The sequence below is a fragment of the Cryptotermes secundus genome, unplaced genomic scaffold, assembly GCF_002891405.2.
Source record: "Cryptotermes secundus unplaced genomic scaffold, Csec_1.0 scaffold150, whole genome shotgun sequence".
Taxonomy (NCBI): Eukaryota; Metazoa; Arthropoda; class Insecta; order Blattodea; family Kalotermitidae; genus Cryptotermes; species Cryptotermes secundus.
In genome coordinates this window covers 936,903-998,466 of record NW_019729898.1, presented here as the reverse complement: position 1 = coordinate 998,466, position 61,564 = coordinate 936,903, and the positions used below count along the sequence as shown (strand labels likewise).

General features: G+C 42.3%; 1 protein-coding gene and 2 long non-coding RNA genes across 3 annotated transcripts in view; 1 reads left to right on the top strand and 2 right to left on the bottom strand.

Annotated features, from left to right (window-relative positions):
* Positions 1-5,283: 5,283 nt before the first annotated feature.
* Positions 5,284-28,662, bottom strand: LOC111865728 (toll-like receptor 2). Its single transcript, XM_023853972.2, has 8 exons — positions 28,436-28,662; positions 25,436-25,636; positions 19,958-20,115; positions 16,255-16,467; positions 15,244-15,572; positions 12,099-13,233; positions 8,093-8,282; positions 5,284-6,673 (listed from the first exon to the last, which is right to left on the bottom strand). Exons 2-8 carry the CDS (start codon positions 25,628-25,630, stop codon positions 6,392-6,394), a joined length of 2,502 nt encoding a protein of 833 aa, XP_023709740.1. The 5' UTR covers positions 25,631-25,636; positions 28,436-28,662; the 3' UTR covers positions 5,284-6,391.
* A 7,663-nt stretch (positions 28,663-36,325) lies between these two features.
* LOC111865726 overlaps positions 36,326-61,564 on the top strand; it is a 200,295-nt gene continuing 175,056 nt past the window's right edge. The window contains exon 1 of the long non-coding RNA XR_002843023.2: positions 36,326-36,418. This is a non-coding gene — a long non-coding RNA (uncharacterized LOC111865726). The remainder of the gene's footprint in view (positions 36,419-61,564) is intronic.
* On the bottom strand, positions 50,982-51,553 carry LOC111865725. Its single transcript, XR_002843022.2, has 2 exons — positions 51,501-51,553; positions 50,982-51,343 (listed from the first exon to the last, which is right to left on the bottom strand). It is a non-coding gene; the product is annotated as an uncharacterized LOC111865725 (long non-coding RNA).

Genomic DNA, 61,564 nt, shown 5'->3' with positions numbered 1-61,564 from the left:
TCAGCTCGTCGCAAGGCCTTTACCTGTACACAAACACAGGAAAACTCACACACACAAACCTAACATCCATGCTTGAGTGGAATTCTAACCCACGATCCCGGTTTCCGAACGAGCGAAGACAGTACATGCCTTAGACCGCTCGGCTACCGTGACCGGCTGAATGAATGTTTGGTTATGAAAATACTGAATATAGCGGTAACATACAATGACCTCCCAAATGTAAAATTTGCGACATTACTGACAAATATTAGATTTGAGGTTCCACAGTGGTGATTATGACGAGTTCTATTTTGTGGGATGTGGTGCTGCTAGTTCGGTAGAAGATGATGAACATCTACCGAACTACACATCTTTACATCTCAGAAGACTCTACTATTCTCATGAATGAATTTAGAAATTCTTAAATTGTTTTAAAATTGATTTGTCTTATGTGTAATATGTGTTATCCTCTATTGAATTTGAGGTTTTCACCGCAGTGGTGATATAACGCCAGTTAGTCGGTTGAAATTCAACGGAGGTTTCGGAGGGTCATATCTCCTTCATCTTCAGGGTTGAAGGGCAAGGTAAGCAAAAAATTAGCATGCTGCCTTCTTAATGTTGGTTTTATGCTTGACTCACGTTTCGAAATTGAGGATATATGCTATAAGTCCCTCCCCCTCTGAAACGCCAGTTGATTTTCACCGGAGCAGCTACCGCTGTAAGACCCCTTAATATTTTTGGTACTGATTGTAGATATTCTCCCTTTAAACTTCTGACTACTAAACGAAACAAGACAAAATATTTTTACGTGCAGGGTTTACGCGTGACTTACAGGACGGGTTTTCAGTTGGATGGTTGGATGTATTGACACCTTATTCACAGCACTCATAACTATAGACAATACAGCTCTGTCGCTGATCTAAACAATTTCCAGTTCACCGTTACACACGCTTAAGAATTCTTAGTCTTCTCTAGCCGTATGCAGCAGGCAATGGTTTTATAACAGCCTCACTGTCACTTCAAATCACACATGGAATCTTCTTTTCGCAGCCTCATTCCTTTCTTGCCATTATTCTGTAGCTGCCAATTCCAAAAACTCGACTTAAATCAATTCAAAACTCATATCCGGGCAGGCTGGCATCCCAAAACTCCACTCTACACTTCACTTTATGTCAAAGTCAAAGTCACATTGCGACTGACGGTCAGTCAGTCAGTCTTAGTGTCGAGCTCCATTTGGAGCTCATGACCAGATATATATTACTGAAAGTTACAGTCTTCTTATTGTGGAGTGCCCTCTCTGACAAGAGGACGGGTCTGTCTTTTGTCAGAGTCATTGTCTGCAGTAGTTCACTTTATGCTGCAGAACACTTTATAACAAATTTACACGTACCACAAAGAAAACACAGCCAATATTGTTAAGGAGGCATGCTTAATGATCAGTTGCCTAGCAATGGATGTCCTATTTTTGCACACGTTGGTTCCCGCGGGAATGTGTTTACCGAGTCGTTGCCTAGCAATAGGTCTATATGTCACAACATCCTCTCAAGACCATTTCCATTGTCTATAAGGAATACTGTGCTATCTGCATAACAGAATATGTTTATTTTTTTCGTTCCCAACTTATATCTATGTTTTCTCTTTATATATTTTACGGTTTTCTCACTTCTAGAAAAAATATTCACACAGATTTCTGTTAAATGTGGCATTGCATATTTATTTCTGTCTGAAATAACTTTGTAAGGCCTGTTCAAGCACGAGTTATTCCACTAAGGCCATATGAAGTGATGTAGTCGGGCATCAGGTTCGCTTTGTGAGGTTCCTGTAAACCAATTGCAAGTCACATGAGCTGGCTTTTTTTTCCGAGCGAAATCTAACTCAGTGTGCTGATAAATCAATATTGTTTTGTCACTCCTCCATTTCTCTCTTAAACTGAACGCGGTTCCGTGAAAATGTTTTTGGAGGGCTTTCAGAACGTATACATCGAATTGATGGCAATCCATTCTTAATGGAATTTATGGAAATTCGTAATCCATTCACTCCGTCGCAAAGGTTATGGAACAGTCCGGATTTTCTATAGAGCGAAACATTTTTCGTTTGGTGCATTTCACCAGAAATATCGCACGAATACAAAATTATAAACTTTCGGAGGCTATAGTGTAAATTTATTTCACTGCGCCGTCGTTAGCTCATACGATATAACGTCGAATAAATTCGTGTACCATAAGCTTACCTGAACTTGTATGTAAGGACTTTTATTAAATGATCGAAGAAAAGAGAATGAACAGATAAACAAATAAAACAAACAATTCATCATTTAGTTTCCAGGTAGCTAGGGAATAATCGTTTGGGTTAATATTTGATTTCAGAAACTGGGCGCTGGTATAGAATTTCCATGTATGATAAATTTTGCATTGGAAAGGGTCACAACAATGATAATGATAATCATAATGATGATAACGATATTTCAGTTCAGTTTTATATTATTTATGTTTTGCGTTAACAGCTACAAGGCCCATAATAATAGTAATAATAAAATTTTGCCTCTATGCTTAACTAGTTAAGCACTACGCCATGAAGTCATATGGGGGAGTGCATGCATAGATCCATATATTCTTGACTCCGGCACTAGTCTGAGGTGAGTGGTCAGCTTCATGCCAAAGCTGCTGTACCCCCGGGGAAATATTCCCCGGTACCCAACGGATTGGAGGCTGGGTGAGCTCCAGAACAGGTCTGGACGTCGTGGAGAGAAGAGAAATCGTGCCTCTATCGGGACTCGAACTCTGACCCCTTGGCCGTCCAGCCTGTAGCCAATAAAATATAGACTCCGCTATCCCGGCTCCCAATAGTAATAATAATAATAATAATAATAACAACAACAACAATAACAACTCTGAAGTATACACAGACCTCTGAGTCACTTGAATCTTGTGCACGCCCGCGTAGCCTATCTTTCTAACACTGCCATATCGTACGGATATCCCAATTGGTTTTTGTCTCCGAAGGTTCCCCGCCAGAAATGAAGGGGTTTGATGAAAAATGCTCTAGCCTCGTTATTGTAAATAAAAGAAAAACAAAAAACCCGACAAGTTCTCTCTTTGGGATGTAATGCGATGTAGCCCGTTGAAAGTCAACCGACGTTTCGAAGGAACATATCGCCTTCATCTTAAGGGTCGAAGAATAAGACAAAAAAGAAACTAGCAGAAGCTCTGCTTGCGACCTGCTTCACCATGTTTTTGTTGCTTGGCTTGGTTATTCTTCGACCCTGACAATGGAGGCGATATGTTCTTCCGAAATGTCGTTTGACCTTCAACGGACTACACGGTGTTATATCCCAGAAGATAGAACTCTTCATAAGAGAACATCAAACCGTGCATTTATTTTGAGGTGAGTAAATAGGAGCCTAATATTTTGTCGCTGCCTGCTACATCCACTCAGTAAGCTTTAAGAACGACGTATAGAACGAGTTATGCACTAAGTTATACAAACAACAGGAGAGAACAGGCCTAATTTTACATCACGTTCGGCTACAAGTTTGAGGCAGATAAAAACGACTAAATGAAAAGGAGTAAAAAGGTCTTCCCGAAATTCCTTAATTTATGAATTACTATATCTGTATGCACCATTAATTGTTCCTGTACACGCCCCTGCGATGTTGAGCTTGGAAGTCTGATGTGACTCAGTAGAATTCAGAAGCATCTAACGACAACCTAACCGAAAGTACACGTCTTCATGCGAGAGAACAGTCTACTTCTCAGTTAAACGTTAGACAGTTTGTATCTGGACACGTAAATCCTGACATACACTGATATAAAAATAACAAGTTCACATAGTTATAGTTCCGTTATTGATAATAGCGGGTTTCAAAATTGAATGGCTGGATTTATTGGCTCTTCTAGTACAGGTACAGGTACTAGGCTAGGGGATGGATGACCGAGGAATCTGGTTTTGATTCCCCGCAGATATATTTCTTCTTCTCCACAGAGTCCATACATTTTCTAGGGCGTANGGCGGGGGGGGGGGGGTGAAGCTGACTACTTACCTCCACCTAGTGACGAGAGTAAGAATATGTGTAGCATTACCTTCACTCCCCCATGCGTCTTCATAAAATTATGCTTACTGAGGCAAAGAACGTACTAACGAGATGAATAATTTATCGTGGAAAATAGTTTAAGTGTATGTGAGGTGTTGTCATTTCCGTGTCTTGCGGCGGTTAACAAGACATCACAATATGCTGTTCACATAACCGCAGTTGAAAGGATTCATTGCTGGATGTACACATTTAGGTCTTCACGTAACTTAATGGAGATATGTGATGAAGTTGGGGGAAATAATCTAATTTTAAGCTTGCTGTAAAATGGGGTTACGACTCGCGAAGTCGACACAAACTCAGGGGGCTTGAAACTTATACAGTTATGATGAAAGGCTTCAGTCTGAAATCATTAATCATACATATAACTGCAATAACTGTGAATTAATCGAAAACCCGATATCGTGTTTCACATAGTTAATGTTATACGGATGGCTTCAGAATTTATACTGCTCAGTGAACATTATTGTTCATAGAAATGTACACTCATGAAAAAATAAGGTACGCAAATAGAATTTTGTTTGAAAAATCTAAATGTATCTTGAGGCTCGTGCTTTAAGGGACAAGAAAGCTGCTAATACAATAATGAAGGAAGCTCTGAGTCTAGCTCGAGGTTCTAGCACGTGACTCTCATGTGGGACTGTTTACCGATAATCTATCTCATTTGATGTTGTAAAGCACGGGCTTTCTTGTCTGAATTTTTTCGTTGTATGAAAAGATTAACGAAGGAAACATCTATAATCACTTCTTAACCAACAAGATTACATATTTCCCCCCTTTTGATCAGCAGAAACTACGTCTCAATGTAATAAGAGAAAGACTGAAATATACAACGGGCTCAAGAAGAACTCTTAATTTTTGCTTTCATATTGCACTGAATTTCATACATTTTCGTCCTCAGGTAAGCTAGCCTCAATCACTGGACCAGTGACTGAGGCTAGCTCTTTCTAAGGGACCGAACAGAATAGGTGTTTTCCCTCACCTGAGGACGGAAACAGATCCAGTTTCCGAAACGTTGTGTTTTTCTTAGTTATCTTAAAAACAGGACGATGGATAAAGTCCGAAAACCCAATATCTCTGTGTGTTATACACCATCGTCAGAATCCTATAGTAACTACTTACTAAATAAGTAGCATGGTTTTCGTATAAGCCTAAATTTCCCTTAAGAAAGGAAAGGGAGCGAGGAACATACTGAAAACATGAATGCGTAATATATTTTACAAATTTATTTGTATGCAATAACATCGATAACCGTTATATTTTCGCTAAATTGGACATCAGTCAATAAATCATGAATATCATAAACTTGAACATCCGCACTAGGGATCCTATGATAAACTTCAATCTGAATGCTTCAACTAATAAGACGAGGTGTTACAGAAGTTCCTGTATAGCTGTAAATCGTTATGTTAATTAGGAGCTGCGAAACGTACTAGCGAGTTAATGTATTACAATAAGAAGCGCGCCCCTGATAATTCTCCGCTGCGCCACAGAACAGTGGCACTGTGTACTCGACGTTCAGAGGATGGGCGCATGGCCGTGTGATTTGTCTCGATTTGAGATGACAGATTGTCCATAAATTCTGCCAGTTCCAGTTACACTTACTGTCCACTTCAGACGGAACTAATCTCATCAGACTGCAACCTGCATGTCACCAGGCCCAAAGCAATATGGCCAGAACAGTCTTCTATTATAGCCAAGCATGCCGTCTGTATATGTCGAAATTGCAGTCTGAAATACATTCTTATTATACATAAAGCATTGATATACCGGCAAGATGTTGCATAAGCCTAATTTTGTTTTTGGTAGACGATGTTCTTCTGTCAGTTACGCTGTCTTCAAGGAAGTTAGAATATTTCTAACTTAAGGCACAAGGCCAAGAAATTATTTTCTACATCATGGCGTCCAGCTCGGCTCTAGGCCAACTTCATCTCCTACCCAGTGTGTACCTGGGGATCTTTACCCGATGGTTAAGCGGCCAGGGCGTAAAGCTGGCCACTCACCTTCCTCTATTGCCGAGGTCAAAGATGGTGGATGTATACCACTACTCCCCCACATGTCTTCATGGCATTTTGATTAATTAGTTAAGCACAGGAACAAATTTAACTTTGTTTATCTAACCTACGGAGGGCTTTAGTGAATATAGTGATGCATCACAAGACTACGAAAATAAATATCGGGCATGGCCATATCTTATAACGTTTGTTTGAAATAGTTTCTTTGAGTTTGTAAATAGAAGTTTATTTTACGACGGAGCAGGTTGTTTTCTCTAAATTCTGAGACACTGCACTCGAATAGCAACCGAAACCATCAGTGTCTGCAATCTTAGTCACAGGAACTGGTTAACTCAATGTTTCTCTCGCTAGGCCCGTCTCTCTTTCTCCTCTGGTACAAGCTCTCTCCAAGAGCACACTTCAGTCTCCTCCAGGCAAGAGGATGAGGTCCAGATGTTTCAGGCCATTCGAGGTAGGTCCTTGTGTCCAGCAGGTAGGACAGGTGAGGAGGGACCGCCTTCCTGTCCAACTTCTTGAGCTCCACTAGAACTAGGAATTCGCGATCATCTTCAAACAATTTGTGGTTCGCAACTTCCAACTCCCATCTGCACCACTGCAAAAAGAGACAATCAGGCGAGGAGGTTACGAGTGCTGTTGAGTGTTCTTTACGTAAACTGCCTACAGGGGAGGTCGTGTCTATCTGAAACTCGTGAAAGGATTTCGATTAAAATTAAGAGCTGATTGTTTGTTCTGAAAGTTGTCGGGCAAATTTAATAAGGTATATACGTTCCCTTCCCCGGCCATCATCATCATCATCATCATCATCATCATCATCATCATCATCATCATCATATCAGTAACACAGTCACACGTTTCTTCAGCTTGGCCTACTCTTCGATCCTTAAGATGGATGCTGTCCGTTCCTCCGTAACGTCGGTGAACTACTGGGATAAACGGCGTTATATCCCAGACCCTTCGTTATTTGAGTGACTAATTCTGTAACCCACTAACTAGGCCAAAGTTATGGAGTGACTAACAGAATTCCTGCTAACAAAATACAAAACTGAGATTTTTCTGAAGGCGGCAGATTCGTATCTCGACAGAGTATCGGTATTCCGACTGTAGTCTTCCGTGGGCTACATGATTCTCTCCAGGCGAATGCTGGGATGTATTTGAAATATGCCACGATATCTTTCAAAAACCTCATCTACCTACCTACTCAACTGCCTGCCTTCTCACGTACCTGCCTATTTACGTACCCCTCTACCTATCTACGTACTTACCTATTTGCCTACCGACATACATATCTACGTGTCCACTCGCCTACCTACCAACGTATGTACCTACCTACTACATACCTATATACCTACTTACCGGCATACCTAAACACACATATGTAGTCACCTACATACCGAGCTGCTTGTCTATTCTATCTACCCACCTACGTACCTCCATGTTTACTTACCTATCTACCGACCTACTTACATACCTATACACTCATCTACGTACTGATCTACTTGTCTACCTACTCGAACCTCCCTACCCTCCTACCTACCAATTTAAATACCTGCCTTCCTACTACCCATCCACTATTTACCTACCTGCTTTTTTTATTGCTAGTGGGGTGGGACTAAGTCCCTTGCACTGCGGCCACTTCTGGCCTGTTGTACCAGCCCAAGATGATAGGTGAGGGTGATTGTGGAGCAATTGGTGGAATGAAGATTGGCAGAGGAAACCGAAGTACTCGGAGGAAACCTGCCCCAGCGCCACTTTGTCCACCACAAATCCCACTTGACCAGAGCCGGGATCGAACCCGGACCGCCGCGGTGGGAAGTCAGCGACTAACCGCTTGAGCTATGGCGCGGCCTTACCTACCTGCTTACTTTCCTCTGTTCTTACATACCGACCTACTTTCATACGTGCCCAGCCACCTAGTACCTACCTACTTACCTGCCTACTACCCAGTGTAATGATGTAACCTAGGAACGAACGAACAGAATGCAGAGTTCAAGGCCACTTCTGTGTGACGCACCTGGCTCCTGACAAAGTGAGGCGAGAGAACGACCAGTGTGGTTCTGCTGTCCTTCATGCTCTCCACAATGTTGTTTGCAATTATGGAGCCCAGCGCGAAGTCTCGCTCGTGCAGACACAGGCGGTACTTCTCAGGGCCGTCCTCCAGCTCGGGCTGCAGCTCGTCGATCACCCAGTCTCTGTCAGCAACACTGGCCAACATAGATCAGTGCCAAGTTCAGTTACTTCGCGAATACTGGGCTTCTAGGCTTTGTCCGCCGACAGGTATTCTAAAGAACACGACGTTTCGGAAAATAAATCTGTTTCCGTCCTAAAGTGAAGAGTGGGAGACACCTGCTCTGTTTAGTCCGTTAGAATGAGCTAACCTCAGTCATTGGACAGTGGACAAAGTCCGAAAACCCAGTAATCCCGATGGTCAGAACCCTTTAGAATCTACTCGAAGAGTTTCTCCATTCGTAGTCACCGGTAAGTGAACTTATGGATGAGCCGGTCACAGTAGCTGAGCGGTCTAAGGCATGTACTGCCTTCGTTTGCTCCGAAGACAGGATCGTGGGTTCGAATCCCGAACAAATCATGAATGTTTGGTATGTTTATGTGTTTAGTCTGTGTTTGTCTTGTCCTGTCTTTAGGTAGAGGCCTTGCGATTAGCTGATCACTCGTTCAAGGAGTCCTACCTTCTGTAAAATGATCATGAAACTGAAAATCAGAGGCCAGGGCTCAAGGGGGCTATAGAACAGTGAAAAGAATATGAGAGGGACAGGTCGCATGCATGTTTGAGTTGTCAAATGCATACAGAATTCTATTCGGGAAATCTAACACTTGAGACACTTTTTTTTTCTTTAACACTACATCCCCAGTGGGCCTAGGCCTACCTCCATGAACTTCTCCGTTCACTTCGGTTTTTCTAGATCTTACACATATTGTAGGACTCCTTGGGCGGGTGATCAGCTCGTCGCAAGGCCTCTACCTGTACACAAACACAGAAAAACGCACACACACACACAAACTAAACATCCATGCCCTGAGTGGGATTCGAACCCACGATCCCTGTTTCCAAGCGAGCGAAGACAGTACATGGCTTAGACCGCTCGGCTACCGTGACCGGCTTTGAGACACTTTACAATGCTTAAATCTGGATAATATAAAAATGGGCCTTAATTAAGTCGTGTGTGAAAGTGTCGATTGAATACATGTAGAGGCGACCCAGATTAATTGGAGTATTTAATGTACTGGCTTTAATTAAGAGTCGCTGATAGGAAGAGATTAACCAGTTAATTACGGGAAATTATTTTCATAAATACTTATAACACGAGTTCAAAGTTTAATAGGCGGAATAGCTGGGAATGTAATTACGTGAGATGTGCAGTACTATATGTGAGCACCTGCTTCACAAAACTGGGAGCTCTTTGAGTACTGTTAATCCCATGCGTTCTGTTGCAGTGGTTTCTGAAGAGACTGTGCGCTGGGAGGCGCTCAGAAAGCCACAAGATTTATAAGATCTACTCATACTTTTCTTTACAGAAGGTTCCAGCCTGCATGTTTCAGTGGCGCGCCATGTTAACATGTTGCCGTTCTTGTACCTTTACGATATTGACCATGTACAGAGTCGAATGCAGACTTCTGCTTCACAGTGTACAATAACATGCAGGGCAATGCTAATAGTTACATTTGTGTTAGAGGCTTGTTGTCCTCACATTCTAGACCTCTGTGTTTCGTGGAAGTGAATAGCGAGCTTCAGGCTGTGGTCATTTCATCCCCGAGAAACTAGTCGCAGATGCTCATTATTTAAGTTCTGGCTGGGCAACATTGCAAACAGAAGGCTTCCAACTCCTTTCGTTAGTTACCCGACGCCCAACTGACCCAGCTCAGAGGTCAGGTGGGGAGTAATTTTTGGATATGATGAATAAAAGTGAGTCATCATACTTTTGGAATTTTGTACGATTTAATTAACTAAGAGGCCGCCTCTGTGGTCTAATGATGAGAGTTCCTGCCTACAGATTCAGAGGTCCCGGGTTCGATTCTTGGCGCCACCAGATTTTCTGAGAAGTAGTGTGTCTGGAACGGGGACCACTTAGCCTCGTGAGGATAATTGAGGAGCTATTTCAAGGAAATAGCAGCTCCGGTCAAGAAAACCGAGATTAACGGCCGTTGGGATCCGTTGCGCTAACCAGACGACACCCTCTATCCGCAAAAGTTGGCACTAACTTCGCCGACAAGCGGCGGTAGCTCGGTCATTATAGTAAGCTTGCGGACTACAGGCCACGGAGTTAGGAGTTAACTAAGAAGCTAAGAAAATATCATATGTGGTAGGGGAGGTTGTTTGAACTATTTGGAGACAAATACAAATCTGCCATTTCTTTAATCCATACTGAGGACTTGCTTGCTGTGGTCCTATTAACCCCAGATTTACTACAATTATGCAGCAGGTCATCATAGGTTTCAGCCTGAGTTTAACCATCAGCGCCATCTGTCTCAAAACATTTTAGTTCAACTCCGTTTTTGCAATTAAACGATTTAATTTATCTCACATCCCGCCGTTTGTGTTAGAGCTGATATGTATTTCAAATGTCATAGAATGCCAGTTCCTATACTGTTTTTGCCATACATTTGTGTTGAACTTTACGGGAATCTGTGTGTTCAGTTATTTCTTTTTTATCACACTTAGATTGATCATAGAGGAATGTAATTCATTTTGTCGCTTTTCCAGTCCTGAATTAACGGAAAATCGCTTTATAAATTTTTGTACCAGTTCTGTGTTAGGCATTCTTATTGTCCGACGTACCCAGCGCTTCGAGAATTGGATACTATCTGCTCCCTGTGACCGTCATCAGAAGCTACTGATCTGTCTTTTTATTGTTCTTATGTTAAAATTGCCGATCACATTGGCCGCGCGGTCTAAGGCATAAAATGTCTTCGCCCGTTCGAACACTGGGATCGTGGGTTCGAATCCCACTCAAGGCATTGATGTCTGTGTTGTCCTGTGCAGGTAGCGGCCTTGCGACGAGCTGATTCTCCGTCCAAGGATTTCTACCTGCTGTCTAGGATTAAGAAACTGAAGTGAAACGAAATGTTTCACGGATGCCCTATGCTCAAGTGGGAGCAACAGGAATACAGATGGATAGACGATTTTAAGATCAGTGATGGCGGCTGTGGCCTGACTACTGTTCAGAATTTTTTTTTAATTCGCTTAGTGGGGGGTGGAGTCCAACTGGGTTCACTCGGCACGGCGACCACTGATTGGCCTATTGTAGCCTGCCCCGGGTGATTATGATGATGGAGAATTTGGTGGAATGAAGATTGGCAAGGGAAACCGAAGTACTCGGAGAAAACCCGCCCCAGCGCCACTTTGTCTACCACAAATCCCACTTGACCAGACCCGGGATCGAACCCGGGCCGCCGCGGTGGGAAGCCAGCGACTAACTGCTTGAGCTATGGCGCGGCCTTACTATTCAGAAAGTCCTGGGTTTGATCTCAACGATCGCTCGTAATCCTAAACTAAAGAATTAAGAATTCTATCAGTATAATGGCAACCGATCGCCCAAAGCAGGGAGTGGAACCAACTGTATAAAATATGTGTATGTCAAACATACCACAGACAATGAACAGTTGTGACACACCGTTAGAGAATCTCTTTGGAAAAATGGTCTCACATTTAAAGCAGAATATGGTCAGTGACGCCTGTCATGGTAGCCGAGCGGTCTAAGGTATGCACTGTTTTCGTTCGCTAGGACCCGGGATCATGTGTTCGAATCCCTCTCAGGGCATGGATGTCTGGTATTTGTGTGTGTGTGTTTGCGCGCGCGTTTTGCTGTGTTTGTGTACAGGTAAAGGCCTTGCGACAAGCTGATCTCCCGCCCAATTAGTCCTACCGTATGTATAAGATCTAGTAAACCGAAGTGAAACGGAGAGTTTCATGGAGGTAGGCCAAGGTCCAAATTGGGACTGTAGCGTCAAAGAAAAAAAATATGGTCAATGACACTCCCGAATTTCCGACACTGTGAACTCACCAGTAAGAGACGAAGACATCGTACTTGTAATGGGCGATGGACTCATTTTCTCTGATGTGCCTCTGCCGGCGGATGCTGACGAGATGTCTTACGTAAGCAATCTCGAACCGGTACCCATAGACGGTGATGACGGACAGCAGGACTAGAGCCGCTACAACCAGCACTGGTAACCCAATGACTACAGCAGGGTCGAATATTGCATTTTCTACCGCTGGCAAGCAGAATGTGTTGTTGAATGGAACGCTAATGATTTCCGTTCTTTCCCATCTTGTTCCAACACAGATTAAATTGTTTGTGGTCCCCAAATTAAAAACTTTGGTGCTCTTGTGTTGACTGAGCCATCTCTGGAAAGTTGGCGTCTCACAGCTGTCACAATCGAAAGGATTCTCTCCAAGGTCAACGCTCTCTAAGTGTAGAAGCGAAATGACCATGTTTTCAGTAATCGTTGTAATGGCATTGCGTGTCAGATTGACGCTTTTTACCCAAGTTCGATTGTGGTCGTCAGCTTTTAGAAATACGTCCTTCTTATTCCACTCCAATACTGCATTTTCAGATAAATTGATTTCCTCCACTGTTCCTGATAAGTATATAGATTCGAGATTTGATAATTTATTATTTGACAGATCAAGCAGTTTTAAAGTTTGTTTCACTCCAATTTGAAGCCTAAATCCGTTTATCAGAATGTTGGACGCTAAATTGAGTGATTCCAAGTTGTGCAGTGAACGGAAAATATTGTATGGCAATGTGGACAGATGATTGTGGGAAAGGTTAATGTGAAGAAGAGAGGCCATGAAGTCAAAGAATACGACATCGCCTGCCGTAATGGTGAGGTCGCAGCCACTCAAATCAATTCCCGAAAGTTGGACCGTAGTTGCATTATGTTCCGTGCTATTCGTATAATGAATTATATGCCTGAGAGGCTCCAAGGTTTTCAATGGCACTTGGGATAAATTCAGCCAACGGAGATTGTTAACATTTTTCAGTATATTAACGGTGTGTTCTACGTGTAACTGAGGGTTTCTTGAGAGGTCTAACATTTTCAGTTTCCTCAGTGATGAGATGCTGTTGGGCAAATATTCCAGGCGATTCTTGGAGAGAACCAGGCGTTCGATGTTGGGTGTCGAGTCGAAGGTATCTGAAATCATTTAACATAAAAATACTTATTTCATAATTAAACATATAATTAAAATAATTAATTCTAACTTTATATGTTTTATGGTTTGAAACCTGGTCTCTCGTCCTAAGGAATTAACGTAAACTGGATTAAGATCTAAAAGTTTGTGACGGTTGTAAACATTAGTACAAATATTATAACGTATTTCTGGACATGCCGGTCACAGTGGCTGCGCGGTCTAAGGCATGAACTGTCTTCGCTCACTCGAACGCTGGGATCGTGGGTTCGAATCCCCCTCAAGGTATGGATGTCTGTGTATGCGTTAATTCTGTGCTTTTTTTTTTGTTTTATGTGTAGGTAGCGGCCTTGCGACGGGCTCATCACTCGTCCAAGTAGTCCTATCGTCTGTATAAAAAGATTACGAAACTGAAAAAGAGGTCAGATCCCAACAAAAGGCTGTAGAGCCACACATGAATGAATTTCTGGACATTATTCATCGTCTTGATTTATCTAAAACACCGTGCAGTTTATATTTGAAAACACTACATTTCGGAAATTAGATTGTCTCCTGCTTCAAGTAAAACTTACTCGGTTGGGCTTAGCTATATCAATTGGGCCTAACCGAGTAGGTTTTACCTGAAGAAAGAGACAGAATTCAGTGTCTGGAGATAGGGACTAGCTCTATCGAGTGGGTCAATCTGAATAAGTTTTACCTGAAGACAGATACAGAATCCAGACTCCGAAACGTTGTGTTTTGAAATATGAACATGATGGTGTTTTAGACAAAAACAGGATATGATATTGTATCGCACTTTACGTGCTGCAGTTCAGTGGTGTATGTTTGTTGAAGTGTATTCACCTGAGGATGGCCACTAGTGGCCGAAACATGTAGTGAACTGTATCTGGGTGTTGTCCCTGAAGTTCTTTAATTGTATTGTGACGGCCCAATAAAAAAGTTGTACAAAAACAGGACGATGGTTAATGTCCAGAAACATAATATTTGAAGTAAATTGGATTGTTTGGAAACAAACTGCTAAGGAGCTAGTGAGAATATTGCGTAGGGTTTGAGGGTCTCACCTCAGTTGTTATCAAAGGTTTTGTCTTCTGGGATAAGGACTACATGGCGTTATATCGCAGAAGGCACAATTCTTCAAAGGGAATGTTAGTGCCTAAGAGAGGGAAGTTTCTTGAGTCTGTGGGAAATTACACAATGGAGAACGTCATTCGTATGATGAACTGAATATTGTTAGGAGAATCACATAAAGAAGGATGAGATGAGGGGACATGCAACACGACTTGGGGAGATTATGACTGCATAGTAATAATGTCTTAGAGGATTTGACGTCTTGTAGTCTAATAAATTTTACAACACTAAACGACATCACGGCCGGTCACGGTAGCCGAGCGGTCTAAAATATGCACTGTCTTCGCTCGGAAGCCGGGATCGTGGGTTCGAATACCACTCAGGGCATGAATATTTAGTGTTTTTGTGTTTTTCTATATAGGTAGAGGCCTTGCGACGAGCTGATCACCCGCCCAAGGAGTCCTACCGAATGTCTAAGGTGTAGTAAACCGAAGTGAAACGGAGAGTTTCATAGAGATAAGCCAAGACCCAAATTGGGGCTGTAGCGTCAAATTAAAAGAAAAGACATCACGTCCCGGACGCTGTCAAAACCGTGAGAACCTCAAACGTAACAGACGAGAGACGTAAGAAGTGGATTATTAAGCAAGTAAAATGGATTCGTAACAGAGAAGATGTGGGCTGGATTAAACTGGCTGGGGACCTGGGGCTCTGAATATTTTTCGTTTGTTTTCTTCAGTATTTCAAAAGTGGATGCCAGGACGGTACATTAAAATAGACCACAAGTAACATGTGCATCGTCTTCCATCTGTATCATTCAGAAAGTGATACATTCGTATGGAAAAAAAAGTAGTTCCAGAAAGTTTTCTTAAAATTCATTCTAAATTGACAGTGATCTCCTGCAAGGTAAATCTTGGCATCTGTGAGATTATGATCAAAACGTTGCTTACCATTATCTATGCTGGAAATACCACTGCCGGATAAGTTGACCACTTTGAGGTCTGACATCTGACGGAGGTGCTTCTTCTGGACCCGAGGCCAGTGGACTCCCACTATCATCAGATCCTCAATACCAAAATCATTGAGATTATGAAGCATTTTGCTGATGTTGGCTGATTCACCTGGCGCATGGGCGAGGTGCAACGTACGGATTCTTCCATTTAAGCGTCTCCGGATCAGAGTTCGGAGAGGCGTCCAGAATTCTTCAGTACATATGTCAGCTTTACCATTTACTGAAATGCTGGTCTGAGTTGAGATCTCCACGCTTGTGGTACAGGGTCTAAACAACGGGAATTATTTTATTGGGTCATTCTAGAATTTTTCTTATAGTGTTTATATTAGGTACGTCAGTTTTCTTAATTAATTAATTATCGCACTGAAATCCATAACATTTTAGAGACTTCGAGAGCTGTTGTGTCATAAAGCAAATCAGCCATTACATGATTTTAATTAATTCTTACATATATATGTATCTCGTTAGCAAAACGTATTCTCTTCTTCTTAATGTATATACGTTTATTTATTTATTTATTTATTTTCGTGTGATGAAAAATACTCCTTGGTTTTAGTCCGCAAGCGAACTATATCGACCGAGCGACCGCCGCTTGTCGGCGAAGTTAGTGTCAACTTTTGCGGCTAGAGGATTTCGCGTGGTCAGCGCAACGAATCCCCACGGCCGTTAATCTCGGTTTTCTAGACCGGAGCCGCTATTTCCTTGAAATAGCTCCTCAATTATCCTCACGAGGCTGAGTGGACCCCGTTCCAGACCCACTACTTCTCAGAAAATCTGGTAGTGCCGGGAATCGAACCCGAACCTCTGACCACTTGACCACAGAGGCGGTAAACTTCTTGAAATTATGAATTCCCTTGCGACACCGAACACACAAGCCAGGAAACAGTGCTACAAGGATCGAAGTCAATTCGTTCTACAGAAATATACATAGCCGAAAGTTTATCCATACCTCTCATTGCAGTACTCATCCAGCATAGCTGATGCAGTGGGTCGGCTACTGCTGAATGAGGCTTCCAGTCTAATTTGGCGCATGCGTGACAGAACCAGTATGACGGGGAGGGACACTTGCCACACCACAACAGTTCCTTCTTGCGGTTCGTAGGACTTGACCAGCGTGACGTCAGCTCTGTTCAGAGCTAGTAACTGGCGCGTAGCTGTAGTCCTGCGTCAGGTAATTATTTGATTACAAATTCGATGATTAAATGAAGACACGTTATACCTTCGTAATCATTGTACTCTGATATTTGTCGGACGAATATAATTTTGTTTTGTATGAGCCTTAATATAGCTCCTGATTACATGTTCAAACTGAAATTTATATTTTATATAAAAGCGGTTTATCAAAAAAAGTGAGATAATATTGTGACATGGCTAACTGGTTCAGTGTGTGGTATCGACTGGGCAAAACATTTTCGCGGCAGCGGCTACAAGCGTAGCGGTAAATTGTTGGGTGCGGTGTTTTCTGTGTGCTCCGTGTCGAGGTTATATAATGAAGCCACCAGCCGAGTCGTAAGTAATCACAGCTGATGAGTGGCCTGCTGAGGACTATTTTTTTTAATTCGCTTAGTGGGGGGCAGCACGGCGGCCACTCATTGCCCTATTGTAGCCTGCCCCGGGTGATTATGATGATGGAGAATTTGGTGGAATGAAGGTTGGCAAGGAAAATCGAAGTACTCGGAGAAAACCCGCCCCAGCGCCACTTTGTCCACTACAAATCCCACTTGACCAGACCCGGGAGCGAACCCAGGCCGCCGCGGTGGGAAGCCAGGGACTAACCGCTTGAGCTATGGTGCGGCCGGCTGCTGAGGACTAGCCGTTAGAGCGTCGCCCACCTGCAAGGACGTGAAAACGGAAGCTGAGGAATATACATAGTTGGGAGCTATAACTTAGCAACGTCTAGTGAAGACAAAGTGAGAAGACTTACTGAGTGCTCTAGTGAGAATTCGAATGCGTGAATTAACAGTAGCGTTATAATTACTTGTAGTTACGAGTTATAAGTGTTCAGTAGCCCAAATTATGGTGAAACCCTCGCGTCTAATGATTAGATCGTGACAGTAGGTAATACAGAACTCAGGTCTACATACAATTTCAATTCGAACCTTTTCCCATCTATGCCATATTTAACGAAATGAAGGAATTATCGGTGTCCCTCAGAATCTAGGGTACTCTTGATAATGATATCAGTGATGGTAATGAAATCCATATTGGAAATACAAAATACCTACTAATGAGGGCACGAAACAAAAAATAAACCTCAGCTTGAAGTTACTAACGTTCGGATTTGTGAAATGTTATAACCCAAATGCCATTACCCTGAAACAGTACTCCTGCAGCTGTGGTAATAGAATGTTGTCTGTAACACAATGTACGTGTATGAACATAAAGACGAATAACTCGCCTAACAAGACATAGTCTTATTGATTTTGTTTCCACATATGGGGAACAGAGGATACAAGGATATATTGTTTCAGACATGATAGAACAAACGAAAATTGTGTTCTTTTCGTTTTTTTTTGCTGCTCTATAAGTTTAATCATAGAAATATGATCCTTATGTTGTAGGGAAATAAATGCGTTTATAAACTTAAAAACATTTGAAATTAGGTACAGCACCTTAAGAACTAAAGCGAGGATTTTTAAAATATCTATATTCAGTATGAATACAAAGGGGTAAGCGGCAGCGTAGTTGGTTGAGGCACTATGCTGCAAGTCGGAAGGTCGCGGGTTCGATTCTCGATGAGATGGATTTTTTCGATTGACATAATTCTTCCAGCCGCACTATGGCCCTGGTGTGGACTCAGCCTCTAACAGAAATGAGTATCAGGATTGTTCCTGGTGGTCAAAGGGCGGCCGGCGCATAATCCTGACAAAATTACCGCCATCTGTGATCCGAGTGTCTAGAAGATATGGGAACCTCAACCTCTCGCAACTCTATGGACCTCCACAGCCGGTTACAGGGATAACTTTACCTTTTTATATGAATACAAAACTCCGCACTTGTTAACGCGAAAGAAAATATCAAATTTTAAGCAGTCTTGAAAAATCTCTTGAATTTTCCCTTAAGTACTGATAGTTTGTCCAAGAAACTTATTTCAGCTCGGTTTTAGTATTTTCTCTCCGCTTAAAAAGAACTTTTAATTTCTTTTTTATTTTCTAATTGTTGTGTGTCTCGTTAAACAACACAAAGCGTGAATTTCACACCAATTAATATAGTTAGTACGGCATACATGTCTGTTTTTGTTTGGTAGTAAAACAAATTTGCCTTGAAATGTTCCTTGAAAGCACGAAATCTGTAGGATTACTGACATTTTCACATTATCTGTCCTCCTAATTTTATATGAAACAACGCTTCGGAGACTTGACTCTGCTGCCCTTCTCAGGCAAAAGCCTACTCAGTTGGACACAATCGATAGAACTAGTCCATATCCCCCCACAGCCAAAATATTGTTTTAAATAAAAACAGGAAGGGCATTTTATTAATACACTAATATCACAAAGTCTGAGATCTTATCAGCGAAAGCCCTGCATGAAACGAACGACAAAAACACATTCTGCATATTACATTATTGTTGTTCATCTTAAAGTAAGAAACGCACTGAAGCACCTGCAGTCACCCCATAATCTATTTGTGAATTCACTACCTGTCAGCGTGAGACAGTTACCATTCGATATCTGTTATTCTTAAGCTGTTATAATCATCGTCATAGCCCATCTGTCTGTGGCATAAACTTTAAAACATTTTTAACTACTTAAGATCTGGAGTAGTGCATAAGGAAGAGAGACAAATGACATTTCATAAAACAGTTTCTATAAATAGAGACACGTTATATGTAATACCGTTAAAATGGGCTGTATTTTACGAGCCATAACACTTTCAATATGAATTTTTATTATACTGTATAAAGCAAAAACCGTCTTCGGATATGAAATTAATCCTTAGCGTTCCATAATTTATATCTCATGCAGCTGAGAGAAGGAGGTGGTTCTGTTTTATTGTTGGCAAGAAATGTGTTTGGTGAATAATAAAATAAAAATTTGTAAAAGTGAGGCATATTTAGAATTCTCTGTGTGGTTAGGCTCAAGAATATATTTATTTATTTATTTATTTGGGGTTCTTCTTAGCGTAATCACGATCCAGTCATAAATGTTAAGGTAAAATGGTAAAGTTATGCCTATGCTTAATTAATTAAGCACCACGCCATGATGACGTGTGGGGGAGTGGAGGTATAGCTCCACCATTCTGAACCGTAATATTAAGTGGAGGTCAGTGGTTAACTTCACGCGCCTGCCATTTTACCCCCAAGAAAAAATCCCGGGGTATTCATTATATAGCAAGCTGGGCGAGCCTCAGGGGCAATTTGGACATTGTGGAGGACAGAAAAATGTATTACCTCTACCAGGAATCGAAATCCAACTACTCCAACTACTGTAGTCTAACCGCGATACTGACTGAGCTATCCCATGCCTCTTCAAATTTCTTTCCGCGTCTCCCTGACAGTCCACGATTAAACTTTCAGAAGAACGGTATTTAGCCGGGTTGAGGATTCACACTACGCGACAGCGTTCTCGGGAATCCCACAGCGGGCTCAGAGGTAATGACAGGGGTCTGCGTCCGACTACAGGCCTTACAGACAGTTGGAACTGGAGAGTTACCCATTGGTGAGAACAGCGTTTCTGTCTGTGGATGCAGTCGAGTTTGTGGATTCATCGAGATTTGGATCCACGACACGGAACATCAGGAGCAGCCGGAAGTACTCTTTGCTATCTTCCGTGGTGTGGAATTCCGCCTTGACAATGACAGTACAGGATACCTGCATAGAGAGAACACCACGTCAGCTTGTCCTGCTGCTGAAAAGCTGGTGCGCATGCACTGCGAGAAATGTGGCTACCGGGTGCATGTCAACTAACACGCAGATGGTTAGCAATTGTGATTAATCCTTGGGTTACATGACGATGCATTTAAGTGGGTAATTATATTGTACTATCATAGAGCCTCTTGATATTTAAACTAATAATCGTTAAAGTAAAATTTGTAAAATATTTCTTGACACCGATGTATTGAAAATGTCTGCACTGAGTTACTTTGTTATCTAGTCATACTTTCTGCAAAGGCCGACATCTTACCATAGCTGTCATATTCTGCTTCTGTGTGCAGCTGCTTGCTAACATCATTACGATTGAAGCGCAAACATTATCACTTATATACATATAAGAAATGATTAAAACACCAATGTGTTGCAGTTATTGCGTTCTTTGACAGTATCCATCGTCCTGTTTTCTACCTAAAACAACGTTTCGGAGACTGGATTCTGTCTTCATCCTCAGGTAGGAACTTACTCAGAGAGAAGCCAGTCTCCGAAACGTTTTAGATAGAAATCAGAACGCTGGATACTGTCCAGAAACACAACTGTATTAATGAATATACCATCGTCACAAACTTTTCGATCTTACTAATATATGATCGTTAGGAGAAAAGAAAACGCTTTATATCTGAAAATGTTCTCCAGGAATTTCCTTTGAAGTACAAAATGTTGAGAGTTGACAAAAATTTTGGATTCATAACATGATGAAAAGTCTTCGGCTGAAGGAGCCGGGATAGCTCAGTCGGTATAGCAACTGGCTACGGGGGACGGAGGAATCGGATTTCGAGTCCCAGTGGGGAAAAATTTTCACTTTCCATGTTGTCCAGACCGACTCTGGGGTCCACCCAACCTCCTATACAACGGATACCGGGGGCTCTTTCCTCGGGGGTAAAGCGGCCGGGCGTGAAGCTGACCATTCATCTCAAACTAGTGCCGAGGCCAAGAAAATGTGGAGCTATATACATCCACTCCCCATACGCCTTCATGGCATAGTTCTTAATTAGTTAAGCACAGGAACAACTTTACCCTTTTACAGTCTTCCGCTGAGATCTTCTACATGCGCGACGCTACCTGTAGGCATACTGAGACATGCCTTCGCTTCAGAATTAGAAGTTACTGAACGCATTGAAGTAAGTACGAGTATTCTGCTAGTAAGAAGTAAATGTTTGTGAAGATGATATATTAATACAAATATTATGTGGACATTATCCATCGCCTTGTTTTTAAATAAAGATGGATAATGTCCAGAAACAGCATTTGCGTTAAGTATTCTGCTGCTTGCCATTCATGATCATTTTAACCCTCATTCTGTGTTATACAACAACTGCAATTGTAACAGCACTGTTAAGTTGCCCATAATACAGGGGCTCGCATTGCACTGTAATGGACCAGTGTTTGTACAGGTATGGATCGGTTGAGCCAGTGACGGGTGTCAATGTCGTTGCATGTCAATAACAGAAACACTGATGCTTAATTCAGTCAATGCTACCTCCTCTTCTGTGTTACGAAGGGCTTGAAATGAAAGTACAAACCCAAAGTTGTAAATACACTGCTAGTAACTTCATAATATAATGTAACGTGGATGGCCAGAGCATTGCTATGTAACAGACCAGCAAACACACGCGATACACGTTCGCAACGGGGTTACGTAATCCGATTCTAGGCAACGGCTCGGTAAACAGACTTCCGCTCAGGCGCAATGACGTCACACTGCAACACTACTATCACGTGACTTGTTTTCTGTGACCAGTGCGGTGGCTATATAATGAGATTCCAGGAAAAACCAAGGCAGTGCCCCGTGAGGAGGCGGGCTCGAATACCTCCACCGTCACCGTGCGAATCGTAGGAGGTGACGAAAAGGAAAGTCTCAGATCTGAGACAGTAAAATATGGTCGCGAGTGCCAGGGGACTCGGACCCGAGAAAGACTGCCCTGGCAAGGACTAGCAGCATATACAAAAGACAGACCCGTCCTCTCGTCAGAGAGGGCGCCCCACAAAAAACAAGACCGTAACTGTCAAACAGTAATAAATATCTGATTATGAGCCCCGGGGGAGGGGGGGGGCTCGACACCAAGACTTACTGACTGACTGACCGTCAGTCGCAATGTGGCTTTGACTTCGATTTTGACCAAGGCAGTGTGTTTCAGAGTATGTGAGTGTGTTTGAGTGTTTGAGTAACAGTAAGAGTGACAGCAACGGGAAGTTCGAAAAGACCTGTGAAGATTTAAAGTGCGAGATCATGTGTAATGCTGGCAGTGCGTGATCCAGTGAGACTGTTATACGTAATTTCTGTGTTGAGATACGTCAACCATCTGAACTAGAACCCGTCATTCTCGTCACGCGTACCACCCAACACGTGACAGTATGGACGTCTGAAGTTATACTAAAGAAAATATTTTACTTTGCATATTTTCTCTTTTATTGGATTGGGGAATATAGTTACATTAATGGAACACCTATGTTTGGGTGTATATTTGACCTGATATTTCATCACAGGCGATATATTACGTGCTGTTATATTTCCCGTCGGCCCCTTCACTGACTCCAATGCTGAAAAGTAAGTGTATTATGCTCTTTGGAACGCACAATCAAATTAAGTTTGGCAATGAATTTCTTCACTGATCTGTTAATGAAGTTGAAGAAAGCAGTCTTCTGGGATTTGGCGCCGTGTATATGTGGTGTTAACCGACGTTTCGGAGGAACGTATCGCCCCCATCTTCAGGGTTGAAGAAAAAGTATAGGTAAATCTGCAAGCGACAACACCGTGAGACACGGTAACGCAGGGCGGTGACTATGAAGAAAGCAGTCTTCTGGGCTTTGGCGCCGTGTATATGTGGTGTTAACCGACGTTTCGGAGGAACGTATCGCCCCCATCTTCAGGGTTGAAGAAAAAGTATAGGTAAATCTGCAAGCGACAACACCGTGAGACACGGTAACGCAGTCTGCATTACCGTGTCTCACGGTGTTGTCGCTTGCAGATTTACCTATACTTTTTCTTCAACCCTGAAGATGGGGGCGATACGTTCCTCCGAAACGTCGGTTAACACCACATATACACGGTGCCAAATCCCAGAAGACTGCTTTCTTCATAGTCACCGCCGTGGAAGCCTCAAATGTTAATGAAGTTGTTTGAGTTTACATTTAATGTCGTCTTCTCTGACTGAAGATTTGGGGTTAGGGGGCGGGAGCTTCGTTCAGGCCCGTGTAAAGCACCTCTATATAAGTTTAAGACCTGCAGCTGTAAGAGCTCCGAGGATTGCTTTTCTTCCGGGTTTTCTTCGTAGCCAGTAGCTAATGAATAAGGAACGTGGATCAACATTCGTTCAAGCATAGCTAAGCTTGTTTACGGTTCATTTCCTTCTTTGATATTCAGTGTATATGCCGACATCAGAGGCCGCGCTGTCCAGAGTTCCTACGGTTTTATGCTGCTCTCATTCTGGGGTTGGGGGGAGAATCCATCCCAGTGCGCGTTTGTATCGCCGTGTTTACTGAGTAGGTAGAAATTGTTAAATATGTTAATATTACATCAAAACAATTGTACTGAATATTTAAAAAGGTAAAGCTATCCCTGTAACAGTCCTTGGAGGCCTGTAGGGTTGTGAGATGTCGAGGCTCCCACATTTTCTAGACAATCGGCTCACAGATGACGGTGAGGTTGTCAGCCTTACGCACCGGCCGCCCTTTAACCCCCAGAAAGATTCCTGGTACTTATTTTTGTTAGAGGCTGAGTCGACCCCAGGGCCATAGTGCTGCTGGAAAGATGAGGTAAATTGAAAAATGCACTGATCTCATCGGGAGTCGAACCCGTGACTTTCCGGCTTTTAGCATAGTGCCTCAACCAATTGTTACCGCGTACCCCACTAGATGTATGGCAGATTCAATAACATAAGAAATCTGCACCTTTAACGTACGTATGTAACATGTAGACTTTCGTATTCTCGCTGGAGTCTCGAGTTCGAGATATTTCTTCGCGTAAAGCTGCCTTGTTCTGTGAAGGTTTGAGACCTTACACAGGTCAGATCTGCCATCGAACGAGACTTATCATATTCCGATTAGCTTCAGTGTATCGGCATGAATTCTGTGGTGCAACAGGCCAGAATGTCTAAACCTTGGAAGGAAATAACCGTTGTAACTCACGTCAGAATGAATAACATACGTATTTTGAAGTTGTAGATACATTTGTTTTATTTCCTGATAAACCTTCTCTGGCACTACAGTTCGTTACTGCTTGTGTCTCTTTTACTGTGGGGTTTAAAGTAACCTTCTTCTTTTTAGAAACTAGAACGAGTCTTTGGATGGAAGATCGTGCAGTCAGTATTCTCTCCGTTTACTTTAGAGATCTGTGGCAAGCAGTGCCTAATCATTGAAATGTTTCATGAAGTTTTGTTCGGATTCTTGTGTGCCTGAAGAGTACGTTCAAATTGTGACGTATAGAACCATTGCTAGGCAACGATTCGGTAAACACATTCACGCGGAAGCAAACGCGGGCAATAATAGGACGTCCATTGTTAGGCAACGGATCAGTAAACACGCCTTCTTAATAATAGAGGTTGTGTTATCTGTTTGGTCTTCGCAAAATGACTATAAAGGAAGGTTCATTTAAGAAGAGTCAGTTGTTGTCAGACGCTGAGGATTCAGTTGTAAAGTGTTAACCAAAGAGCAACGGAAGCTGAAGAATTCGTTACCAGGAAAAGTCTATTGAAGACATTGCAGAGGAATAACCATTGTGGAGAGCTATTACCGAGTAATTACTAGTGAAATATAGACTGAGAAAGCTTTTCTTTATTGCTAGTGGGGTGGGACTAAGTCTCTTGTACTGCGGCCACTTCTGGCCTATTGTACCAGCCCCAGATGATAGGTGAGGGTGATTGTGGATGAATTGGTGGAATGAATATTGGCAGGGGAAACCGAAGAACTTGGAGAAAACCTGCCCCAGCGCCACTTTGTCCACCACAAATCCCACTTGACAAGACCTGGGATCGAACCCGGGCCGCCGCTGTGGGAAGCTAGCGACTAGCCGCTTGAGCTATGGTGCGGCCCTGAGGAAGCTTAGTGTGGAGTGATTTGTAGTGTGGATATCAACAATAGTATTAGAGTTATTTGTAATTACGACTTGTAAGTGGTCAGTATATCTATTCACCAATCCAAACCCCGCCTATATTCAATATTTTTCTCCAAAACACTCCCTGACAACTGTCATTTCTTCACGATATCGCGAATTGTGTTCGTGGTTCCGCTTTGAAAATTTCAAAAGCAAAATTATACTTACTTCTGGCCATTGATAAGTACAGTTGTCCATAAGATGTGTGTTCTGATTGTTGATTTCGGATGGTGAACTTGAAGATTTAGTGCCAGGTGGAAACTGTAGACTGGATGGTATTGATGATCCGCCCAGAACCAAGAAATTTGTTGTTATTATAGAGTACGCAATGAGTAGCTGGAACCTGATGTCGTCCCAGGCCATGGCATCCTGTGGGAGAAGCATCCACCATTCAGGAAGTGACCCCTGACACTCGAATAGGAAATGCTGAGTAATTACCTTGGCAGCACCAGAGGGACTGGATTTTAAATGTTTGAGCCTTTAGGTGGACACAGTCGCCAGGGATTACAATTAGCAGTGAGGGCCAGATACGTTTCAGATATACAATTTTAACTCGTGTAACTGCCACGGGAAATCTTCAGCTTATCCCCCCTATAGTCATCTTGGAGACAGTTTGCCAAATATCGCAATGCAGATTCTCAGTTTTTGCATCCTGTTGTGTTTCGTGCTGTCATGCTGCCCTGAAATTACATTTTACTGTTTTATGACCATCAACACTGCTGTTCTTGTGTACCTAATGTTTTATTTAAAATACATTGTATGTATCAACAAATTTGATCATCCCCAGGTGATAAAATAACATAAACTTTAAATAGTAAAACGTATTAACAAGAGTAAAGTAGTTCACTAATTAAAGTTTCTGACGTTTCACCGGTTATTTTTTCTATACAGCCCTTTGGACCTTGATCGCTTCTTCAAGTGTCTCAATCGGTAGGACTCGTTGGAGGGGTATCAGCCCCTCGCACGGCCGCTACCTACCGATGACAACACAAACAGAATAAACACACACAGACATCCACGCATCTAGTGGGATTCGAACCCACGACCCCAGTGTTCGAGCGGGTGAAGACGGTTCATGCCTTAGGCCACGTGGCCACATTAATCGGCTTTGTACCACTTTAGGGTCATCAAATAAGTCGAAACGTATAGTGAATTTTAAATAATATATGAATAGTTGTGTTGATGGTCATAAGAAAGTGAAATACAATTTTACTGATAGTGTTATCATACAAAAGTTCAAGACTCTATGCGGAATCTTGGCTAAACTAGTCTCTGTTCCGAAACGCCCACAACCGCCATGCTGATGTGACTATAACTAGCACGTAACCAGCTGGCAGATTATTTAAGATTCTAATATTATTACAGTATATCTAATACCGAAGCACCTTACTGAACACGATCTTGAGTCAATTCTACCCAATCAATTAACGTCCCTAATATCCATTTCATGCCCTTAATTCCTTCTTGTGTTTTCAAGTCACCACTTTCCAGAACTGTGTGCGTATGTAGAGCTTCCAAAATAGGAGCTACACCTTCAGGTCATCATAACTCCACTTGTCTTAACAGTATAAAAATAAGAGGTCCCATAAGTTACTGATTATTATTCCCATCAGCCGGTCACGGTAGTCGAGAGGTCTAAGGCATGCACTGTCTTCGCTCGCTCGGAAACCGGGATCGTGGGTTCGGATCTGTTTCCTGTGAGGTACGAACTTAGTTCTTATATACTATTCTTATACATTGCCGGTCACGGTAGTCGAGCGGTCTAAGGCATGCACCGTCTGCGCTCGCTCAGAAGCCGGGATCGTGGGTTCGAATCCCACTTAAGACTTGTATACTAAGTGTTTTTATGTGTGTGTGTGTGTGTGTGTGTGTGCAAAGGTAGAGGCCTTGCGACGAGCTGATCACTATCCCAAGGGGTCCTCCCGAATGTCTAAGATCTAGGAAACCGAACGGAGAGTTTCATGGAGGTAGGCCAAATCCCAAATTGGGGCTGTAGCGCCAAAGGAAAAAAAATTCCCATCTGAATGCAGGCAAAAGTCTCACTGTTTAATTAGTTATCCGTTACAAGCGCAATTATGAGCCTTAACGGACACACGAAGCAGGGGCTCGTCAGACCACAGGTTTTCTCTGATCATGGCACCCCGGGAAGGTTACTGCAACTATATGTCGTGTGTGTGTGTGTGTGAGCAGCAGCACCAGACCAGAGCATCGTTGTTGTTGTAAACAGATTGTAACTAATATTATGAGAGAAAACATCTGATACGATTGTTTGTATGTAGCCCACAGAGACAAACCACTACAAATACAATGGTATTGATATGTGTATACGAGATATCTTTTAACTTTGGTAAATATTGTCCCTGGCCGGTCACGGTAGACGATCGGTCTAAGGCATGTACTGTCTTCGCTCGCTTGGAAACCGGCATCGTGGGTTCGAATCCCACTCAGGGCATGGATGTTTGTGTGAGTTTTTCTGTGTTTGTATACAGGTAGAGGCCTTGCGACGAGCTGATCATCCACCCAAGGAGTCCTACCGAACGTGTAAGATCTAGAAAAACCGAAGTGAACAGAGAAGTTCATGGAGGTAGGCCTAGGCCCACTGGGGCTGTAGTGCCAAGGAAAAGAAAAGTTGTCCCTGTGCTTAACTAATTAAGCATTACTTCTTGAAGACGTGTGGGAGAGTGGAGGTATAGCTCCGCTATTCTTGACCTCGGTACTGAAGTTTCCGCTTTACTCTCGGGGAAATAGCCTTCGGTACCCACTGGAGAGGAAGCTCAGTGGGACCCAGAACCGGTCTAATTGCTGTGACATAGACAGAAACATGTTGTCCGTGTTGGGAACCGAAGCCTGGCCGTGCAGCCCGTAGCATATTCGCTATACTGTCTGTGCTATCCTGGCTCCATTGCTAACATTGAAATTTTAAATTATGTACGTATCTGATTTCTTTGCAGCTGCTATTTAATTTTTCTTATTCAGATTAAACGTCTCTTTCCAACTAGGAACAATGCTACGCTTTGTTGAAATTTAATTTCCTCTCATTCTTATCTAGTCTTCAGTAACAATTTCTTCGATTCTTGCGTTACGAGTTCGAATAGGCACACGATTTCTTATCAGCCTTGTTTAGCTGTTCAGGAAGGATAAGGTAGCATTTAAAGTGTTGACACTTACAGTGTTACATAGGCCTGTATTCCACGTTCCCCCTCCCAGGCACTGCAGTGGAGTGTAGACAGTCAATTGTTTTCCGCAGCAGCCGAGAAGTTCCCAAAGTAATTAACAAACAGAGTCACTTCTGTAGACAGACCAACAGAAACAAATGAATCCGTTCTGACGGTGAAGTGTCGCAGCAAACAGTGATTGTGAATTGTTCACGAGAAAATTCGAAGAGTGTAAGTGTCTCTGCTTGTCTGAAGTGTACTGCCAGCACCTCAGGCGACAGCTAGTTACTTCCTCTATGAAGTTCCGTCGATATGTCGTCACAATGCTCCAAACAGGGGTTGCCAAATTCTCTTCATCTTCATAAAATATGTGGCGGATTAAATCAATGAAAGAAGTAAAGAGGAGCCGTTCTTAATGTTATATCAGGGCCGTGCCATAGCTCAAGCGGTTAGTCACTGGCTTCCTACCGCGGCAACCTGGGTTCGATCCCGGGTCTGATCAAGTGAGATTTGCGGTGGACAAAAAGTGGCGCTGGTGCGGGTTTTCTCCGAGTACTTCGGTTTCCCTTGCCAATCTTCATTCCACCAAATTCTCCATCATCATAATCACCCGGGGCAGGTACAATAGGCTAATTAGTGGCCGCCGTGCCAAGTGGACGCAGCTGGACTCCACCCTTCACTAAGCGAATACAAAAAAACATTAATGTCATATTATTATTATATTCTCATATATATTGTATATCCTGTCTATTTGTGTGTGTTTACAAACAAGAGAACATATTATCACGTATAAGGGGTAGCGTGACTAATTATTATGGCTTCTAGATTTTATAACTGGATTTATTTGACGTCACTTTTACAGTTACACTCGATTATAACAGTTTACACATGTAACTCCTTTTGGATAACGAATTCCTCTCTGCTTAGCTCTACGCAGCTCTGCTTAGTTTTCGAAAGCACGCCGATTCACTGCCGACTCCCTTCTCCTTCTCCTTCTTCTGACTTCTGACTTCGCTACGGCTGCTACTGCAACTTTATGTTTGCTTGGCGTACCGAGAGGACACCGAGTCGAACAGTTCAGCTACCCGTTGTCGCGAAAACGACATCACCGTTTGCAGAAAACGTCTGTCTACGTTGCTGTGAGAACAGTGCTTATGGAGCCGTTGTTCAACAACCGACTCTTCCAGCTGTTCGTCCCCGATACGCGTATCAGTAAGCCGCTACCTATGCAATGAGTTCACATGTCACAATATAAAAATATTAGCCTTCAGGTGTCTGCATTCAGATTTATATGGAGCATTAAATTTCGAAATAAAAATTGTTCCAGGCAAGTCGTGTCTTTTCGGTTTAAAATTTCAGTATAATGTAAATTCTTCGCCATGTGACTAAAGAGTGGAACAAGCATTAGAACGAGTTTATTGCCACCCGTACGGTCCGTGCTAGTCTGGACGGGTTATTGTTTTGGCGAACATAACTTGCATGTTGGGAGAATGGAACATGCTCTTGTAACGACGGATGTCCTTAGCAGTCATATGAGAGTTGCGGACATGAAACTTAAAAACAGGACAACCACTGATGCCTGTACCATTATGATATAAAATGTTTATATGCCAGCTAATGTTGAATATGTACTTGGATACAATTATCGTGTTTTGGATATTATCCATCGTCTAGAATATCCAAAAACACAATAATTGTATTAATATACCATCGTCACGAACTTTTAAGTCTTATATGTTTGGATAATGGTGCTGTATACCTTTGGACTGCATTGCCCAGCTTTCCGGGAATTCTGTTATCTCCAACTTCATAGCACATGTATGCAGTAAGCGCAAAGAAGCTGTGATCTCAGTTTACCGAGTTTCTTTCATTTTAATAATTTGCTTTCATTTAAATGAACCTTACATTTATCATTAAATTATTTTCTGCTATAAAATTTATACAAACGAGATTATAGGGTAGTTTGGACAAAGTGGACATTTAAGTAAATATAAATCCAAATTATATGAATAATTGAAATCTAAAAAGATATATAGAGTGACCCCAAATGAGTTACCCTAAAATATTCTCTCCTATTAAAGGCTGTTGTGAGTTATTCATTGGAAAATAGAGGATCTCATTTAGAAAAAAATGTTGTAAATTCGATAAATACTACAGAAATCTCTGACGTATTTTTTATTAAACAGTTAACTGATTTCTGGGCCAACTTGCATAACTACACTGCTCTTTCGCAACGTATATTATACAGCCGTATAAGTGCCCAGAAATTATATTACACGACGAAGATTACATTAAAATAGAATTAATGATTTTCAAAATAACAATTGAAAAAAGTCGCCATTCTTCCTCCAACACCTTCTGTTTACTACCATTTGGGCTGGGGCCACACGAGGCACAAAATGCGTCCGTTGTAACGAACGTCGTGGCGAGAGGCGAATGCTACGCTTTCTTCTGGCTCCATTGCAGACAGAAAACTACGCACCGCATTCTGCAACTGTGTGGTATCCTCAGCAACGTCCGTCATAAAGTACGTTCGTTACAACGGACGTATTTTGTGCGCTCGTGTGGCCCCAGCCTTAACTGCAAGTTGCATTGTAGACAAACGGAGAAACTAACAAATCTTCAGATGAGTTTTCGTTAGAACAATCCAAAATGAGCTAAACTTATTTATTCGCAGTTAATCGCCTAGTAAAGCAAGAGAAAGTTTAGCGGGCATAATTAATTATGCGGTAAGGTAACTAGTTGTAGGGCAATTGTTTCGAACCGGCCAGTAGCAGACTAGCATTACTGCGTAGAGGGCAGAATATAAATATTTAATGAGAAGCACTTACCGAAAGCTACCAGCCTGAGACCTTAGTCGCTGTGCGATTGTAGAGACCTTGCGTGCAAAGGATCGTTAGTGACATATATTCATGCATTTGTTACTGTTAGCGGTATCAAGAACGCCACGCCCAAATATACATTGAAATACCTCACTGCTGGAAACTTGGGTGACAAGTTTTGACTCTAATGGGAGTTCCTTGTAGTCTAAGTTTTATCTTTGCCCAGTCTTGGATTTGAAGTTACTTCACTTTCAGATGCACTCCCTTCTACCAGAGGAAAGCAAATCAAGTTATGCTGCTTTCTTGTTCGGATTGGGGGGGGCTTCAGGATTGTCACACCATGCAATCTTGAATGTACATGAACATTTTTCGGAAGAATCTCATGCACTAAGCTGCAGGGTCGAATATTAAGTTTCTGAAGATGGAAGCAGCATGTTCCTAGAAACTGCCCGTACGTTATCGCAGTCCAGAATGCCCAAGTCTGAACAATCACTGCCGTGAAAACCACAACCTTCTTGACTGTTTAAATTTGTAATGCGATGAAAAAAAGAAATAGATTTTCGTAAAAATTTGATTTTCGAAATTTTACTGGATTTACTTCTATGAGCTGTGTTAATAACATGATATGAAGTGTCTGTACTCTTAGGCGACTGTTCGATTATTTTGCGTGGAAACGCTTTCCGATCTGGAGAAGATGTACGGAAATATAATTAATCTAGGCCATTAAAATATATTGTGACATGTATACCCATTGCTAGGCAACAAATTGGTAAACACGTTCCCGCGGGAGCCAACGCGCGCAAAAATAGGACATCTATTGCTAGGCAACGGCGCTCTAAACACGCCTCGTCAATAATAGAGGCTGTGTTTCCTGCGTGGTCCGTACCGAGGAGGTGACTTGAAAACGGTTAGCGCTACAGGGCAGTGTTAACCAGCGGGCAACGAAAGCTTAAAAATATCCATTGCCAAGGTTCGTTACTAGGAAACGTCTAGCGAAAACATTGCAGAGGAATAGCAGCTGTGCAGACGGTTACCAAGTAAAGACTAGTGAAAGAGGACTGAAAAGACATAGTGTCGAGTGATTTGCGGCGTGAAAATCAGCGTTACTATTATAGTTATTTATAGTTACGCCCTGTAACTGGTCAGTAAGTCCTTCACCAATCCAAACCCCGTCTATAGTCATTAAGATTCACACTCATTTTGGTTGCGTAGATTTTTTTTACGTTCCTGTCGGCCGAAGACTGCAATAGCAGTCGTACATACCGTCTTTGTTTTCCTACCGTGCAGCTGGTCTTTTACCACAGTTGCTTTATTTATAATTAGTAATTGATTACATCGTAGTATACGTATAATTGTTGTTTTACATAACATAATGAGGCTGATGTTTACTCGTACAGTATGGCTTAGTTTCATGTAATGCAATTATTAATCTGTGTTTTTTCCTACATTACGCCTCTTGATGTGAAACATCTGCCTATTGTCACTATTACGTACTATTACTACTATTACTCGTACTACTCGTACGTACCACCACAACTACTAGTGTTCCTACTACTACTACTACTATATCACCACCAGTGCTGTTCCTACTACTACTACTACTACTACTACTACCAACACTACTACTATATCACCACCACTGCTGTGCCTACTACCACTACTACTACTACTACTACTGCCACCAACACTACTACTGTTACTACTACTATATCACCATCGCTGCTGTTCCTACTACCACCACTACTACCACCACTACTGTTCCTACCGCCACGTTTACTACTACTACCACCACCACCACCACCACCACCACTACTATATCACCACCACTGCTGTTCCTACTACCACTACCACTACTGTTAATACTACTACCAACACTACTACTATATCACCACCACTGCTGTTCCTACTACTACCACTACTACTACCACAACCAACACTACTACTATATCACCACCGCTGCTGTTCCTACTACTACTAATACTACCAACACCACTCTTCATACCGCTACTACTGATACTACTACCACACTAACCACTATTGTTACTACTACTACTGCTGCTGCTGCTGCTGCTGCTGTTTCTGCTACTATTCTGCGGACGCTACTGTTTTTAAAAAGAAAATGGTCTGTTTCTTGAAAACCAGAATTTAAGTGATATTGCCTCTTCTCAATAGAAATATTTTAAATATATTATTTAAATAGACAGTAGGAAAAGAAACTCGAAATATTTGCTGATAAAATTTTGAGACGCTATAGAAATGAATACATTCGATATGGCTTTAGTTCAGTTGCAGTTCTGACGCGCTGCGTTGAGAGCATTATATGGTTGCAGGATCCTGCTGCAGAATGGGGTCGAAAGACCTTAAGCTTGATCTTATTGATTTGTCTGGACATTTATCTTTGCAGCGAGTTTCTGTCGTCCTCTTGAACCTGTCTCTGCCGTCACTCTCCCTCCTTATTAGGACCATCTCCACTTTCTTCTCCCGCACGTGCGGCCTCCGTGCTTATTGTTTAGCTCGTCCGCACCGCCCCCACTTCCCGCGTACAGTCAGTGCAAGTGAGACCCCTGTGGCGTGGTTGTGGTTGTAGAGTCCTCTGCTTTAAGGGAAGGTAAAGGAAGAGTTCGTTAGTGAAACTCAGTAGAACATGGAAGGATTACTTTTAAATTAGTCTTAAAACAAGGGGTGGAAATTGGACTCCATTGATCTGTCTCAGATATGGACTAGTGTCAGGCTCTCGTGGACACGGCAATGGTACTTCTGGTTCCATAAGAAAAGGATGCTTTTGACTATCTGAGCGACTATCATCTTCTTAAGGACCCTGTTTATCTTTTCTAGTTTCTTTGGGTGGAGCGAGACTGTGTCCACTTGGTACGTCGGCCACTGTTTGGCCTGTTGTACCAATCTCGGATGATAGATGATGAGTGTGGTGCAGTCGGTGGAATGAAAATAGGCAAGGGAAACTGAAAGGTCAACTGAAAAAGATCCACCTCATCGGGACTGGAACCCGCGACCTTCCGGATTGCAGCATAGTGCCTCAACCAATTACGCCACGGATCTCGCATTAATAAGACAGTATTTTAGTCGCTGTAATATTCGTGAAAGCAGTGAGTTCTGTAAATAGCCTGACTTTGCTCTCGTAACATACCGGTCTGGACATGACCGCAGGATGTCAGCTTGCGGTTACGGATATCCGCGATGGCGGAAGTTTCGTGAGAGTGGAGGGCCCGCTGGAAACAGAAAAACACATGAACAATTGTTTGAGCACGTCGAGGATGGACAGGATATATGACGTCTGAATATACATTTATGAGCAAAATTCTTTGTAAATTAGGAATTCACGGCTATGTATAAGTAATATTGTCATGTAAGCCGGAACACCATATATGCATCTCAACTTATGTAGGTTGCAATGAGTAGAGTGTGTACTGTCACGTGTCCGGGGTTCTGTGACTAATAATAATGAGTTCTTGATTGGATGATAGGATTTACTAACACTTCATTTACAATTACTCTTCTTCACAATCAATTTACAGCAGCTCACAATAAATCTTTAGCCGAACACTTGACTGCCGAGGACTCGCTCAATTCTCGTTCTCGTGCTGTGACTGACTGCTCCTACAATTGCCATCTGAAATTCAAAGTCAAAGTCACATTGCGACTGACGTGCAGTCGTTCAGTAAGTCTTGGTGTCGAGCCCCGTCTGGTGCTTATGACCAGATATTGATTACTGTTTGACAGTTACGATCTTGTTTTTTGTGGGGCGCCCTCTCTGACGAGAAGACGGGTCTGTCATTAGTGCATGCTGCTGGTCCTTGCCAGCGCAGTCTTTCTCAGGTCCGAGTCCCTCGGTACTCGCGATCATATATTACTGTCCCAGATTTGAGACTTCCCTTTTCATCTCCTCCTTGGACTCGCAGGGTCACGGTGGGGGTATTCGACACCGCCTTCACAAGGGTTAATGTCATCTCACTTGGAATTCCGCCTAATATAGCTTCGGGGTGGACCTCACGGAAAACACTTGTCACGTGTCAAGAATGCTTGTTTATTGACCCGTTACGTATCACTGGGTATTGCGCGGATCACATAGAAAACACATCTTGTGTTGACAGAATGCGTGTCCGCATGACGCGGACTACATAAGAAACTCTTCTTCCAATACTTTCTTATTATTGCATGTGCGTATTTGTGGCGTTGTTTAGAAATGTGTCTGCAAGTCAGAATGCTGTACTTACGATTCAAAACTGAGTCAGTTGTTTACTCACACCGGCCGTAGTACTTGGATATTGCGGCTTAAAATTTTGATGGGATGCTCTAAGGTCACTAATTAATTTGCGGCTTATTTACGGCGTTGTCACTATCTAAACTACCCAGCGTTGAATCGTAGGATGGTTAATAAATGGTGAACTTTAGAAGATTTGGAAGGAAACAGTCATGGTTGAATCGAGGTACTCTTCCAGAATTTTCTCGGATGGACTGAGGTAAACCACTAGAAACTTTAGTCAGGATAGCTGGCGTCTCGTCCGAGATTCGAATCGAGCATCTCCCGAATACGAGTCTAGAGCGATACCGCTATGCCAACCCGCTCGGGCACCGGTACTTAACCCATAACCTAAGAGACCGGAAAAATTTACCAATTAAAAATATAAAACTGCCCCGGCAGGAATGTAATTGCCGCTTCTCTCGTGTTATCTACAAGTAACGCGTGCCGCATTGCCGCAAGTTTAGCTTTGGTACCGGTCACGGTGGCCACGCGATCTAAGGCATGAATGGTCTTCACTCGCCTGAATACTGGGATCATGGGTTCGAATCCCACTCAAGGCATGCATGTCTGTATGCATTTACTCTGTTTGTGTTGTCCTGTGTAGGTAGCGGCCTTGCGTTGGGCTGATCCCCCGTCCAAGGAGTCCTATCGACTCTCTAAAATTAAGAACCTGAAGGGGAACAAAGCGCTTCACGAATTCCATTTGCTCCGAAGTGGGAGCAACAAGCACTGGATTGACAGATAGTCATGGCATGAATAAGTCACTGAACCGATTATTCGTGTGCAATTCACAGGTTCTTTTTCTTCCTTCACAGAATCGATAGGAACACAAAGAGCTGAAATGTGTCGTTGCGAGCCTCGCTTGACAGTCTGAACCGGAAGTGACAACAGAATATCCCGGAGTAACGTCAATGTGAGTAATAGACTGTTTTATTCTAACTCTATCCAATAGCCAATATTAATTTCGTTCTTGTTATTTTTTTGCTTTGTTTAAAAACTCTTCATTAATATTAAGTGAAATATAGCATGTGAAGCTCTAGGCAAGTAATATTCTCTGATTCAAAATGTTATCACTCCTTTATCTTTAAGCCAGGATAATGATAGTTTCATAATTATACATATCTTTTTATCTTCTAATATTATCCTGTATACGAGGGTGAATATGGAAGTGGTTGGGATTGATAATTGGATTTATTGAACTCTTCAACTCGTAACTGCTCTCACTGTTCTACACATTTCAGTAATCTATATGGGACATTAGGGATCCTCAGTCTGTTACAGTCTTTACTAGCCTTTGCTTGGTAGCGGCTTCAATGGCAGACGTTCCCTTTCCTCTGGATTCCGGTCGCCCCCAGCCTCAGCTACCAACTTCTCAGATCACCAGCTCACAAGTGAACTCCTGAGGTTATCTAACTCACTTACTCACTCAGAAATTAATGAACCAATTCTGAAAAACCAGCCAGTTCTCTCTGTAGGTCGGTAGGCTAAATTGCTTCTGGTCTTCGCCAGCACAGCCATTCCTGGCTTCAGTCTCCTCGAGGTACATGACCAAAATTTTTATTCTCTTCAAGACATGTACCTGTTTCGAAATGCGGCCTCCTCTTCGAAGAAGGAAGGGTATGTTTTTCTACCACTAACTTGTCTTGCTTATAACATCTCGGCACGGACCGCATAGAAAACATGGTTCCTCTCTTGCAGTGCAGTTGTTGGCATGGAAACGTGTCTTCGCGGTGCAGTTACTTAGTAACAAATCTTGTATAATTACTTATTTCGTGATCGTTGCCTAGCAACGGGTCAACATGCCACAATATTTAAGCTTACGTATTTATTGCAACGTAGGATCCGTGGTTGTATGATTGACGTAAAGATCACATAACATTACTCTCGTTATATTTTGCGATATGTGTTTATTGCAAGTGTGGCTCCTGAATTCAGGGAGATAGTAAACTGTTTTAGAAGTTTTTTTTTTAATTTGATTTGTTTTAGAAGGTTACTACATTGTTTGAGTTTCGGCCTTCAAGATCCTGCCTATAGATTTTCTACTGATATCTAGCGAATTTTAGTCTTGCTAGGAATTCTCGTTCAGTATAGCCTTCATATTCCGAAACGTCTGGTCGATCAAATTTACGAACATGAAGATTCTTTCAGTTCAGTTGACAATGACGGAGAAAACAGGTTCTCAGCCGCTGCGTGCTCCCTCTCAGTTACGCCCCTTTTTGTGCTCTCAGACTGTTCTGACTTTTATAAACGAGCCGGGATAACTCAGTCGATATATCGACTAGATTAAGGGCTGGATAACCCATGAGTCGGGGTTCAATTCCAGTTAGGAACAAGAGATCCTTATCTTCGTAATTTTCAGACCGGCTCTGGGGCTCATCCATACAGTGGGTGTCTGGGGCTGTCTCCCCCGTGGTAAAGCTGTAGGGACGCGAAACTCATCCTTCACCTCCCTCAAGTTCCGAGGTTAAGAACAGTGGAGCTATACCTTCACGCCTTCATGGCTTGGTGCTTAATTTATTAAGCCCAGGGATAATTTTACCTTACCTAACATTTACAGCCGATCACAGCGGCCGCGCGGACTAAGGCATGGATGTTTGTGTTGGTAGCTGTCTTGCGTTGGGCTGATCCCCCGCCTAAGGGGTCATACCGACTGTCTAAGATTAAGAAAATGAAGTGAAACGAAGCGGTTCACGAATGCCTTCTGTTCGAAGTGTGAGTAACAGGGATAAAGAGCTAGACAGAGAGATAACATTTACAATGTTATACAACTGAAGGTATTTTGCTACAACATTCGACTCAGCATATTTCTATTGCTTTTATCGAAGGCAAAAGTAACAAAATTATGCTTTATCTCAGAATAGTAATTTTGTTTCCATGCGCAGTTCAGTGTCATGCTGATCTTGTATGAAATTAGTTTTCGGTAGATGACTCTTTCTCGCTTCTCTGTGTAGCATTTATTTATCGCTGTAATTCTCTGTTGCTCGGAACGCATCATTTCCATAAATCGTGTTGTTTCGTTATCGCAAATTTCGGGAATGGAAACATATGAATGCTTTATTCAGTCGGAAACTTAGCAGTGACGTCTGCCACGACCCATGAATCATTTCCTCCTTTCCACCCAATAAGATGTCCTCACTTATAGACAATGAAAATACTTACTTTTCCTCCGCCTTCTCCTTTCTCTGTTTCACGGAAATACTGATAATCCCCACCGAGAGTTGGTGAGACATTACCTTAAAACTGGCAACCGACACTTCCTTCCGTATCCGTGCACGTAAACCATATTTGCTCACCATTTCAGCGTCCCAATCCCGGAAACGGACACGTTGCCTTTATCAGATATATTCACATAATATACATATACTCATACGCACACATAACCATACTTTCTCTGTGCGATGAACTCGGTTTTTTGTTTTTTTTTTGTTTTTTGTTTTGCTAGTGGAGTGGAACTAAGTCCCTTGTACTGCGGCCACTTCTGGCCTATTGTACCAGCCCCAGATGATAGGTGAGGGTGACTGTGAAGCAATTTGTGGAATGAAGATTGGCAGGGGAAACCGAAGTACTCGGAGAAAACCACAATCCCACTTGAGCAGACCCGGGATCGGTGAGCCAGCGACTAACCGCTTGAGCTATGGCGCTGCCGATGAACTACTTAAGTTTATCCACTGTTTTCATTATTTTCTCGGTAGGGACCAGATTCTTCTTCTCTCCATGGAGTCCAGACCGGCTCTTGGGCCCACCCAGTCTCCTATCCACTGAGTACCGGGGGCTTTCTCCTCCGAGGTAAAGCGGCAGGAGTGTCAAACTCACCACTTACCTCAATCTAGTGCCAAGGTCAAGGATAGTGGAGCTATACCTCCGCCCCTCATATGGTTTCATGTCATAGCGCTTAATTAATCAAGCACATGAATAATTTGCCTTCTTTTGCTTTCAGCATTTTCCAAATTTATTTTATTTTTATTCATGTTATCATGGGTTAGAGACAAAATGTTTACCAAAGTTCTTCATCTTTGCTCTCTAACAAATGTTTTGTGTGATTTCAACTATTCGGTTGTATTGTGTTGAGAATCTATTAGTATTTATAATGATTGTACTCAGCGAGGACAAAACAATGCAGCGTTTTAGCGCATGAAATAATTGAACATTCTTTGTTCTCTTTCGTAAATCTTCATTAGGCTCCCAGCTCTGATATGACAGTTTGCACACTGCGTTATATATTTTCCCCCCAGTTTCACTTTTGGTGTCATACAGGGGATATACGGGATCAAATACCGTATTTACGCATGTATAGGCCGCGTGCGTGTATAGGCCGCAGCACAATTTTCAGACAAATTATAGAAAACATAATTTTCTTGGAATATTATTTCAGGAGTAGAAATTATTCCGAAATTTGTGCAACGTTAATTTTTTTTAAATGAAGTATGATTTCGAATATTTCGAATATAAGCCGCACCCCAGTTTTCCTCTTGAATTTTTGGCAAAAAATGTGCGGCCTATACATGCGCAAATACGGTACATTGTTATTGATTCTCCAAAATCAGGTAGGCATCTGCATTCTTTATATTAAGCGAACAATAGAAGATGAACCAACAAATATTCTTTTTTGTACTTTTAGTCCCACAATTCAACAGTCGCGAATTCGAAGCCCTCCCAAGGACTTTCTTATGTAGTTTTCATTTGTATGTGTAACCGTATTTAACACCAACATTCCACTTCCATAGGCATTAAGAAACATGTTTGCAGGCGGAAAGAATTTGAAGTGTATACTAAGGAGATTTATCAAATTCGCTACCACATCGCAATAATGACGCCACTTATCGTAGTGTTGCTGAAACAAAACTGTATTGCAGACCAGTAAAATGTTGAAAGTCTGTCTCGTGAGCCATCGAAATGATCACTGGGGATTTGAATTCCTGAGGCGAGGGAGGTTCCTCAAAGACAGTAGGGAAAGAAACATGGTGTTTGTGTTACATGCACACCCTGTGAGGGTATAGTCTGTGAGACAAGTAATTTGTCTTAGAATTAACCAACCGTTTTAAGAAAGGATTCTTTTCTCTCACTGGTAAAAATATGCCACGGGTCGGTAGTTGAAAAGTCTTACTTATAAATAATGGGTAGGGGTCAATGAAAAGGCGATGTTTCTCTCGCATGAGCTTTACCTGCACAGGACTACACAAACACAAGATATTGCAGCTATGCATTCACGTGCCGAGTGGGGTTCGGACCTGTGAATAGAGAGTTTCAGCAACAGGAGACAGCACGCCTCACTGTGGTATTGTGTAAAGATTAATTATCTCACATAAATCTACAAGTTGTCTTACTGATCCGGTCTAGAAAACCGAAATTAAAGGCCGTGGGGATTCGTTGCGCTGACCACGCGACACCCTCTATCCCCTAAAGTTGACACTAATTTCGCCAACAAGCGGCGGTCGCTCGGTCGGTATAGTTCGCTTGCGGACTCAGGCCACGGAGTTTGTGTTACGTGAAAATAAAATTAAACAAATGATGATTAAAATATTTTGATGATTATTTAAGATTAAATATTGTTATAATAATAATATAGTTCATAGTAATACTTCCATATTGTCCAGCAAGTGTTGTCACCTTCTGTGCAATAGATGATTCTCTGGACTGCAAGACTCCCAGTGCTGGAACGTTCTGCTCGAGAGTATCGCAATTTTTTAGGGATTTTGTTCAGGCGGACTGAGAAACTACTTTTAATTGAAGACGTCCTATCTTATAAGCATGCCCTTTGCCAGAAATCCCATTAAGCAGTGTCCGTGTTTAGATTGGAATCGAGGCATTTGAAGAAAAGGCTCATTATATGCGTTGTACTGATATGTATATTTTGTATGATATTAATATGAGTTAGGCCGCACCATAGCTCGAGCGGTTAGTGGCTGGCTTCCCATCGCGGCGGCCCGGGTTCAATCCTGGGTCTGGTCAAGTGGGAATTGTAGTGGACAAATTGGTGCTGAGGCAGGTTTTCTCCGAGTACTTCGGTTTCCCCTGCCAATCTTCATTCCACCAATTACACCACAATCACCCTCACCTATCATCTGGGGCTGGTACAATAGGCCAGAAGGGACTTAGTTCCACCTCACTAGCAATAAAAAAAATATGAGTTAAGTATGATTCTAAAGAGTTGCATCGTCTGGAATAAACGCAGTGTTGTCCTTTGAAAGTCAACAGACGTTTCGGTGAACACACTTCCTCCATCTTCATGGTCAAAGTGTAAGGCAAGTAGAAAACGAGCATGAGAAAAATAACAAATACTTCTCTTTTCTTCTTTCTTACGTGGCTTATTCCTCGACCCTGAAGATGGAGACGACAAATTCTTCCGAAACTTCAGTTGAATTTCAACGGACTCATTCATCAATATCTCTACAGCCCTTTGTTGGGCCCTGGTATTTTATTCAGTTTCGTAATCTCTTTATACAGACGGTAGGTCTCCTTGGATGAGTGAACAGCCAGCCGCAACGCCGCTACCTACACACAGAACAACACAAACACAGAATACACGCATACACACCCATTCATGCCTTGTGTGGGTTTCGAACGCCCCCGATCCTAGCGTCCGAACGAGCGAAGACATTTCATGCCTTAGATCGCGCGGCCACTGTGACCGGTATTTATACGGACTACACGGACATATATCCCATAAGGTAGGACTCTTCATAACGAACGCTGCAAGAACCTGGAATCGTAAAGGCTTTATTCTGAACTGTTAGGTTGTAGGAACATAGCTCAGAGAATTGACAAATATTATTGTAAGCTTGAGTTATATTACTTTAATTAATATGATTTATAGAAATGAATTCCTCTAAGAAAGGCTTAAGGGACAAGTTTCGACTTATATGACTGTACATCTAGCAGCGAGAAGTGGCAGCCATTATAGTAGAGCTCTTTCTGTATATTTCTGTGGCGCACACTGAGAGGGGGATTCTCTTTTGGTTTTACGACCGGTTTTGTATACAGATACTTTCAGAATTCGAAAAGTGGGGGTATATGGGCGTAGGAAACGGCCTACGTGCCTCAGAAAGGGATTTGGGAAGACAAATTCAGATATAAAAGTATTTGTTATTACAATGGGATACGGCGATAAAGTTATATAGCATGTATTTCTCTCAAATAAACTTTGTTGAATCTCATAAACGTATATTTGCGTTTTGATACATGGGATTTTCACGGTGGTGACATGAAGAGTATGTGCTGCTGATAAGAAATTACTGATGTTCTTCTGAAACGTCGTTAACCTTCTGGGGACTTTTAATATAACTACAGGGAGCTGGGCTATCCCAGTTCATGCCCAGAAGATACCCGGTCAGAGACCAATTATTCTAACAGGGGTTTTTCGTGGTATTCACTGATCCTCCTATGAAAACACCATTATAGCAGCTTGAACTAGGCAACGACTGCTTCCTTCCACGCATTTTCAAATTCACTATTATATATTATGAAGTGTCGTTTAGGGAACCAGATCTACTAACTACAGTAGAATTACTACCGAGTCGGTTGAAGCAAATGTAGGGCAAACGTGAAGATGTCCGTGTACTGCACCACACCATAAAGGCGTGTGGGAGTGGATGTGTACCTCCTTCATTCTTGACCATGGTAGTGGATGGAGGTGAGTGGTCAGCTTCACGTTCCGGCCGCTTTACCTCCGTGGAAAGGGTCCCAGGTACCTATTGTATAGGAGGCTGAGTGGGCCCCAGAGCCGGTCTCGAAGCTGTGGACTAGAGAAATCGAACTCTAGGCTGTAGCCCGTCATTATGCCGACTGAGCTATCCCTACTCCAGAATATTTATATGGCACTTAAGGGCTGAGTATTTGGAGGGGGGGGGGAATTCGGAATTTGGATTTGGAATGTTCAGCAAAGGTTGTCGGGTGAATTTTATGTGGCACATGAACAAATACAAACTGGATCTTTCATCACACCGCTTTTGTTATTGTGTTAATGAACCAACTTGAGGACCAAGAAACAGGGCATTATGGTCTGTATTAAATTAACATTTTATTGCCCAGTTTGTGAGCCTATAAACTCAGTACCAACAAAACCGGAGATAAAGCAGAGATCATTTCGGTCATAACTGTGAGAGTTTTTAGTGGAGGAGTGATATATGTTCTGAAGTTGCAAGAAACTAAATAGTAAAGTTCTTCCTGTGTTCAGACACGATGCTGTGAAGATTAAAGAATGTGGTCGTGGAGCCCCGGAATTTGATGGAGAGCTGTGGTCAGCATCACTCTCTCCACGTTACTGCCCCCGGAAAGAGAACAAACCGCCCAGACATTTTAGCAAAGGAAAAAAAAACTTTTCCCTGGCAGTATCTGAGCATATTCCGGACCACATATTCTCGACCAATAGGGTAAATTGTTACAGGCACGCATGTCTACTTGATCTGAGTGTCACATGCAGTGCTCTGCAGCTCGCACCGTTAAAGGCTTTCAGATCAAAGCAGGCCAGTGAGATGCATTGCCGAACAAACAATAAAACGTCATCTGGGAGAACCGTTAAGTTACTCCTCGGCAAGGGTTTTACTGCCCATTCGGACCCAAGCAGATGAATGAACCGTGCACTTTGATTTTAAAAGCGTTGCGAAACATTGTGTCAAATGGCTTTTGTTAAAACGTAGTATCTCAAAATATGCACATTGCTGCCAACAGTATTCTGCAAAATTTTTCGTTTCAGCAGCTTAATGTCCAAATTATTACTGCTGGGTGTCTTGCGAAATATCATATCATAGCGACAAAGAGGAGATTGAACTCGGGTAATGCTTGCTACCATTCAATCAAGGATCTTTTGTCTTCTCGTCTGTTGTACAAAAACATAAAAATTAGAATATAAAAAATTATAATTTTGCCTGTGGTTCTGTATGGGTGTGAAACTTTGTCTCTGGCATTAAGGGAGGAACATAGACTGAGGGTGTTTGATCACAGGGCGTTAAGGAGAATATTTGGACCGAAGAGAGATGAAGTGACAGGAGGTTGGAGAAAACTGCCTAGTGAGGAGCTCCATAACTTGTACTCTTCTCCAAGTATAATTAAAACGATCAAGTCAAGGAGGATGAGGTGGGCAGGGCATGTAGCACGAGTGGGGGAGAAGAGGAATGCATATAGGATATTGGTGGGAAAGCCAGAAGGAAATGGACCACTGGGAAAACCAAGACGTAGGTGGGTGGACAATATTAAAATGTATCTTAGAGAGGCAGGATGGGATGGTATGGATTGAATTGATCTGGCTCAGAATAGGGACCAATGGAGGGCTCTCGTGAACACGGTAATGAACCTTCGGGTTCCATAAAATACTGGAAAATTCTTGAGTAGCTGCAAATTGGCGACTCCTCAAGAAGGGCTCAGCTCTATAAGTAAGCAAGTAAGTAAGCGACAAAGAGTTATAATTTGATTCTGGTTTGGAAGTTAGTTATTTTCTTTCGGTTAGTCGCCGGCTTCCCACCTCGGTGGCCCTGGTTCGAGCTCATGTCAGTTGATGTAGGAGTTATGGTGGATAAAGTGACACCGGAGCAGGTTTTCTCCGAGTACTTCGGTTTCCCATTCCAATTCTCATTCCACCGACTGCTCCACATTCATCAACTACCATCCGGGGCTGGTACAATAGACAAAACAGTGGCCGTCATACCAAGTGGACTCAGTCTGACACCACCCAAAGAAACTAAAGAAGAACTACGTGGTTATTTTCTTGCAAGCTGCTAACGAAAGAATCACAAAACACGGCAAGTATTAGAGAGGAAGTGGGCAGGAAATATTGGTATTTGGAAGTACTCTCATGAAATCCGCATGAAAGGGCTGAAAGCCGCGAAGGAAGTAGGACTCGCGACCCGTGTAAATTCCTATGGCTTATCCGACTTATCGAGAAAACTATCAATGTCAGTGGCAGCCGCGTAGAAACGTATGGCGGGATAATGCAGACTCTCAAGTACAAGACACAGGAAAAGATAGAGGCACGGGCAGCTCATAAACGAATGCTGAAATAGACATTACTACGTAAATCTTATTCTCAACTTGAGTTGATGGATTTGTTCTTGCGTGACGGTTGCAGTTTATTGGAGAGACATTCATTCCAAGCAAGCTGAATCCCTCGAAATGCTATTATTTTCTTCAGCAGTTTCGCTCGTAATCGAAACTAATTTATTTGGGATATTTATTTTCGGTATATTTAAAGACTTTAGACGGCCTCAAAAGGATTCATCCGCTTGTACGTTTCGTGAAACTATGAATATCCATTCTCTAGCAAAACATGTTTCATATTACTGTGATAGCAGATACAAACTAAAATTGTTAACATTGTTACGGGGCATGCTAGGCTCTTCGAGTTTTGGAAAAGTCGAGATTTTGCTTTTACCGCAGAGGGCAATTTGAATCTAAAAATGACCAAGTTTGTGTTAGATTCTAAAGAGTTCTGACTGTGGTGTCCAACACTCGGGATTACTGGGTATTTGGATTCTGTCCATCGTCCGGTATTCTAAAAGCTAGAGAATCAGAGGTTCGTAAACTGGATGTGTTTCCGTCTTCAGGTGAGCGGGGGAGACACCTAAGGGCCACTGATTTAGGCTAGGTATTTCTAAGGGGTCCAACAGAAACAGATCCACTTTCCGAAAGTTGTGTTCTCCACGTAGGATTTGGAGTTATCACAGCGGTAGTTATGAAAATTTCCATCTTCTGGGATATAGCGCCGTGTAGTCCGTATTTGGACCGACGTTTCGGAGGAGGGTATTACTTCCTTTTGCATGGTCTTAAATCAGCTGAGCAAGAAACCAGCGAGATCAGGTGGCTGGGCAATACTCCATTCTCTTACCCTCTCCTCTCTGTATAAGTGTTATCCCGGTTGACAGCTGATTACGCCTAGCTACTATGCCTACTCTCGTTGGTTTCTTGCTCGATTGATTTTCGAACCTTAAAATTGAGATGATAATTTCCTCCGAAACGTCGGCTCATATACGTAATACACGGCGCTCTATCCCAGAAGATGACAATTTTCATCGTGTTCTCTAGTTTTTAGAATACGATGGACAAAGTCCAAAAACCCAGTAATTCAAAGTTTATGTTATTTCAGAAACAACAACGAATGGACTGTGAGCTGCGTTTACTGCGGTCATACAGAAGTTATGTGACAACATTGCAAACAATTTAGAGAAGATGGATGTTGCATATTTGAGTTCGAAGTTAAAGCACACAGCACGTGCAAGTCTCTACTGAGTTATAGTGATATTATGTAAGAAGCGCTATTGCTTGCACTAACTTATTCATGGAGCCTGCTGCTTCTGTTTCATATTAATGTTGCATACAAAAGATAGGAAGCATTTTATAAATGTTATTGCTATACGCACTGTATCCCTTTAGGGCCGACACTGTAAAAACCGGTAGTAAGGACAGAATAATACAGAAAAAAAGGTAAAGCTATCCTTTTAACAGGCCGTGGAGGCCCATAGGGTTGTGAGACGTCGAGGTTCCTCATTTTCTAGACAATCGGTTCACAGATGGCGGTAAGGTTGTCAGCTTTACGCACCGGCTGCGCTTTACCCCCAGGAAGATTCCTGGTACTCATTTCTGTTAGAGGCTGAGTCGACTCCAGGACTGCAGTGCAACTGGAAGGATTAGGTAAATTTAAATAAATCCACCTCATCGGGACTCGAAACCACGACCTTCCGGCTTGTACCATAGGGCCTCAACCAACTACGCTACTGCATGCGGAAAATTAAAGAGCGTAGTGACTAGATGAATAATTTAATGTGTGGAAGTAAATGTTTCTTGGTAGAAAATAAATTAATACGGAACAGCTGTTTTGAGTTAATGTAATCGTAAAGTCTTCGAAATCTGAAATCACGTATTATTCTAATTGAATTTCGACATGAGTGTATCTTACTGATATAAATAAGTAACTAAGAAATTTGCAGAATAACGACCAGGGTTCTTGCCGCTCCCTAAAAAGTGGCCTTACGTGAGATGATTCATTGGTCCGCAGTTGCTTCCCGGCAGTCAGTGCGAAGTAAGAATTAAGAGTAGGTTTAAGGGTCAGGTAACAGATAGTGAGGAGCCCTGTCTTCTGGTATATGCGCCATGTAGTCTATTGAAAGTCAATCGACGTTTTGGAGGAACAGCGAAATGTGTTCCTCCGAAACGTCGGTTGACTTTCAACGGACTACACATCCTTATATCCTAGAAGACAGGACTCTTCATAACCACAGCTGAGAGAATCTATAAGAGGATTATGAATTAAGGAATTAAAATAAAAAAGAACCTTTTGATGTGCAGTCTATGTACTGTAATATATGCATACCCGGAGCACTTTCTGTGTCTTTCTGTGCGACATTTCGCTGTACAAAGTGAAGCTGCTCTTTTCCCGTTTCTTATGTATATATCAGGTTGAACACAGCCTGTATATATTATGTTGTAAACATCGCAAAGGCCGGTATACATTACTCGTTTCGTGGAACCAGAGTTCCCTTACAGCATCCTCTTTGAAGAAGAGAGAAATACTCGTACCACTTACCAAGCAACGCAGCCGCCGGTCACGGTAGCCGAGCGGTCTAAGGCATGCACTGTCTTCGCTCGCTTGGAAACTGGGATCGTGGGTTCGAATCCCAGTCAGGGCATGGATATTTACTTTGTGTGTATGCGTTTTGCTGTGTTTGTGTACAAGTAGAGGCCTTGCGACGAGCTGATCACCCGCCCAAAGAGTCCTACCGAATGTGTAAGATCTAGAAAAACCGAAGTGAACGGAGAAGTTCATGGAGGTAGGCCTAGGCCCACTGGGGCTGTAGTGCCAAGGCAAAAAAAAAAGTTACCTCTAATTTATTTTACAATGGTCGGTGATCAGCTCGTCGCAAGGCCTCTACCTGTGCACAAACACAGAAAAACGCACACACACAAACTAAACATCCATGCCCTGAGTGGGATTCGAACCCACGATCCCGGTTTCCAAGCGAGCGAAGACAGTACATACCTTAGATCGCTCGGCTACCGTGACCGGCTCAGAGGTAACTTACTTATGCCTAATTAAGCACCACTTCTGGGAGACGTGTGGGGAGTAGAACTGGGCAATGACCTTCATGCCCCAGGCTGTTTACGCCCGAAAAATGAACTCCAGTGTCCACCGGATAAGGCTTTATATAGGCCTAAGGCATCTAGCTATACCTCCTCTCCTCATACTGGTTCATGGCGTCGTGCTTAATTATTTAAGCACAGTGACAGTTTTGCCTTACCTTAGAGGCCTAAAGATAGGCTGAGCGAGGTGGCAGGCTCAGGCCTGTAACTAATGGAATTTGATGGCCTACCCAAGAACTGTGGTTTAGGAACGACGTGTAACAAAAGCTGTTGGCGTATTTCGCTGCGCTTTCATCGCGTTGAGAAGGGAAGGGTAGAGCAGGATTCCTTCTGGCTTGGAGCCAAGAGAGGGCCTCTGTGAGGCTGTTGGACGCACTGAAACTTTTAGCAGGAACTGAGTTTTTTCCTAATCTCTCGGAAACTCAACACGACCAAAACTAGTGCGCTGTAGGAGCCCTCTCTTAAGTGCGATACACTGAACAGCAGAACGGGATCCCGATTCGTTTACTTGCTCCTCGTCTTGTTTAAAATCTCGCAGAAGAGAGACGCAGTACGCAGGAAGTACTGTATGTTACCATGCAGAATTGTCAAAACGACCGAATGTGACATTATAATCTGAGGTGTAACGAGGGCAAATTATAATGAGGAGCTTCGTAATTTGCGCTCTTCGCTAAGTATAATTAGGATAATAAAGTCAAGGAGGATAAGATGGTCAGCGTTTGTAGAAAGAATGGGGGGAGAAGTGGAATGCATATAGAATTTTGGTGGAAAAGTCAGAAGGAAAGAAACCACTAGGAAGACCTAGACTTAAGAAGGAGGATAGTATTGAAAGGGCTCCTAGATGAGCTGGTATGGACTGGATGGATCTGGCTCGGGATAGAGGACGATGGAGGGCTCTTATGAACACTGAAACGTACCTTCGGGTTCAATAAAATGCTGGGAAGTTCCTAAGTACCTGCACAATTGGTGGTTTCTCAAGAAGGCTCAGTTCCATGGAGTTTGTTAGCTAGTTAGTTAAATATAAAAAGACTGATATTTTCAATAGTGGGATCCGCGTAGCTCCGTCAGTATAACGACGGGCCGAGCGACCGGAGTTCGATTCTCAGAAGAGACAAGGGTTTTTTTACTCCACAGCGTTCAGATCGTCTCTGGGATTAACCAGGTCTTCTATCCAATAAGAACAGGGGGATCTTTCCGCGGGGGCAAAGCGGCCGTGGGGTTAGGCTGACAAATGTAATCAATGTAATGTCGAGTTAATTAAAATATATCTTCATGGCGTGGTGTTTAATTAATTAAGTACAGGGATAACTCTACCTTCTTAACTTTAGCTGCAGTAGTATTAGCAGACGGGAGAGGATGGTGTGCTCTTTTCTTCTTCTGCTCACGTGTTCTTGCATCTGTCCATTTTGTGAGGTGCACGCAGAGACAAACTTGCTTTATGTTCCGTAAGTAAGACTCTTAGTATGAATGTTCCCGCTAGTCGAGCGTATGCCACTTTTGTATGGCCGTACAAAAGTATATATTGTGGTGTATGTGCCCCATGAAAGAACTGTTGAGCGACAGAAAGATTCGTTGCTAAGCAATACACGCACGCTACAATAGAAAAATGGGGTTATGCAACCCGTTTCTAGACAGTGGTAAACACGTTCCAACGCACACCAATGGAAACTGTCTCAGTGGACGAATGTAATAGCTCGTTGCTAGGCAGCAGCCAGCGCGCCAAAGGACTACTTGGGTAGCAATCATGTGACTTGTGTTTTCCGTGAGGTCCGTGCGGAGCCTATATAAAGAGGATCTGTTGTAGCTTAGATTAGTTCAGTACAGTTGAGGTTTCAGTTTTGTACAGGCAGCTGTGAAGACAAGACTTTATGTGTAATATTTGAATTACTAGTGTCTGTGTTGTGATCCGTTGCCAGAAGGCGACTAGTGAAGACGGAGAATCCTAGTTCGTGTGCAGCGGCGAACAGAAAATGTGTAGGATAGCGATAGCGTTATAATTGAGTGCGGTTAAAAGAACTTGTAACAGAGATGCCAATAAATCAAATTATCCGATGGAGAACCCGTTATTTCCGGTACGTGTGTCCGCTACACTTGACAGTATTTTCTGACTAGTCGAGTGTATGTCTCTTGTATGGCCGTACAAGTCAACTAGTGGGAACATAGATACTAAGGGGCACATAAACATAACAACACTACGCCGATATACAACACAAATGCTGCCGTTCTTTCTCTCCGTTGTTCACGTCTGTAACTACTTAGTAGGACGTCACGCTGCAGTCGTTCTCTCTTCCGTTATTATTGGGCGCGCGAAGTATGAGAACTCACCTTAAGTTTATTTAGCATGAGAAACCGTCTCAGGGTCTTGACGGGCCTCGCTTGGACAGGAACACTTTAAATTTTAACTGGAGCACTCGGCTTATAAAGAATTCATTTATTATTGCAATTGTTACTTTACACTGTTTGACACTTTAAAGTAGGTAAGTATGTACGTAGCTTCATAGTTTTACTTGTTTTTGCGGCAATTGACTAATTAGGTTGCCTTATTTTAACACGGAGAAGTGATTACTTGTGGCCCGTATGACGTCGCGCACTGGTCTGGCAGTCGCACCCGAGGGAGGCCCCTCTTTGAACAAAAACATACATAGACGCTACCATTGGCTAAGCCTATCAATATACTCGCGGTACCAAGAAATCATTTATCTCTCTCTACCTCGAAATTAGCAAACATCACAAACCAAACCGGTAAAGGCAGCCTCCCAGATGCAGCTCCGACCTGTATACTACGTCTAAAAACATACATAGACGCTACCATTGGCTAAGCCTATCAATATACTCGCGGTACCAAGAAATCATTTATCTCTCTCTACCTCGAAATTAGCAAACATCACAAACCAAACCGGTAAAGGCAGCCTCCCAGATGCAGCTCCGACCTGTATACTACGTCTTACAATTCCATTATAACGAATGCTTTAAATTCAGTACATAAAACGGCCACACAAATAACACGCCGCAAATGATAAACAGCGCGGGAAAGAATAAAGAATTATATTCTCAAACAAATGTATTTTAGTGTTAACGGCGAAAATGCAATTGCATTGAAATATTTTGACTTGAGAACTAATGCAGTGTAGAGGTTTCCAAAAGTGTACATTTGGCTGAGGATGGCCAAGTAAGGCCGAAGCATGTAGCAATAGAATGTGATTTTAATGTTAGTTTAAACCCAGGAGAGATTGTGAACAGAGTTGCATTAAAGGCGGAAGTGAATTTGTAGAATGAATCTCTGTACATCGCAACTCTAGTGTAAGCGAGGAGACAGTCGGGTGAACAGCCTACGCAGCTGTCAGTGGTTATGACGCAAGGCGCTCATGAGATTTTGTCTTCTGCACTACCCGGAAGGACGAAGCGAGGGAACTAATGCAGTGGTAGCGCCCCCTCACGCAATGGGAAACAGCACCAGTAAATTGACCCAGACCTTGCGTACTGCAGAAACCCAACCTGCAACAAAAGATAAGTCGCGGATTGGGTCTACGTGCTAGCTGAGTAATTCCGGCTGGATACTCTTTAATTTCTGTTGTGTTTTTGTTAACAGGAGAGAGCTTCACTTAATTGGAAAAGTACGAGTATATTAGTTGTTATAACGGGTTGTTTATATGGCTAAAAATTATCAACATCTTGTGGGTATGTTATGTCTGTCTGCCTAATATTTACTATTATTTAGTCAAGATTTTGTAGTAGGCTTATAGTACAGTAACCATAAATATTCACATGAAGGTACATAGAAATTTCCTGAGTTAAGACCCACCGATTTAAGACTGTTCGTGACTATTTTTTTTAATTCGCTTAGTGGAGTTCAACTGGATCCACTCGGCACGGCGACCACGGATTGGCCTATTGTACTTGTCCCGGGTGATTATGATGATGGAGAATTTGGTGGAATGAAGATTGGCAAGGGAAACCGAAGTACTCGGAAAAAACCCGCCCCAGCGCCACTTTGTCCACCACAAATCCCACTTGACCAGACACGGAATTGAACCCGGACCGCCGCGGTGGGAAGCCAGCCTCTAAACGCTTGAGTTATGGCGCGGCCTTCTGTTCAAGACTAAGAAGAAGGTTTTTCTGTAACTCAATATTTACTTCGGATATGAAAAGCGAATTTATATGTAAGAACTAATAATCTCTTTGGGGTGACTTTCAGAATTTCGGCCTTGGTACTTCTTGCGAAGCAGGACTGAGCTGCTCACTATATACTCCAAACTTATGAAGCTGGAACATATTAAAACTTTCGTTTATGTCAGATTGAATATCTTCTCTATATAATGTAACAAAACTGAGGTGTAATCGATGGATTACAACTCTTCAAGCCAACTTAGTACAATAGAATAATTATTGTACATGACAGCAAATTAGCTCATGGAATGTAAATTCAGATTGCTGATAAATTATAAATAAAAAAAATATAATGTAAAATAACAACTTAAATTAAAATACAGTAACAATTCATAACCTGTAAACTTAACACAGGAGCCTGTATAGCGACTAGGTTAGGGGCTGGACGACCGGGGGGTCGAAGTCCTATTCCTTACAGCGGAAAGAGGTTTCTCTTTTCTCAATAATGTCTAGAGAGTCTCTGTGTCCCACTCAGCCTCCTATTCAGTAGGTACCGACCCCAGTTTCTCAGTAGGCAGAGCGGCAGGGGTCTGAATTTGACCAGTCACCACCATCTTGTTCCGAGGATAATATTGATGGAGTTATATCTCCGCTCCCCCATACGTCTTTGTGAAGTGATGCGTAATTAATTAAACCAAGGGTTAACTTTGCCTTTTACACTTACCTTTATATACTTAACATCGTAGATTTTGAGATGGTGCTTTAATAATTGTTATCTATAACATTGTATTTAGAGCAAACGTCCAGAAAGTAAGGTTGATCTAGAAATGTGCACATCATATTGTTGGCGATATTGTATCGAATTATGTACCTGAAACATTTCATTTAAGTATGTATACCTACACACATCCTTTGCCAATATTAAGAACATAGTTCAGTACTTTAATGTTCTATGTAGTTCCGTTCCGTTGCCATGTCACATTATAGTGACCTTTACTTCCCCTTTTATAGATCTTTATATAAAAATCACAACGTTTCGTTTCCATTTGCTGTTCGGGAACCAATTTTGGAAATTTTGTAGTTGTCAAACAAACGATTAGGAAGCTGGTAAATTAAAGTTATCTCTGTGCTTAATTAATTAAGCACCACGCCATGTATACATACAGAGTGTGTGGAGGTATAGCTCCACCATTCTTGACTTCGGCAGCTCCGCAGCCCCTGCTGCATTTCCCCGGGGTAGCAGTCCCCGGACCAATTGGATAGGAGTCTGGGAGGGCCCCAGAGTCGGGAGTCTCTTGCCCCTTTCGGGAATCGAACTCCAATTCCTCGGTTGTCTACCCCAAACCTTAATCTCTATACGGAGTGAGTTACTCGGAGAAAGATCAAACAAGTAACCTGAAGCTTTATGTAACACCGCAGGTAGGTTAGAGTCTGGACTTTCGGTTCTATTCGCTCATGTTTTGTTATCCTCAAGAGATGCGTCTCAACTATTAGATTCAGAATCTTCAGTTTTCCCTCATCCTATAGAAAAACGTAAGATAGTCTTTGATTTTATGTGAAGAACTTGCTGTAGCTTAGTTTGTTGAGGCACTGTGCTACAAGCCCTAAAGTCGAGTGTTCGAGTCCCGATGAGGTGAATTTCTTCAATTGACCTCATCCTTCTAGCTGAACTATGGTTCTGCGGTCGACTCAGCCTCTAACAGAATTGAGTACTAGGATTCTTTCTGGAGGGTAAAGGGCGGCCGAAGCATAAGGCTGACAAACTTACTGCTGTCTGTGAGCCGATTGTCTAGAGAAAATATGGGGGCCTCGACGTCTCACAACCCTGTGGGCCTCCTTGGCATGTTACAGGGATAGCTTTACCTTTTACTTAGATCTAGTTGTCTAAGACTAGAGTAAAATATAGTTGTCCCTCTACTTAACTAATTAAGCACTACGCCATGAAGGCGTATGGGGGAGTGGATGTGTAGAGGCACATTTTATTGATCTCTGCAGTAGTTGAAGGTGAATGGTCAGCTTCACGCTCCTGCCCCTTCACCGCCGGCGAAATTACGTCCTATATCCACTGGATAGGAGGCGGGGCAGGCCTCAGAGCCGGTCTGGACAACGTGGAGAAGAAAACATTCTTGACCCTACCGGGATTCGAACTCCGACCCCTCAATCATCCAGCCCGTAGCCAATCGCTCTACCGACTACGCTATCCCAGCTCCTAAGAACAGAATGCTGAAGGTAATATTTCGACCTAAGAAGCAGGAAGTGTCTGTGAGCTGTAGTAAATTACTTCAAGAGCATTAAAACCTGTTCTCTTCAGCACACGTTATTAGGATGTTCAAATCCAGGAGACCGAGATGAATGGCGTATGTTGCACGAAGGTAGATGTGAGAAATATATACTAAATTTTGCTCGGAAAACCTGTATATAAGAGACTGCCTTAAAGCTGCAGGCGTACATGGGAGGATAATATTAACATGGATTGTAAGGCTCTGATGTGTGTGAGGGCGTAGATCAGATTCAGGGGCCAGTTTTGGTCTATAAAAAACGCGGAAATGGTATATTGTTTCCATAAACGGTTATACGAGTATATCTCTTGAGTAACTGAGCTGCTGTTAGTTTCCTAAAAGTGACCCCACTCAGAGGGGCTATTTCGTTCGATGGAACGTTCTGGTGAAACGTTACGATTTTAATGTATTTCATTCGAAATATAACAGAGGTATAGGTTACATTTTGTAAAACTTTCAATTTTTAGTCTAACAAGGGCGAACAGTAGTTAATTTGTATCTGATCAGCCTTAATATTATATCCATATTGTCATGATGTTATTCAGTGCCACATACGTTGAGTGTACGCAGTTGAATTATCATGGTTCAGCTTACAGGCCATGCGTTCCGTCTGCAGAAATGTTGGCACTTGTGATCTGGCGATGTCATGTTATTATGCCATTCAGTTGCTCCTGCTTTCTCTGCTTCTGTATGGCTTCCTTCATCGCCGTTAGCGAGCGTCGAAGTTAGATGGAGCGGAAAAAGTGCTGCTGCTGGTTGCGGTGAGAGGGGGAGGGTTACGGATGATGTGCTGGGGTGGAAAGTTAACGTTTTTTGACGCACAAGTTCAGGCCGGCCAACTAAAGAGGAAAGAGGCTCTATATTCTACAGCACATCCAGGACACAGATGGCTCCATTTGCACTCTTACTTCGTCCTGATTATAGGAAAACCAAGCCTGTTGGTATTGCCATGTTTTGAAGAAGCCACTTACTACGAAGCGAGGTGGAGGGATCTCGTCACTTCCGCGCTCTACACTCTTCTTACTTGAGTGTACGAAATACTCGAGAGCTCCTAAATATAAGTTTAGAAGTGTGAATCGCAACGTTATCAGAGGATTTATGAAATTTGTGTGCATTTGCTGGTTTATAACAAAACTTACGCATCCTACTTTTAGATAAACTGCTTCAAAAGCGAATACTACTACTATACTACTACTACTATACTACTACTACTACTAGTAGTACTGCTGTTACTATTACTACTACAACTACTATTACTACTACTACAACTACTACTACTACTACTACTACTACTACTAATAATAATAAGAATTGGCCTGTGTGATCGTGCGAAGTAAGATGTAAATTTAGTGAATTTCGTGACATAATTATTTCGTGGTATGATAATTAAAACTTTTGACGAAATTAGGCATGAGTTCATGAGTAAGAATTCTTCATAGATGGCTCCACCATAGGCGTAAGATTATAGAGCGTCATGCCCTGAAACGAGGTTGGTTAACAAAAGTGACTGCAGTTACCTTTCATTTGCGCATGCCATGACGACAATATGTGCACATCGAATATTCAGGAAGATATAGATAATTCTGTTTTTGTGAAATCAGATCATTTTCTGTTTAAAAATACTAACAGTGCTATAATTCTCCTACAGCTTATATGATGAATAATTTAGTAACAAACCTAATTTAAATATCAGCTATGTAGTCGAGTCTTGCTTGTCCACATTCGTTCCTGCTTCACGCAAGTGAAGAACGCCTGCAGCCAAGCGTTTAGACTATCTGCCTTACGCCTCTGACGGAGAAGTCGCCTCTCTGGCACGGCGATATAAACCGAGTGATGCTCATGGACTCCAGCTCTCGAAATGTTTTTACCCGTTATCTTAACTTAGTCACTCTTCAACAGTTGACCTTTTTATACGAAATCGGAAAGCGGTGAGAGAATACACGGATGGAATTTTGGCATGCAGTATATTTAATATGTAAAATTTGGAAGTTCTGTCTGTACAATTACAGCATAACATTGTATATTACATGTTTGTTTACTATTACTTAATATGTATTTTGTGCATACAGACAATCTTCAGGCAATTAGCATACTCATTAGTGCTAGCTAAGATTACATTATTTTGTGTATTTAATAATTTAGATGCTTTTATTACTATTATGTGGTGGCAAGCGGTAGCCTAATTTTTTTGAGGCACTCTGCTACAAGCCGGAAGGTCGCGGGTTCCAATCCCGATGATGTTGAATTTTTAAATTTACCTATTCCTTCCAGCCGTACGATGCCCCTGGTGTCCACTCAGTCTCTAACAGAAATGAGTATCTTCCTGGGGAGGGGGGGGGGAAAGGGCGGCCGGTGCGCAAGGCTGACAATATTACCGCCATCTGTGAGCCGATTTTCTAAAGAAAACGTGGGAGCTTCGACGTCTCACAACTCTATGGGCCTTGGCGTCCTGTTACAGCGATAGCTTTACCTTTTTTAGCTTCTTTATTGCATTTACGTATTTTAGTATGTAGACACGATGAACTGAGTTGTTGTGTAATAGATCATCCGTAAATCAGGTTCGAAATGTACAGAGCTATTGAAGCGGGGTCTGCTAGGCTTCCTATGTATACATCAGACAAGCAATTCTGGGTGTAAAGTCCGATTAACGTGGATCATATTCGGAAGTTTAAGGTATCATAACAGTTTGAAAATGAGATAAAGACATACCAGAAATAAGGGCTTAAATTGCAAAGAACATCTCAATGTTAAGCTAAAATAATTGTTGGTTAACAATGAAAGAGTTACAAAGACATTTTAAAGTGTCCATCTGCGATTTGAGCAGGGCATACTGTTAAATCAGTTGACAAGGCTGATTACAGATTAAAGGCGAAGGCTAATTAGTTAAGCACCACATCATGAAGACGTATGGGGGAGTGGATTTATAGCTCCACAATTTTTGGCTTCGTCACTAGATTGAGGCGAATGGTAAGTTTCACGCCTCTGCCGCTTTACCCTCGGGGGAAGAACCCCCGTAGCCATTATACAGGAGTCCAGTTGGGCTTCAGAGCGGCGGAATAGAGAAATTTATGGAATTGTAATTCTTATTTTTCCTGTCACGACAGGCGAGCGCTCTAAGGCATGCACTGTCTTCGCTCGTTCAGAAGCCGGGATCGTGGGTTCGAATTCCACTCAGATCATGGCTGTTCAATGTTTGTGTGTGTGTGTGCGCGCGCGCGCGCGCGCGCGTTTTTACGTGCTTATGTACAGGTAGATGCCTTACGACGAGCTGATCACCCACCCAAGGAGTCCCACCGAATGTCTAAGACCTAGTAAACCGAAGTGAAGCGGCGATTTTAATGGAGGTAGGCCAAATCCCAAATTGGGGTTTTAGCTCCAAAGAAAAAAAACAATTTATTTTACTAAAAGACAGAGAAGCGAAATAATTCACTTTCCCATATAATTTCTGTTCGTTGTTTATTACCTTTTAGGCGTTCATGTGATCACGTGGTGTGACGACATTGCATGTTTTCTTATATTATGTTCATTATGCACCGTGAAATTATATTAAGAACGCATTCTCCCAGTGGATGTCGTATTAGGATTATTCACAGTTTTTCTAGCATTTTTCTCTTTTAACGCATCCCTCGGGAGCAATGAAAGTCATACAGGGTTTTGAAGATGAGAGTACAGAATTCAACAACATTCAGAATGCGGGGCTTGAAATAGCGATCGTCCATCATGAGTTTATTACAATGCAGCGTGCATTTTACTTTCCTTGTTTTATGCTTCAAGAAGTTGCACATGAGAAGCAGCGTGACCTTAGACAGCATTTCTCTGGAACGACTGTCATGTTCATTACGACACAGAAGCCTGTGGAGAGGGAGGTGCACGGGACATAATATGCAACTTTACTTCTCACAACTTGAGGATTTGTTTATGGAAAGCTTAAAGAGAAAATCTTCTTGAAAATAACGAATCTGCCGGAAAACTTTTTCAAATAAAAACACAAAATTTTCATTGCAGTCCTTAAGACTAAAGTTTAAGTTGGTTAAGAAACGACACTATCAATTTCGCAACTACATAACTGCGATACTAATATGACTGATGATTGCGAAGGAGCTGGTAGAATGTGAATTGGCAGAGAAAACAGAAACACTCGGAATGTACCCGCCAAAGTGCCACTTTGACAATCTCAAGTTCAACATGACCTGACCTGGGGTCGAACCCGAGCTGCTATGGTGGGATTCTGGCGATTAACCGCCTGAACTATGGGACGTAACTGTTAAGACTAAAGATCTAAGCACGCTAATTTGGATCTAAATACATTAAGAGCAACAAGAGCCGAGAAGACTCAGTCGGTATAGCGACGGGCTACGTATATGACGGTCTGGGTTCGAGTCCCGCCATTGGCAAGTTTTTTTTCTTTTCCATAGCATCTGAACCAGCTCTGGAGCCCACCCAGTCTCCTATTAAATAGGTACTGGGGACAGTTTCCAGGGGTAAAGCTGCTTGGGCGTGAAGCTGACGAATCACCCCCATCTACTGCCTAGGTCAAGAATAATGGGACTATACTTTCGCTCTCCCTTACCTCTTTATGACATGGTGCTTAATTAAGCACAGGGACAACTCTACCTTTACATTTACTGAGTGAGCAGCAAATAATATATTACGGAAAACTTCTTCAGTTTATAGAGATCAGTTGATATGTTTATATAAAACATTGACGAGTACGATGGAATTGATATGTCACTTTCATGGAGGAGACAAGGAAGCCCTACAGTTTCTGATTTGTGCTCTCTCTTGGATAGTGTCATCTTGAAAGACAGAGAAGAAGATGGGAAGTTGGGTTGTGATGATGGCAGATGAATGTAACTGACTCAGATTCGTGTGCAGTAGCGACACAACACTGCTAATTTTTCTGAAGTTTAACAGCAAATAGTGAAACACTTGAGTTTGAATAGCATTCAGATTTTCAAGCTACTCAGAACCGGTGCAATTCAAACCCAACTGCTTCGCTCTATTCTCGAGACTCCTTTGCGGTTTGGGGCGATGATTCACTTTACATAATCACCCTATCTGGAATTCAGTTTGTTTCCGAAGCGAACTGGTAACTTTTAACCCAATTGGAAATCGCTGCGGATGTTGTTGTATAATTAATTAACATTTAACTCTTTGATGCAGAAAGCTCTTCTAAATAATATTTATTAATTCATTTCCTTCTTCACAGGAAACACGCCGGTCTCCACTACAAAGACCGCTCGGTTAATACTACAGGGTAGTAATAGTTTCTTTTTCAGAGAATCGAATACTACAGGATAGTAATAGTTTCTTTTTCAGAGAATCGAGTAATACAGGGTAGTAATAGTTTCTTTTTCAGAGAATCGAATAATACAGGGTAGTAATAGTTTCTTTTTCAGGGAATCGAATACTACAGGATAGTAATAGTTTCTTTTTTCAGAGAATCGAATACTACATGATAGTAATAGTTTCTTTTTCAGAGAATCGTACAATACACACAAGTACAGTCTGTGATGAACATGTAGTGTTACTTAGTGTTAAAGTAGATGGTGTATGTATTCATTACTGTGTTTTAAATTGTAAAAATTCAAAACCCATATGCTCTTTCAGAGAACCTAGAACATTAATTTCAGTAAGTCAATATTAACTGAAGCAAATCTCGGACAGTTCTGCTATAGCTACTCCATTCTTGACTTTGGCATTAGATAGAGGTGAGTGGTTAGCTTCAGGCCTCGGCCGCTTTACCCAGGGAAAGGGCTCCTGATACCTATTGGATAGACGGCTGTGTGGCTCACAGAGCCTGTCTGGACGCTGTGGAGAAAATAAGAATCTTGCCCATTTCGTGAATCAAACCCCGGTCGTCCAGACTGGCCCGTCGATGTACCGACTGAGCTCTCCGGATTCCGCGATAAAGTAGAATAGAGCAGATTTAAATAATGTATGAAAATATTCTTAATAAATATTTAATTTGTTTTAATTTTAAGGTTGTTTTCGAATAAATAAAAACATTGGCCTAATACTGATGCTGTATGGATATAAATTACCATGCATAGATTAAATTGAATGTATATGTTGTTACATGCGAAGATAAATTATCTTCTAGTCTGTTCACATAGGGGCACGCGGTCGAGGCACTATAATACAAGCCGGAACGCCACGGGTTCAAATCCCGATGAGGTGGATTTTCTTTCAGTTTACCTAGTCAGTTCTTCCAGCCACATTATGGCCCTGGAGTCGACTCAGTGTCTAATAGAAATGAGTACCGGGAATATTCCTGGTTGTAAAGGGCGGCCAGCGCGTAAGGCCGACGACCTCACCGCCACCTGTAGTTCTATTGTCTAGAAGATGTGGGATCCTCAACATCTCACAACCCTATGGAGTCTCCACGGCCTGTTACAGGGATAGCTTTACTTTACCTTTTATCTTTTTAACCTGTTCATATGAATTCTATTTAATCCGTTTTATAAGGAGGGTCAGTGACAATTAACAAATTCAGTTGCTCGTAAATTAATTTGTATAGTTTACGTAACAGATTTAGTGGCAGAGAGTCAGAGTGGCTGAATACACATAGATAAACACAGAAGTTATGCTACACGCATGGCTTCTTA

What these genes read in the sequence shown, in the direction of transcription:
- LOC111865728 (XM_023853972.2), bottom strand. Translation starts at nt 25,630, where the DNA reads ATGGCCTGGGACGACATCAGGTTCCAGCTACTCATTGCGTACTCTATA. An exon ending in GATGAGTACTGCAATGAGAG is followed by an intron (nt 15,573 to 16,254) that starts GTATGGATAAAC and finishes CCCGTTGTTTAG; the next exon opens with ACCCTGTACCACAAGCGTGG. An exon ending in CTCACTTTGTCAGGAGCCAG is followed by an intron (nt 6,674 to 8,092) that starts GTGCGTCACACA and finishes CTCTTTTTGCAG; the next exon opens with TGGTGCAGATGGGAGTTGGA.